Source organism: Magnolia sinica, chromosome 15, assembly GCF_029962835.1.
Source record: "Magnolia sinica isolate HGM2019 chromosome 15, MsV1, whole genome shotgun sequence".
In the NCBI taxonomy this organism is placed as follows: Eukaryota; Viridiplantae; Streptophyta; class Magnoliopsida; order Magnoliales; family Magnoliaceae; genus Magnolia; species Magnolia sinica.
In genome coordinates, this window is record NC_080587.1 from 15,983,939 (window position 1) to 16,056,027 (window position 72,089).

General features: G+C 38.9%; 1 protein-coding gene across 2 annotated transcripts; it reads right to left on the reverse strand.

Annotated features, from left to right (window-relative positions):
* Positions 1-22,655: 22,655 nt before the first annotated feature.
* Positions 22,656-30,393, reverse strand: LOC131227311 (putative disease resistance protein RGA3). Of its 2 annotated transcripts, none has more exons than XM_058223083.1 (2): positions 26,952-30,393; positions 22,656-23,634 (listed from the first exon to the last, which is right to left on the reverse strand). In XM_058223083.1, the coding sequence occupies exon 1, from the start codon at positions 30,263-30,265 to the stop codon at positions 27,002-27,004; it is 3,264 nt and encodes a 1,087-aa protein (XP_058079066.1). In that variant the 5' UTR covers positions 30,266-30,393; the 3' UTR covers positions 22,656-23,634; positions 26,952-27,001. The 2 variants fall into 2 exon arrangements, with proteins under 2 accessions (XP_058079066.1, XP_058079065.1); XM_058223082.1 differs by having other exon boundaries at positions 22,656-23,629; positions 26,952-30,392.
* Between the last annotated feature and the right edge of the window lie 41,696 nt (positions 30,394-72,089).

Consider the following 72,089-nt stretch of genomic DNA (forward strand, 5'->3'; position numbering starts at 1 on the left):
TGTCAACTATACATATCACATTAACTCTTTTAACGCCACGATCACTTCTTAGCACCTTGATTATGAGACCTCTCAACTTGTGATTTGAATTCCTTGAAGATTGAAAAAGCTTCTGACTTTTGCTTCATGAAGTACATCCATATGATTCTTGTATAACCATCAATAAAGATGATAAAATACAAGCTTTCACTAAGTGATGGAGTTTACATTTTTCCATAAATATTAGTGTGGATCAACTCTAAGGGTGCCTCTGCTCTCCACGTGCTTCTTGAGAAAGGTGCACGATGATATTTTCTCAATGCACAACTTGAGAAAATATCATTTTTAATTTTAATAGATGGTAAACCATTATCAGATTTACCTAATTCATCAAGTTCAAGCCATGAAAGCTCAAATGCCCCAGTATTTTATGTTATATGAGCTTAATGCGGAAATCTCAAAGATGTTGTTGTGCATAGGACATAGAGATTTAGGGTTTAGATGGCTTACCTAACTAAGACGCCATAGACAAAGAAGCAGGATACCAGAAAAATAATACTGGGATCTTCCTCTCCTTCACATCCATTTGTAGAGCAGTAGATGGGATTTATCTTTCTACGATGGTGTAGGATCGGTGACCTAGCTACCTTATATAGATTATGTTGTAATCGGATGTCTTAAATCTGTAATTCCCATGCTGCTCGACCGGTTGAGGGGGCTGCTCGACCAGTCGAGGACAACTCGACTCGAAGTCCAGCGTGTTTTTTCTTTTAGGTGTCCGGGCCACTCGACCAGTCGAGGGTTAGGCTCGACCGGTCGAGGGTGCCCTTCGAAAAGTCGAGGACCTGGCTTGACTAGTCGAGGGTTATGCAGATAGTGCGCGGATTTTGTGCGGACTTCGTAAGTTGGAGGCGGTTCCAAAGAGGTGCATAAGGGGAGTTTCCTAAACTATAAATAGGGGTCCCTAAGGCTATTTTAGGGCATGCTAAGGCTTTCTAAATGGGTTCCAAGGGTTTCTAAAAGGGTTTTAGGGTTTCTAAAGGGTGTAGCAAGGGTGAGATTCGAGGTTGTTCGAATCGAGTAAGTCCTCTCTCTTTGTAATTTCTATATTCATAGTGGAATTCTGTCGCTTTGTGCCGTGGTTTTTTCCCAAAAGGGTTTTCCATGTTAAATATGTGTGTTCTCTTGTATTCGCTTGGTGCCATTGGATTGCTATCTTAGATCTAAATCTGTGTGATTCCGCAGCACAAATCCTCAATAAATTATGTGGGGAGGAGAGTTTGAAACCCATCACAACACTCTCCCACTGCTTTACACTATCTTATCCCAGTTAAACTCAAATAGCTATGCGTTTCAAGCTATAACACTCTAACCCCTTACGCATCCATACACGGATACTCTGCGTGAATCACACTGAAGTGGGGTCCACTGGTTTACCCGATCACACAGTCCAACTATCAAGACAATCTATACCGTTAATCAATAAGGCCCACCTTATAGAGTTCTTACATTTTATGCCAAAGCTAAGATACATCAAGTATCTTGACTTTCTGTGCACAATCGATCAAATATTGCAATTTAATAGGAAAATTTTGATTTTTCACCTTAGCGATCACTTATTTGTGCCATTCTTATCATAAATAATGCAAGAATCATTTTAGAAGGATATAGGGTGCCCATTTTGAACATGTTTAACACTTAACAAGTTTTGATCCAAGTTAGAAACAAATAAGACATCTTTTATATACTTGACCCATTTCTTGGTTTTAATAGCAATTGACCCCTTTCCATTGGCTTCTCCAATGGCATCATTTTCCATATGGACTTGAGATTTGACGGATGAGTTAATATTTGTGAATATCAGATCATCACCTATCATAAGATTGTTGCATCTACTGTCCAAATAGCACTTCTTCATTTTGAGTGAGTGAGTACTGACCTGCAAAAAAACATGTTTTCTTCAACTTTTTCTTTAGATAAGTTTGCAACATGCTAATTGTCTTTGAACCAACAATCCTTCTTCATGTGTTCAAACTTTTTACAGTTAAAACACTGAGGTTTGCCTCCATTCCAACTTTCACTTTCAATATGCCTAGAGTTTTTCAAAAAGTTGAAGGTAACATTTGAATTTTTATCTTTATTTCGATTTTGCCATTTCCCTTGCATCAGCTTTCTGCAGTTCTTATGGATTGCCTTAATTTTTTTCCAGGACCAGCTTGTGTCTTCTCAAAATTGTGAACTAATTGAAAATTTTATTTGAAATGCACTTTCAATTGATTGTTCTTCACACCTCAACGATCTTTCCTCGTGAGAATCTAAAGAGTTTATCAACTCAACCAAGGATAAGGTTGAAAGGTCCTTAGATTCTTCTATTGTAGTAGTGACAATATCATATTTTGTACGGAGGCTAATTAAAAGCATCTAAACCATATTTTCATTAAAAATAGAATCTCCATAGATTTGAATCTGATTTATCACTTCAATAAATCGATAAGGATAATCCTTCATCTTTTATGAGTCTTTTATTTTCAGATTTTCATACTCCCTCTGTACAATTTGTGACTTGATGACAATAACTTTAGACATACATTTGAACTCCTGTTGTAAAGTGTCTCAAGCTTGCTTTGTAGTTGAGATGAAATGATTCTAGAGAAGATAGAATCAGAGACACTTTACTGGATGAAGAAGAGAGCCTTCGCATCTTTCTTCTTATTCTACTTCAATTGTTCTTGTTGTGTGGCCAAGAGATGTGATATCGGTTCTAGTTGGACAACCATTTTCGACAACATATTAGCCCTTGAGATTGGAACAAAGTCTTCATTTTAATGCTCTAATGATCGAAAATTTCCCCCTCCAAAAATGGGAGGGATGAATTGTTGCACCATTTGTTGCCATTGATTCTACTTAGAAGTTTCTAACACTCAATCACTTGTCACTTGTCTCTGATACCACTTCGTAGGCTATTGTAGCCTTTTACTTAGAAATGAGAACTTTGAAGAGAATAGGAGAATCATTGCATTGCTTCATTATATTAGAAAATAAATTACGTACACATATTTATAGACTTTTAGGTACATTAAACAAATAAAAGCTACTTAATAGGTGCATCAAAAAACTAAGAAACATGCATATTTTCACAAATTTCTAAGCATGAATATATGTATGTTCAAAACCCTTAGCATTCTTCTCATGCATGTATTGGAACAAACACATGTATCTCATTAAGTGTGTGTGTGTGTGTGTGTGTGTGTGTGTGTGTGTGTGTGTGTGTGTGTGTGTGTGTGTGTGTGTGTGTGTGTGTATTGAAACACATACATGTATTTATTTGAAGTACATGTACATATATTGGAGCACAAACATGTATCTTACTACAAGTGTATTAATTCAACAGGATATGTATTAAGTGGGGCCTGGCCTCACCCAAGATGGTGCAGCCCTTACCATAGGGCCCACCTTGATGTATGTATTCTATATGTATGTTGTTCATCTGTTTGCCATATCATTTTAGGGCACGAGCCTAAAAATAACCATATCTAATTCTCAAGTGGACCATATTATGGGAAACAATGGTGAATATTGACTATTCATGGGTTATAAAAGTTTTCAATCAAGCTGATATTAATTATTATTATTATTTTTTTCCTTCATCTATATTTATATGAAATAGTGGTGATTGACCATTTATTGGCTATAAAATTTTTGAATCAGGCTTATATTCATTTTTTCCTTCATCTATATTTATATGACCTTATCACTAAGTTAGATGACAAATAAACATTAAGAAAACATAATGGTTGGCCTTATGAAGTTTTTAATGATAGAGCGTTCAATCACCACTATTTCTATTGGATGTTCACCTAGCGATTTGGATTTTCTTTATTTTTGAGTTCGTCTTGAAATGATCCGGCAAAAGGGATGAACTGTGTGGACATAGAAAAAATACATCAAGGTGGGGTCTATGGTAAGGGCCCACCATGTTGGGGTAAGGCCCGGCCGCGAAAGCCAATTGGGTATTGACTGAGTAAACTGTGTGGTCCACCATGAATGTGCATGTCTTATCCACACCATACATCTATTTCTACATATTATTTTAGGTAATGATTCCAAAATGGAATCATATTCAAAGCTCAAGTGGACCACACCACAAGAAAAGGTGGGTATAATGATGTCCACCCTTGAAACCTTCCTAGGGCTATAGTGATGTTTATTTGTTGTCGAATCTGTTCATAAGATCACACAGACATGGATGAAGGAAAAACACAAATATTATCTTGATTCAAAACTTGTATAGCTCTTAAAAAGTTTCACTTGTACTTATTCAATTCACACTTCACACTGCTTCATGTGGTGTGGTCCACTTGAGATTTGGATATGCTTCAAGTTTGGCCCATGCACTAAAATAAGCTGGTAAAGTGTATGGATGGTGTGGACGAAAGGCAAAAATCACGATGGTCCCCACAGAGTTTACCCGTTACGCTTACGCGGAGTCACGGACTAAGTTACTCGGTACACAATCTGCTTCTGGGCCACACCCAATCTGCTCTGGACAAAGGGGACAAAGGGACGCGAATTGTGTCCTACCCCACCTGTGGCCACGAATAGGCAGTTCTACGGGCAGGCCCACTTTGATGTATCTGTTTATCTGTGCTGTTCATCCCTTTTCTCCTATTATTTTAAGGAATGAGCACAAAAATAAGTGGATCCAACGCTCAAGTGGACCACACCACAAATGACTCTTGCATTTAATGCAACTGACATTTCATGCTTTATATATGCAATGCAACTCAAACTTATTATTTGGTGGGGTCCACTTAAACGTTAGATCTGCCTCATTTTTGTGCACATACCTTAAAATGATCTGGGATGAACTGCATGGATAAACAAATACATCACAGTGGGCCGCCCACAAAACTGCCCATTCAGGGCTAGAGATGGGCGGGGTAGGACGCAATCTGCCTCCTCAGCAAAGGAAGCAAATTGCGTAGTGTGACTTACATGGTGCGTTGATGTAACCAACTTCTATAGGCTACACCATGACGTATTTGTTATATCCCCACCGTCTATATATTTTTAGAGATGATTTTAGGAAAAATGAGGCAAATCCAAAGTTTAATTGGAGCACACCACAAAGAGAAAAAGGAAAAAAATGATTCCCACAGTTGAAACCTTGTTAGGGCCCACCATGATGTTTATTAGCTATCCAACTTGGTCATAAGGTCACATAGACTTGGATGAAGGGAGCGGATGTCCCACCCCTGGTCAGACCTTTAAGCGTCCAACCATATCTATGTGGGCCCATCATAATGTATCTATTTATCCCTACGTCCAACCCTTTTCTAAGATTTTTTTTAGCACCCCACATACCCTCCTCCCACTCATGCCATGGTGGAAATTCTGGGAGTCTATCCACACCATAGTAGGATTTCTAAGATCATACTAGGGTATGTGTCCTAAAATGAGTAAGATCCAATGCTTTAGTGGACCACACCAAATACTCAGTTTGGTTGCATTAAATGCAAGAGTAATATCTGATGTGGTCCACTATAGCGCTGGATCTGCCTATTTTTTGCCCTTACCCTAACATAGTTTGAAAAAAAGCATGAATAGCCAGTGATGCAGTACGATGAGATCCCACACAATATTGTCTGCTTCCCCGTACGAAGGGGAAAAACCAAATATAATATTTATCCAAGACTTCCGTGCGCTAGGAAGCTTTCAATGGTAAACGTTCAATCCCCTGCATATTAAGGTGCGGTCCACTTAAGCTATAGATCTATATTAAAATGATTTCTTTGAACGGATAGATAGCATAGATACAACACATGTCAGGGCGGGGCAGTGGATAAAGGGTATGGATATAACACATGTCATGGTTGGGCCCACGTAACTTGGTGACGTCAACCTAAGGAGATTGGGTCGTGAGGCTGTGGAATCATTTTTTTTTGAAAGGTGATAACGTACGCACTCTTGCGTCACCACACGCACTCATGTGTTCTTAAACCCATGACCTCACGGTGTAAACACACGGACGATTTACTGCTAAAGCCTTTTGCACGAAGTTTCTACTCAAGGATGTTGGGTGGGCCCACTTAGATATTTGTGATTGAGAGCTCATTTCAGGACAAGCGACAAAAAATGAGGTGAATCCAGGTGGGTTGAAACCTTCCTGGGCTCCACCTTTATGTTTATATGCCATTCAAACCGTTTATAAGGTGTTTACCACACATTTCCTGAAAAGAAAATATTATGGTCACGAGAGTGTTTCAACAATTCACACTGAATCTCCGCTGTTTCCTCTCGTGTGACTCACTTAAGTTTTGGATACATATAAGTTTTGGTATCAAGTACTAAAAGGATCTCTACAAGCGGATGAACGGGGTGGATTTCTCGCAAACATGGAGGTGGGCCCCTCCGAACATCCTTGCTGCGAAAGGCTTTTGCAGGGAATCCGCGTCCGAAACACGGTGCCAATAAAAAATCTTTTTAACGCCTTTTCAGATGTCGATTCTTTCACATGATATTACCGATGTAACACCCATTCCGAACGAGGCCTCGGGACTTCCAATGAGCCAATACCTTTATTAATTTGGATTACTTAAATTAATCCCATTTTTCCAAGGTACCTAATTAATTTAAATACGTTGTATTTGGATCCCTTTCATCAGATTTTGCTATGGCTGTCACACAAGCGGGAATAGTTGTGAGGCGGGCGTGCCCTCTCAAGGGGAGCGGATGGGATACTGAACGTTTCAGTGAAATGACGGGGCAGAATGGCATCGGTGGTTACCAATCGGCTGTTTCCTTTCAATAAATGCTCAGTGGAGATCCGTTAGCGGATGATTTTCCGTTTAGGCCGTGAACGTACTCAGGTACGCACGGATGGACGTGCATATCCGGCGAAAGACTTTTGAAGGCGGGCCCATTGTGATGTTTGTGAGAAATCCTACCCATCTATCCGTTTTTTGAGTTCAATTCAGGACATAAAGCCAAAAATGAACCATTTCCATATCTCAAGTGGGCCAAAAACGTGATAATTGAACGTCCACAGTTGAAATATGCGTGGGCCACAGAAGTTTTGAGTCATGCTAATATTTGTGATTTCAGTTCATCCCAGTAGGGATGAACTTATTAACAGTATGGATGGCTTGTAAACATCACTGTCGAACCCAGGTAAATTTTAATGGTAGGAATTTCCCTAACCACATTATCCTTTAGTACGGCCCACTTGAGCTTTGGATACGGTTCATTTTTGGCTTCATGTCCTAAAATGAACTAAAAAAATGGATGGAAGAGGAGGATTTCTTACAAACATCACAGTGGGCCTCACCTTGTTCCCAGTGCAGGAAGAAATCCGCCTAAAAAAAAAATAAAAAAAATAAAAAAAAATCGTACGTGGACTTTACCGGCAGGTGGCCAAGGGAAGCTGATTGCGTATGAGTAAACTCCGTGGGGTCCACTGTGATTTATGTATTTTATCCGGTCCGTCCACCCATTTTATAAGATAATTTTAGAGCCTTAGCTCGGAGCCTAAGCATATAAAAGGCTAAAATCGACCACTCCAAAGGAAACAGTGTGAATTGAATTCATACCATTGAAAAATTCTTGGTGGCCACAGAAGTTTTGGATCAAGATTATACACACACACACACACACACTTTCATCCATGTTTTTTGATCCTTTGACTAGTTTGGATGAAAAATAAACATCACTGTGGGGCCTGGAAAGGTTTCAATGATGGAAATCATTATTTCCACTGTTTCCTGTGGTATGGTCCACTTGAGATTTTTATAAGATTCAATTTTGGGTTCAACGCCTAAAATTAGATGGAAAAACAGATGGAAGGTGCGGATAAATCACATAAATTCACAGTGGCCCAATTGAATTTTCTCAGTATAACAATCTGATATTGGGGTCGAGTGGGTGCACGGCGGAAACAGAGCAAGATCCGTTAACGGATCTAACGGAGTAGCATTTATAACAAGGGAATATACCATTAGTATCTAACCAATGTCGTTTTGCCACATCACTTCAGTAGCCAAAAGGCTACTGAAGTGTTCAGTATCCAATCCGCTCCCATATTTACGGGGTTGGAATTTAATTAATAGATCAACTTTAATATCTCTAATTAGTTTACTATGTAATGTTTGGCATAATGGTTGTAATACACCCGTTGAAATATTTACTTTGCCCAGAAATGATGAAATTTCAAGTATCGACAGACCACAAGCACAAGATCACATTCAATTGACTAACCAACAATTTTTAACTGTTAATTTACATAGACAATGTTTAGACACCGCAGCATCGCTAGCCAAACCGCGGTGTTCCCCACCTTTATGTATCATGCCCTCCATCCCTATTACCAGATAGTGTGACCCTAAAAAGTAGTTATTAACTATTTTGGGCTCATGCCCTAGATGATTCGGAGAAACGGATAGAGGGCATAAATATAGTATACATGCATCAAGGTAAGCCCCACAACAAGGGCCGCCTCTTGAAGTCTGGATCCTCAACTTGCCACAAATAGAGATTCCCTATTTGTTGTAATGTGATTGGGCCACATCATCACAAACTTGCAGCAATGTTGGCAACGTCAGTGGTGACATGGAGCAATCATAATGCAGGAAAATATGACATCTCTATTTGGGGCAAGCAAAGGATCCAGATTCTCATGAGTGAGGCTAGAGCCATACTTAATATACTCTCCGGATAGTCGTTGATGCTTGCATGATAGTGGATTGTCATTGGAAGGGGCGCGAGGGAGCTAGTTCACTATCCCGATGAATAGTGTCTGCAAGAGACGGAGGAGTGTTGGTTCACTACCTCAACGGATGGTCAATGTAAGAGGCAGGGGGACATAAAGAAAGGGTGGGGTGGAACGACTGAGAGGCATGATGGCGGTGGTGCACGATGGGGAGGTCGTTTCTCTGTCGCAGCGATGCGGCGGGCAGGAGCTGGTGTCTGGCACGGGTTGGGGTGTGCGATAACAAAGACGGATGTGTTTATCAGACGATTAACAAGGATTGTGGCTATTGGTGGTGGGTAATTAGATGGCAATGGCGGATGGGTTCAACCATGGATGTGGTGGGTTGGATGCAGTTGATCTATTTAACATTGGTTGAATGCCCAAGAGCGGATTAGGTGAGACCCTGGCCTCAACCAAGACGGCGTGGCCCTTATTGTGGGGCTCATATGTATGTATCCATTTATTCGTATCATTTTAGGGCAATATTCCAAAAATAAAGTATACAAATAGTGGTGATTGACCATTAATGAGCCACAAAAGTTTTAAATCAAGTTGATATTTGTTTTTTTTACCCTCATCCAGGCTTATATGACCTTATCAATAGATTGGATGGTAAATAAACACTTTAGAAATATTAAGGTGCGCCATAAAGAGTTTTTAATGTAGGACAGTCAATCACCATTGTTTCTTATGATAGGGTTCACTTGATGATTGGATCTGCTTCATTTTTAGGATAATGCCCTAAAATGAACTGGAAAAATGGATGGGCAGCCTGGATACATAATACATACATCAAGGTGTGCCCCATGGTAAGGGCCGCACCATCCTGAGTGAGGTTGGGGTCTCACTTAATCCACTCTCCTTTTAAAGAAGGCTAATAGAGGATAGGCATTAACAAAACTAAAATTTAAAGATGTGTCTAATCCTCATGTAAGAGGGAAAATGTAGATCTAAATAATGTATCTCAACCCTTTAAACAATGAGAGAAGGAAGGGCAAGAACCAACATGTTGTTAAACGAGAATTTACGGAATTAATAGGACCAAATGGTGCATTGGAGATGGGAATCGAGAATTCTAGACCCGAAATTCATACGTTGTAGAGAAACCATTTTTGTAGACCGAATGTTGCAGCCTTTTGTGCCCTACACCTTTAGGGAAGCATCGGGATTGGATGAAAATGCTTCAACATGTGTAGGCTTGGGGACGCAGTCCTGCTTATATAGTTTAGAGGGTTGATGAGTTTGAAACCCATCAAAACTCCTTTCCCTTTAGCTCCACACGAATTTGACAATCCCAATCCAACTAGAACACTCTATGTGTGACATAGTTGTAGAACACCACCCCTTACACGATTTTAGATGAATCACAACTTTGTGGGGTCCATTGGTATGCCTAATCACATTATCTAATCCTTAGAGAGATCCAGATTGTTGATCAATAAGACTCACCTTATAGAAATTTTACATTCTCCCACTTAGGCTACATTGATCAATATCAATGTTTAATTTCAAAAATATTTTAAAAACATGCTTAATTTTGAAGAAAGTATCTAAATGGTTAACTAATGTAATTGTTGGATAATATGAGCAACACTTCTACAATCTAGTCCATCAAAACTATTAGTATCAGATCGCGATAGTCTTCACAATATTTAATTTAGGCGAAGTGAGACTAAGCATGATTACAAATACCACCAATCTTACTGACATATATTAGAACAAGGAAGTGTGATATGAGGATTATACACATAATGTGATCATATGTGTCTATCCTTAAGAGGTTCATGAGTTTTTAAATGTCTTCAATGAAACAAGACTGCTTACTTAAAAATAAATTATGCATATATAAAGAGAAATAGAAAATTAACTTTATATTAGAATCATTTAAAGTTTATAAATGAGATCTTTTCTATGGATATGAAAATAAAACATGCTAAACTCCCACTAACTGAATACATCATTGGGATCAATGACTCACATGGATGTTACATGGGTCTGAAATGGAGTGATAGGGAGATATTTAGTGAGTAGATCCGCAATCATCTTGCTTAGTGTTAATGAAGTCCACAGAAACTAAACGATTCTGGACTCTTCCCTTCACAACAAGATACTAGATATCGATATGCTTTAACCTTGATGAATGATTGTTGTTGCTAGAGAAGAAAACAGCAACTGAGTTATCACAAAAGATTTCTCAACGGTTTCGAGATATGCTCCAATACTCGTAAACCTGATAAGAAATGCTATAAACATAGTGTTTGATTCAATGCTTTATGACAAGTAATGAACTCAACTTCCATGGTGGATGAGGCTGTCATCGACTGTTTCACGCTTTTCCAAGAAAGTCCACCATCCATCATGAAGATGTAGCCTGAGGTGGACTTTGTATTAATGCAACCAGCATAATCTGTGTCTGAATATCCATCCAACTCTAAATTATCATACCTTTTGTACGTGAGTATGAAGTCCTTTGTCCTTTGCAAGTAGCGCAACACATTTTATAGCTATCTAATACTGCATTCCTAGATTAGAGAGATACCTACCCAACATTCCAATTGCAAATGAAATATCAGTTGCATGCATACTTAAGCATACATGATGCTCCCTACTACTGACATGTACAGAAAATCCTTCATTCAATTATTTTCCAAATCATTCTTATGACACTTAAATTGACTGAATTTATCACCATTTATAATGGGTGATTGTCTAAGAGTACAGTTTTGTATGCTATACCTTTTAAGTACCCTATTAATATAGGCCCTCTGTAACAGGCTACGCAGTCCGTGTGATTTTTCATTACATATCTCAATGTCGATGACATAAGAGGCGTCACCAAGATCCTTCATCTCAAACATTTGAGATAGGAATTTCTTGATATCGCTTATCATCCTAATGTCACTGCTAGCTAACAAAATGTCATCAACATACAAAACCAAAATGACGAACTTGCTCTTATTGATTTTGATGTAGACACACTCATCTGTGGTGCTTTCTACACTACTATATGAAGAAATTACTTCATGAAACTTCATATACCATTATTGTGATGCCTATTTTAACTCATAGATGGATTTCTTAAGTTTACAAACCATATGTTTTGAGTCATCTGCTACAAAACCTTCAGGTTGCAGCATATATAGATACTCATTTAGATCTCCATTGAGAAACGTAGTCTTTACATCCATATGATGTAGCTCCAAATCCATATGAGTCATATCTTTTTTATATACTAGTGAGAAAGTCTCCTTAAATCAATGTCTTCATGTTGGTTAAAAGCCCTTGGCAACTAGTATGACTTTATATCTTTCAACATTATCCTCGTAGTCCCATTTGGTTTTAACCAATTAACTTTATTCCTTGGGGTAACTCAACAAGATCCCAAACCTTATTATCTTTCACGGATTTCAACTCATCCTTTAGGGCATCAATTCGTCGAGAGGAGTTAGCACTTTGTTTGGCATGTGTGAAGGATTCAAGATCTTTTTCTGCCCCTATGTTAAACTCGTGCTCATGTAGGTATACGATGTAATCGTAGGCCTTCTCAATCTTTTGGATCTTCTTAATGGCTCACCTTTTTGAGTATGACTTTGATTTCCTTCCTTGATGGGTTGTATAGGAGCTTCATCATGACGATCTGCAATGATTACAAGCTCAACTGCAGGATTTGACCCCAGGTGACCCAAAGTGGTCGCAACCCACTCTTCCTCAAATATAAAATTCTTACTGTTCGTGCTCCCATTACAGTATTCTCGATGAATCTGGCATTTCCAGTCTCAATAATCTTGATGGAGCGCAAATGACACTAGAATCGATAACTTTTTGATCTTTTCGGGTACCCTATAAAGAAATAACTTATGGTTCTAGGATCAAGCTTCCTTTCATGCGGGTTATAAGCTTTGACCTCAATAAAATATCCCCAAATGTGTAGATATCAGAGACTTGATTTTCTCTCATTGTACAACTCAAAAATGGTTTACTTACAGCCTTATTGGAGACTATGTTAAGGATATGGACTACTGTTTTGACCACATCATCCAACAGAGATTTTGACAATATCAAATTGCTTATCATACTATGCATCATATTCATAAGGGTGCGATTGCACCTTTCAACCACACCATTTTACTTTGGAATCCCAAGCATGGTGTACCGAGCGACAATACCACAATCTTATAGGTATCTAGTAAAGGGTCTTGGATTGTGACTTGATTCGTCATATCCGCCATAGTATTCACCACCATGATTAGACCTAACAGCTTTAATCTTCCTATCGAGTTAATTTTCAACATCGGCTTTATAGATTGTAAAAATATATAAGGCATATGATTTTTCATTTATAAGATAAAAGTATCTAAAACAAATAGTCATATATAAAAGTGATAAAATATTTGTGCCAACTCCAAGATGTTGTAGAGAATGACCCACAAATGTCCATATGTATCACCTTTAAGAGTATTAGACTCCTTATTGCACATTTTTTCTAGTTTTAGTTTGCTTGCCTTTAATGCAATCAACACATATTTTATAATCGGAGAAGTCTAGATAATGAAGAATCTATTCCCACACTAGCGTATCCAATCTCTCACGAGAGATATGATCTAATTGCTTGTGTCACAATATGGATGAATTTTTATAGTATAGTCTTTGCCTAGATCCTACTTTATTTCCATACTGGAAATTTATATCATAGATGTGTGAGGTGTTCACAACCCTAAGTGTAAGGTGCTGATGTAGTAATAACTCGTGAGAACAAGGTCGAATCCACAGGGACTAAACTTGTACGTATTATAAAAAGAACTAGAACTAGAACTAGAAGTTCTAAATCTTAATTCTGGAATAAAAGAGAGTAATTGTGAATAATGTTTAAACTATCCATTAAAGGTGGGAACTAGGGTGTCAATGATCCACTTACAGCTATGTAACACCTAGACCAACTAGAACAGTGTCCTGAGGCATCCACATAAGATTTGCCACAGGACTGCTCGATTAAACTACTTGTGTGAGGGGTACCACCAACAAATTAACTCAGGTTATCCCATTAAGGCGGTCAAGTCTGGTTATGTTCGGACCAAGTGCAGGCCGTTAAGCTAGATATCTTGATTGTACTTGGCAACAGCCTGCGCGGGCAGTGCAATGGCCAAGAAAGGTTAGAAAAATCTAAAAATTGGGGAGACCGTGGACCGCACTGGGCATGTAGTGCGTCACGGACCACGGATTTAGAAGACGCCTAGAAATTAAATATCTGTGCCGTCTAAATAGCACTTGCCAAGCGCAACTCACCCCAGCCTTTACTCAAAGACTAGAATTTTAAATCACTGGCCCTTCAAATGAAACTGAGATATTAGGCAGTGCAGTCGTCGGATCTTTTCTAAATTTATGCTGAAGGCCAAAAACATTTCCCTACGCCCGTCCACAAAACCTGAACCCCGATCGTGGAATGGTGACCGTTGATCACAAATCGGCCCTTTACGGTAAAACACCACGTCTGTTTGCCTCCAAATTTTGCACAGCCCTTCATCGAGCCATGGGGCACTTACCTTATCAATTTCATGGCTAGGAGGGCATCAGGGCAGCCCCAACAATCATAAATGGACCTTACAGGGCCATTTAAAGATCAGACCCGTACGATAAAACTCCCCGTCCGTTTGGCTTCAAATTTTGCATGGCCTTCATCAGGACATGGGGCACCTTCACTTCAAATTTGGTGGCTAAGGGGGTGACAGGGCAGCCCCAGCAGCCAAAGAGTAGTCCCATGGGGCCATTAAAGGGAAATTATTAGAACTTAAGGCCATCTGGCCCAAATCTAGGGAATAAAATCCTCAAGCTCCCTCTCTCACCCACTCTCACACCAAATTCCAGCAATAAAAGAGAGAGAAGAGAGAGAAGGGAGAAAGAAGAAAGGAAGAGAGAGAAGGAGAGTGTTGTAGGAGGTGGGGCCCAAGGAAACTTGGAACCTTAGAGAATCTCTTTCCTTTTCCCCATATCCATGACTACAAGAAACTTCCAATCGATTAGGGAGGTAACCACTCATCTTCTCTAAGAATCCTTTATGTTATGGGGAATCCTTTGTGTTGAGCTAGACTTTGTATGTAATCCTAACATGCAAATGCATTTGACTTAGGTACTCGGCAAATCGACCCGCGAGTTCGGCACCCTAGGTCGTTTCCTCAAGCTCTCAACGATCCATAGGTGTGGACTATTATTCTTAGGTGGCCAAGTATAAATTTTAGGATAAATTTAATGGTTATGAATGTTAAGGTGATGTGCTTGAGTAATCTAGAGAAAACCTAGCTAATAACCTACATGATAGGTCCACCCAACTTATATGAAATGATTAATTGTTGTTTGTTTGATCTTCAACATATTTGGGCATGAAATTGGTGTTGCGTGTTCATCTCATATTTGGTTCTTACATGAATTTTCATATAGCATGTATGATTGCATTGTTTCTTATTGAATTTTTGTACTATGAGTGATATGTTATTCTTAATCTCTTCGTTAACTCGACACCACACACACATACGTTTAATTCATGCTATTAAGAGTAGTTGCATTTATATTAACAATCTAAATTTTCATGCTCGATGTATTGTATGTATGATTTCACTTGTATTAGAAGATGAACCCTTAATTGTTGAAATGTTATTGAATGCAATCCATTCTTTGGGTTGGTCAGGGAACTGAGATTGGTGAAGGTGGTCCCTTTGGTAGGACCATCCTGTGACTAAGCTGACGGATTTGGGCGGATGCGAATGGGCGATAGTAGTTGGATTACGTGGGTTGCTTGCACCCGATGTTATCCGTTACGTACTCGCCTGAACTTGGATGGTATAGTCCACTTACTAACCAACCATGTTTGTTAACCATGCCTATTCACGCCTGTATGGAACTTGGAATACTCCTCACTCACTGAAGCCCACTGATAACTGTTAGAAACCGATCTACTGTCTCGTGGTCTGGGCATGGTGGAATGGGACACTATGACTAGTTGTTGCCCTACGCTGGGGTGACGAGCCTCCTCGTAGTGACCGCGAGCGATCTCGCTTCCCAGCACTCCCCATGTGCTTGAAATCGGGGATGGGGAACCCGATGGGATCAAGGATCGTGGGGTCTGGGCCTCGCACATTGAGGGGCCCTGACCTTGCAAATGGTTGAGGACATTGATACTGTAGGGTGTACCGGTTTTTTCAATCTACTGGATGAACGGAATTAATTAAAGACTCAGCTAACACGATCATGATCGCATCGCATTATTAGGTTGGCGACTCGGCAGTTGAGGTCGCAATGAGGGAGCGTTGGTCATGCGCGATCGTTAGGCGAAGTCGCTCAAGGGAGTGTTATTGCAAGGTCATGCATCATGCCATAATTCATGACTATGCATCAACAAGATTAATTAGGGATTTGTGAATATATGTTTTTCATTAAATTCATCATAGAATTGACACTTGATGTAACTTAAGGGTAATAGCACCCACTTAGTTGATTACTCACTCTCACTTTAGGACGGTATTTTAAAACACCAACCAGACTCTTCATTAGATGTAGGTGACGCTGAGCTCGATGAGCCGAGCGATGCAAGCCTAGACGAGGAGGACGAGCTATCCTACTTCCAGCTGATAGGCGGGTCGTCGTAGTTTGAGCAGACTGATTATGGATTGCTGAGTAGTGGACTCAGCCTACAATTCTTTTGGACATATCATTTTTTGTATTTTGCCAGGCGATGCCTTGTACGGCCCGTTGATATTTTTTGCAGACCTGTATACATTAGTCGCTTTCATTTCAGTAGAGCAGTTGTGATTGTGGTTTATGTTCTGGTCAATTCCATACTGCTTATTAAATTGAATTATATGCAAACATTAAAATTTAGTTAAAAGTGATACCTAGGAACTTGGGAGTCGAGTGTATACACAACCCCCAAATTTTAGGGCGTTACAAGCTATTAAGATGCTATCTTACTTAATTCATGGAACATAATTGGAATTGGAGTCATATCCTATCCAATTGGAAGATAAAGAAATTTAAATCAAATTTGAACGTTTCATTGACCTAATTCTCAATGGAGGAGAATTGTGAAGATTGGAAGGGATTCCATCGCCCTACCATGCCCAGGAGACGATGGTGAACAATAAACTTTATGTACTAATCTCACAATCTCAAAACAGGAAAAGAAGATATATAAAGCTATCACAACATCTATGGTAATTTGAGTCACAATAAATCATAGAAAACTGAAAATATTCCTTTAATATCAAACTAGAAATCAATGAGGTTCAATAAGAACAAGAATCAAAGCAAGATAATCATCCAAATACGCTACAAGATTCACCTCTTAGCTCTAGCTAAGAGGTTTAGCCAACCATAGACATAAATGAAATCAAATCTCTTAAACAAAGCATGAATAATAAACTAGGGAAGAAAAAAACTCTTTAGCGGCTGCTCCACCCTCGTGTATTCTCCTTGAGATCTTTCCAAACCCTATAAGATACTTTGCAGCATCCTAAGGTGTCCTATTCATAGTTGTGGAATTCCAACTTTCGCACTGAGTTGGATGAATCTAGAAATCACCTCAAATTTATGCACTCTACGCAGTTTCTCAGAATATACTCAGAGTTTAAACAGCCTTAAATTTACACACTCTACACATTTTTTCAAAATAGACTCGGAGGTTTAGAATATGCTTTTTTAGGACAATTTTAGGAATATGTTTGTTTTAAGGACAATTTCAGGATTCCTTTTATTCACTTCAAATCTTTAATTCTCTTCATTCCTCACTTGATTTTCTTGGATCTTTGGCATGTGAATTCTTCATTAATAACTTTTAAATCTCTAAATCTTCATTTAATAATTTTTTGAGCATAAATCTTCCTTTTGGCATCAATTTCACCTTAAGCTCTCGAAATCACCTCGCACATGAAAACATGCATAAGTAAATCGATTAAGCACTATCATGTTTATAAAACCAAGCAATAAATATGGAGAAATGTGCAATATTTCACACTTAACATGAGGCATTCAAGTTTAGTTGGTATATGTTATTTACTATAGAGCTAGTGCCGATAATAATTAAATCAAAGTAAATACTCAACTTTTTATTATCAAATTTAAACGAATAACCTAATTTATCTAAATGAGAAATAAAATTTAAATTACACTAAGCACACAAAATGTATCTACTAGATCCAATAAATGACCAGACTTTAACCTAAGTCTACAGACTCCAACTGCCTTAATGTCTACTTTAACGTCATTACTTGCATACATTGAGCGTTCTACATCAATTGGTGGCCTGCTCTATAGCAAGTCCAGCACAGAAGTATAGATGTGAATAATTGTTTCAGAATCTATCTACCAAGAATCTACTAATACATCAATTAGATTAAATTTAAAACAGATCATGATAAAATTATTACCCTTTCCGTACGAGCCACTATTTGTATTTTATACAGTCTTTCTTCTGATGATCCGACTTCTTGCGGAAGAAACAATTATTATTTTTAGTCCGCTTACGACTCGACCCATTTCCTGGTTTATAGCCAGCCGGAGGAACCTGGAGGACTTAAGAATCCCTTAAAAGAATCATGTTTTCTTTTTTTCCTTCACATTATGTCTACATCCATGTCTTGATGTTACAAGATTAACATTTTGTGTCTTGCCTTGTGCTTTGAGCCTTTTCTCCTCTTAGACGCACTAAGAGACCAGTTCATCCAACGTCCATTTATCATTTAGTGTATTATAGTTCACTAGGAACGTACTTTATTGAGAAGGTAAGTTATTCATGACCAAGTGGACCAATTGGTCATCCCTAATTTACAGGCCCAAAGAGCGGATCTTAGATACCACTTCAATCTACTATACATTATATTCATGAATGTTTCCTTTTCCATCATAGGACGAGCTACTTAATTTGCTCAGTAAGAAACTCACTTCAATCTTATCCGATTTATTGAATTGGTTTCCCATTTCGGTAAAAAAAAAAAACTTTAGCCTTATCCATATTAGGCATGGCACCCCCATTGTCTCAGAAATTGAGTGATTCATAATTTTGAGACACATACTATTAGATCTCGGCCATGTCTCGTAACGATTAACCTCCAATTCAATAACATTTTCAGATGGTTTTAGAGCTTCTAATTTTTCCAAAGCAAGGTCTAGCTATAAGCACTCAAAGACTATCTCTATAAACCCTTTACGTTGAACATAATTGGACCCAGTCAAGTCAAGAACATGATGCATTTGAGTTGGAATTGTAACTGGTTACAGAAATATATACTCACATTAGCACATTTATTTACTTTGAAATGTTCATGAACAAAACTAAATATCATGCATAATTTATTATAAATTCAATTGATTGGGGCTTTCGATTGAACTACCTAGGATGATGATGGGCCAAACTAATCAATCCTAGGGAGAATTAGTCACATCATCATCACTACTCATGTGGGAGGTAATCATGACATGTAAGTGATTCTCCTTAACATGAAGCTAAGCGATGCCAGTTATATAAATCTGATGCACTCAACACTTGAGGGTGAGATGAGTCTATCAGGCTTACATTACCAGCACCGTTTACTCCACACCGTCCATATCCTTGCTAAATGACGAACGTCCGTGTTTTCGTCATCCTCTGCATCAGACAACGCAACTACATGTAATCCTTCAACCGAATCCCAATATCACAAGTTTGGACCCATAAAATTTTCACAAATTGAGGTCACTATGATCGCTAACACAACTGAATCTAATCTCATGAATATGGTCTTGAGATTGCATTTATAATCTTGCCATCAACGGATTATCTATAAATTAGTCTGATTTGGCTAAGTAAGCAGTTGGCATTAACTTTTGAAGGATGAGAAATCCATAAGGTGAAATAGACAGTTAGGCTCCACTGTCCCTTTCCAATGGTTCCTTAAAAACCCAAAACTGAGCAGAATCGACACTTTCAAGCATATGATCTGGGCATTAACAGTGATCACCGTAAGATGGCCACAACGCTCATAGGATGAATGGTCCAGACGGAATGGATGCTCCAATCATTCTCTAAGGTCCAAATTTTATATTTAAGTTTATATGTCGATGAATATAGATTCATGACCGTCCATCTCGTGAACTATCAATATGACATGCCCACAAAAGGGATAAATCAGATCTCAATATAATGCACATGAAACAAACTTGAAGAAGAAGAATGCCACGTCTTAACTAGAAATGGGCAAGGCCCATTAGCTAGGCCCATGATGTCCCCTAACATATGTAGGCCCAAACACAACCAGGGGCCCACTACAATCAAAACAAGCGTACTGAGTAAACTATATGGGGCCCATCATTATTTATTTATTTTATCCATTCCGTCCATCAATTTTAACAGATAATTTTAGGGCATTAGCCCAAAAATTAAGAATATCTATAGCTCAAGTGGAACACACCACATGAAACACTGTGAATTGAACCTACACCATTGAAAATTTCTTGGAGGCCACAAAAGTTTTGGATCAAGTTGATATTTGTGTTTTCTCTTCATCCATGTCTTTGTGATCTTATGAATAGGTTCGATGATAAATAAACATCACTGTAGGCCCTAGGAAGGTTTCAATAGTGGAAATCATTAATCGTTATTCCCATTGCTTCCTATGGTATGGTCCACCTGAGCTTTGGATATGCTTCAATTTTGGGATCAACCCCTAAAAGTAGCAGGAAAAATGAATGGACGGTGTGGATAACTTAGTACGCAATCCTATTTTTTATCTCTCCTCGTGGATTCAAGGTATCTTTGTGAGGAGTCCAAAAAAGTTTTTTAGATTCAGAACAATTATCCCTCCAAGGAAGACGATGCTCGACCTCTACACGTTCTCCCCTACGTCAAAGACCCAACCTTGATTATATAGTTTAGAGAGTTAAGGAGTTTGAAACTTATCAAAACTCCTCTCCCTCATGCTCCACACGAATTTGACAATCCCAATCCAACTAGAACATTATACCTGTAACATAGTTATAGCGCACCGCCCCTTATACAATTTCAGATGAATCACAATTTTATGGGGTCCACTGGTATGCTTGATCACATTGTACAACCCTTAGGGAGATCCAGACTGTTGATCAATAAGGCCCACCTTATAAAATTCTTACACATGCAACTTGTTTAACATATTGCTAAAAGTATACATTATTTAAAGACGAGAAATGCTCACAATTGTATGTCCCACTAGTTGGTGTCTACCGTGGTGTTTGTATGACATCTCACCTGTCCAGCAAAGTCATCTAAGTTACCCCAAAAATCAGGTTGAACCTACCATCAAAATTAGATGCTCCACGTGAATGTGGAGCTCTTTGGGTGGTTGTTCATGGTTTTCTATGATGTGCCCCAATTTATAGATTTATAAAGCATACCACTGGGAGGGGCTATACGCGTTTGGATGGAAAGGACAAAAATGCCATTGTTGGGTTGAAGAGCTAGATTCCCATTTCCTTCTGAATGCCATCTCCAACTAACTTCTCTGGCAAAAATGTTCAAAAGATACAAGTTGCTCAGAGTCATAAATGAACCTAGACTGTGTCCAGTAAGGCAATGAATGCACCTAATCCAACACCAATGAAAAAGCATCATATGCGGCATGTACAGGTGTGAGACCCAAAATGAAAAATAAAGATTTCCTCCATAACACAATGATTGTCCTTTTTATTATAGGTCTCATGTGCACATGGGGCTTTTTCATTAGTCCTGGACTGGGTGCATCCAATGCCCAGTTGTACGCAATCCACATCCATGTATATATTATTGATTCTCATCCTCTAAATTTGGTTCACTTGGGATAGTTTTCAATGTGCAAGATACATCTTCCTCATCAAACATAACTCAGACTAATCTAGGCCAATCATCGAAATTATTTATACAGAATTTGTGGTCCTCATAGAGGTCCACAACAATAGATTTGAATGCCATGACTAATTACTTTACCAAACAAGAAAGGGTCACAAATTAATTTGGTAATGCATTGTAAAAACTAATTACATGAATGTGCAACTATCATCAATGATCAGTAAAAATATCACTCGGGATAGTTGTCACAAGGGCCCATGAAAAGGCTCTCATTTGTCCCGATAAGCCCATCCATAGAACTCTCTTTTTTTCTCTGGAAGAGAAAATAAAAGCGTGAAAAGAGAGTAGGAGTAGGTGGGAGAGGGAGAGTTGGAGAAGGTGAGAGAGGAGAGGCGCATTCCCAATGACTTAGGAGAACCAACTGACCCAACCCAACCCAACCCAACTTTAACTAAGTCCATTACATTACATGGATCCAACCTGAACCCAACTACATCCAAGTTCTAACTAGAACTGATTTTTAACTGGGTCCAAAATGTATGAGTAAAAACCGACCCAATTGCTTAATGGGTCCAAAAGATGGGACCCCAACCCATTATAATTGGATCAGGTCCATCTGCTACACGCCGGTCTAGGTACTCAATGAGAGCCCTACTGTAGAACACAATGCCATCCCGTGGGACCTCCACTAGGGTTTGCCTCCATTGGCTAACAACTAAATCTACTGAAAAACAAAATCCACGATATATCATTATAGCATTAGGGGGAAAAAAAGTACAGCCAAAATAATAACAAGCTCTTGTAAATGCACTCTACCTTCAAACTCTTTAACCCTCACTTCATGGGTTTGCATGCCTAATCACATGCAGCAAATGGTTACCGAAATGCTATGTTTTGATGAAAATAAAATCAAATTACAATAGGGTCCAGCTCCATGGCTCAGTGGTAGACAGACTCTGTTTCAACAGTGAGATCATGAGATTGAGTGCCCATGAGATGCGGGTGTGCGTGTGAGTGTATGTGGTGTAGGTGTGTGTGTAAAAAATAAAATAAAAATAAAAAATAAAATTGCCAAAACAAGTTCCATAAAGTGGAAGAGATACCAAATTGCAAAGCTATTAGGTACTCATGAATAAATAATCAAGCCCTAAATTTCAATTATGTCATTTTCAAATGATATTGGTGTAACAACAAATTCATCATTTCTTCTCTATTGAACTAATTATCAGAATATGATCCAGTAGTGTCTCCATACACAACCTCACTGCCTAAGCACATGTATCAGCTATAAATATCATATCAACTCTTTTCATTCCGAACCAACAGCAACTGACATCTTTGACTTCCCAGACTTGTTCACTGAAAAGGAACCCAACGAAAGAAAACAAGCAACAGATGTAATTTAGCCAAAAATCAAAGAACAGGTCCAACTCATTCACTGAGAACTATTATCAAATGTTAAGCTGTCAATAACAGTGGCCCACATAATGACTAGGACGACACATTGTCCGAGTCTAGGCCATTTATCATTGGCCGAAGTCCAGGCTCACATGCCAAGTTTAGGGGCCTAGGCCTTGGCCCTATAAGGCCGGGCTTCCACTGTCCAGTCTGGGCTGGGCTGGACAGCCCATTGCCAACCCTAATTGTGAGGAACGTTTATGACCCTGTAATTCTTCTCAGATAACTGCAAGATATAAATAAATCAATCATTTCAAATATCATATAAAGGAAATTACCTTACGCAAAAAAAAAAGAAAAAGAAAAAAAAAAGAAAAGCACAAAGACTGCTGAGGTGCCACGATTTGTCATCCTCGATGTATCGACGGTTCTGCTAATGAGCTGCACGTCTTCCCACAACTCATTGCAACATAGGATTTTGCAAACCACATGAAACAACTAGTCCGTTCATCTAGAATAAGTTCTTCAGTAAAATGTAATTACAATTAATGGTTGAGATCAATAATTATGCAATAAGGTGATGTCCCTCGCAACCGATGGAAGTGGCAAACAACCCCACTTCTTCGATAAGCCGTAGCAGCTGCTGATACGAAGCATGTGAATGTTCACATGTATTATTATCCCTACACTTTATAGAACAACAAAGGTTAAAAAAGGTTATATGGAAGATGAGCTTTGCAAAGCCCAGACATGTTTAGATATATATATATATATATATATATATATATATATATATATATATATATATATATATATATGTATGTATGTATGTGTGTGTGTGTGTGTGTGTGTGTGTGTGTGTGGGAAATGGTTCTATGCGGTCGAGCTCGTGGGAACTTCCCATGAGGTCGAGCTGTGTGGGCCCCACTGTGATGTGTGTCGAATATCAACACCATGCATTTGATGGGTCCCCTTTAAATTATGGGATATCCCAAAAATCAGCCATATACAGAACTCAGGTGGGCCATATCATCTAAAATCATATGAAGATATACCTAAAACCTATAAAAGCACTTGGTGGGGCCCACCTGAAATTTGGATGCGTCTGAAACTTGGTCTGACCCCTCATCCAAGTGGGACACACATAATTGATGAGCTGGATTTGTGAACCACATCTCACAAAAAATGATTATGAATGTTTTAATGGGAGGGTAACCCCTCTCAACTTTTGTATATGGTGTGGCCCACACAAGTCATGGATTGACTTGATTTTTAAGACCAATGCCCACCATGGAATGGTGCATCTGAATGATGGGGTAGATGTTAGACACGCATCACGGTCACACAGCTCGACCTCATGGGAAGTTGCCATGAGGTCGAGCGCATAGAATCATTTCCCTATATATATGAAAAACATGTTCAAGATCGGACCAACCAGATTGATGGATTAGATCTCGCACATTTGTGCCTTGCTAGCACTTGTGGTGTGTACGTGAGCTTTATTGCACATGTGTGTGTGATTAGCAAAGCCCATGAGAGATTATCAATTCATGAGCTTTGCATTCAGTGCATCTGAGATAAACGGCATTTGACTCTACGCATGTGTTAGAAATAATCATAAAGAAGAGAACATATTCATGTTAAAAGCAGGGGAATTGATGCATTCATAACATGTGGATTCGAAAGCATTGTAAGGAGCTTAATTACTCGAAACGTGACACATTCCTGCGGTTTGAAATATGAGGTCCACGAAAAGCAAGGTCCCTCAAAGAAAATCATTGGAAGTACACTGATTATGTATTCACTCACAAATGAATAATCCATGGGACCAACCAATCTAACAATGAAAAGCAATAGCAGAATGGCAATCGATATGTGTCTACACCATAGTTCTAAAACTAGCTGAGTCAACTTGAAATTCAGATGAGTCAACTTGACCGCGATTTAGTAGGAAAAAGCAAGAAAAATATAAATAAATTCTATAAAATTCGTAATTTGATTGATGAATGAAATAAACAAGTTCGCAATCCTTTAAATAGGGATACTAAGCCATGGGAGAAGTTTCGGAATCACTTCTGTCGTCGACCGTGCCTTTTTTAATCCAATCTTGGCCATGAAACTGTCCACGACCAGCTCTACATCAGATTCGAACCCCTCAACCCCCACTATTGGTGGGCGACGCTTTCAACGAGTCCTCCATTTGTGTTGAAGTGCTTTTTTTAGAAGTTCTAGATTTTTATTAAATACATATTTTAAATACTACGCCAAATATTTTCCAATAAATAAAATATTTTAAATACTATGCCAAACATTTTCCAATGAATAAAATATTTTTAATACTATGCCAAATATTTTCCAATTAATTTTATTTATTATTAAATAGTCAGGTCGAGTCATATAAAGAGTCAGTTGGATCTTCCAATCAACACAACCCAGCTGGATATCAAGTTGAGTTGAGTCTACACAATCCCACCTGCCCGCACAAAGTCCACTGACCCACAACCACAGAAGAGAGAGAGAGAGAGAGAGAGAGAGAGAGAGAGAGAGAGAGTTCCTCTTCTCCTTTAAATATTAAGTTAAAAAAGCAAATATCCCAAAAAGTACCCTCACTAACTTACAATCTGACATGCTAAAGTGTATCTAATAAACTACGGGGTGTTTGATTTTTCTATTACATGTGAATAGGTTATCATTACTTACATTTTGTAATTGCAGCAGCAATATCAAAGTTGACGTTGACAGGGAGTTTGTTTGGGTGAAAACTGTCACTAGAACCGAGGCAGAAAATGGATTGTGAACAAAAACTGTGATGCTCACTATTATATATGTGTATAATCCATGCTGTTCATTCATTTTACCTCCTCATATTAGGGCATAAGCCCAAAATTGAGGCAGATCTACGCCACAGGAAACAAAGGGATGTGAACGCCTACCATTGGAAACTTCTTGGGGGCCATAGAAGTTTTGGATCAAACTGATATCTGTGGATCCCCTTTATCCATGTCTGTGCAAGATCTAATCCATCAATCAGGTTGGTCCGATCCTGTAAATGTTTCACCTAGTCTTGGGTTTTAGACATTCTAGATTTTTATTAAATAAATATTTCAAATAATATGCCAAATGTTTTCCAATGAATAAAATATTTTAAATACTACACCAAATATTGTCCAATTAATTTTATTTATTATTAAATAATAAGGTCGAGTTATATAAAGAATCAGTTGGGTCTTCTAGTTGACAAAACCCAGCTGGATATCAAGTCGAGTTGTCTACACAATCCCACCTGCTGGTCACCTACACAAACAGACCCACCAAACATTCCAACTGGACCACACCTCAGGAAGCAGTGGTCATAAAGCCGTTGACCGTTGAAAGTTGTATCCTCCCTAGGGCCCACGGTGATGTCTATTTGTCATCCAACCTGTTCATAAGGTCACATGGTCATGGATAAAGGGCCACCAAAAATATCAGCTTGATCCAAAACTTCTGGGGCCCCTAGAAGTTAAGTGTAGGCATTCAATTCTCACTGTTCCCTGATCTGCCTCCCACAAATTTAAAGCTTTTTTCCTTGGGTTATGTGACCAAAAGTTTTGAAAGACAGTAGCCGTCAACATCACCTTGGAAGGCAAGCCATAATTACACTTGAAAATAATTATTACCTATTTACTCTTATTTTTTCTTAATTACAAATGAAATGAGAAAATCAAACAGCCCCTTCAGATCATCCAATCAGTGTGATTTTCAGGCTATGTTCAATGCACATCAGAGACACAGTTCCAATGTTTGGAATGGCATGCATCAAAGAAATTTGACACATATGCATGCAACAGTACTCACATCCTTTGTTGGAGTTCATTAGGAATATGTACCTCAACTGTCGATCCATCACAACTGAGCATAACTAATACATTAGAGAGATTCATATGCATGCCAACAGCGAATTCATCCGAATTAAAAAGGCTAAAAATTGCAAATAATATTTTAAGTTGAGATATTGAGTTGTACCTCATATGAAATAAGCCTCCACTTCTCGGAAAACGCCAAAAACATGTTCTTCAACTTGGAGAAATCCATAGCCCATCAATTTCTATGTACGGGATGTGTTCTATCTTCGTCCAATCTTCACCTGCCTCCCTCTGGCACCGTTCCTTCAGTAAGGGACAGTCGAGAACATGAAAATTTTGAAGCGCCATCGGCAGACCCTCCTCTGGCAAAGACTGGAGTTGTGTACAATGCCAAATTTCGAATTTTTGGAGAGAAACAAGGTTTTGCAGCTTCTTGGGCAGGGTCTTGAGATTATCAAGCTGATTGAAATGAATAGATTTAAGTGTGGCTGGCAGCCCTTCATTTGGCAAGCTTGTGAGTTGGGGACAATGAGAAATTACCAAACTTTCGAGAGAAGTGAGGCCTTTCAAATCGGCCTCTTGGAGTGTCATGAGCTCATGGAAATTGGCAATGTACAACTTCTTGAGAGTAATTAGGGACTGTAATAACCCACTGGGCAAGGACTTTAGATTTTGAAACCCGGAAATACTCAAGGAAGAAAGAGAGGTAAGGAACGACAATTCCCTAAATATTGCTTCATCACATCCATTCAATTCCAAACTAGAAAGAGAAGGGAGCCTGGGAAGAGCAGTTAATCCCTCACAATTTGAAATTGACAAATTTCTTAGGGTAGGAGGGAGATAAGGGAATGCTTTCAACTTGGGGCAATCTATAACGTCAAGTTCTTGGAGGCAAGGGAAGTCACGTTCCTCCACGCCGGTCCACTCATCCAAATTAGGCATGTCCATAAGCTCTAGTGTTTCTAGTGAAGGAAACATGCTCACATTGCCAGCACCACAAAACTCCACACCCACCTTTTTAACCGCATGCATTCCACGTATGTACAGATCCTTAAGAACAACTAGCTGCCCAAGAGGAGGGAGGCATTCACACTTTGTAGAATTGAAGATGTTAATTGTTTGGAGTTTGGAAAATGAAGGATTCCCCACCCAACTCGGAAATTTAGTCCCCTCATACTGAAATATGCTAAGCATTTTGAGGTTGATGTGCGGTTGGAGGCCTTCTAGTACCTCCTCGGCTTGCACGTCATCAACAAGGTAGTCCAGACTCCATTGCAACTCCAACTCATGAAGGTGTTGCTTACTCTTCAAATCAGCCTCCTTGGCGGTGCTTGCATTCTCGAGTTTTGAAATACAAATGGAACCTCTAAGATTCATCATGTTCTTTAACTCTCGTATCCCACTTCCACTCTCCTTGCCCACAACAAATAAGGACAGTGTTCGAAGATCGGCTAGTTTCCCAATTCCCGGTGGCATGGATACCAATCGAGGGCTAGAGTTCATCATTCTTGTATGCATACCAAGATGGCGTAGCTTCATGAGTTTCACAATGCCTTTGGGTAACTCATAGAGCTCAGAGCAGTTCATGAGTTCCAAGGTCTGTAAATTGTAAAGGTGGCCAATTGATTCAGGCAACCTTTTGAAACGACCCCGAGAGAGATTGAGGTAGCGCAGATGTTTCAAACTACCAATAGAATTGGGCAACTCCACAATGTTACTGTTGCTCAAATCTAACACCCGCAGGCATCTTAACTTCGTGAACATATCGCGAGGGATTGTGACTTGCAAGTTAATAGTGTGAGGGAGATATCCCCCCACAACAAGAAACAATAATGTGCGCAGGCCTTTAGATTTATAAAAAGCATCAAAGTTAAATGGCTTGTTAACATCACAAAGCAATGACGAATGGCGGGCCCTTTCAGAGATATTAAACGGTCCCTGATCCTCCATTCTAAAACACTCGTCACCCGAAATAGACTGTGCTAGATCATGAATGAGGTCGTGCATCTTGTATACGGACTGGTCTTCCCAATTGTTATGAGAGTACTGAAAGAAGGACCTTGACAACAAATCATCGAAATACCAACCGCCTATATCTTCCATTTGTTTCCTCCCTTGAGTCAGAAGGAATCCTTCTGCCATCCATAACTGTACCAGTTTATCCTTTCCGAAGTCATAATCTTTTGGAAAAATAGAGCAATATGCAAAGCATGGTTTCAGATAGGCAGGGAGATGATGATAGCTAAGACTTAGAGCTGGCAAGATGTCGTTACTGTACGCGGGTAAATCCCATATTTCGCTATTCAACACAATATTCCACTCATTTTCATCGACTTTGCAACGCAAGAGACCTGCGAGTGTCTTCACTGCCAAAGGCAAACCTCTGCACTTTTTCACTATTTCCTTACCAATTGCTTCCAGATTTTCAGGCACATCCAAACTCCCCTCTGCAAGCACACATTGCCTAAACAACAACCAACAATCATCATCAGACAAAGTGTCCAAATGGTAAGAAGGGACGGTGCCCATGATTGATGAGACTCTCTCGCTTCGAGTAGTTACGATGATTTTACTTCCCCAGGCCCCAGCACGAAAAGGGGCCCGTAGCATGTCCCAATCAGCACTGCTCTCGCTCCACACATCGTCTAACACCAGTAAGAATCTTCTCCCATACAAAATCTTCTCAAGAGAGCGCTGTAGTGGATCGAGCTCTGTGGCCTCTGGACTCTTCTCAGCAGCTGATTCTACAATCGCCCTTGTCACCCTCCTCACATCAAAATCCTCCGACACGCAGACCCACATCCTCAGCTCGAAATGCTCCTTCACCCTCTCATCATTGTACAACAGCCTCACAAGGCTGGTTTTCCCAATACCCGCCATACCTACAATACAAACAACAGAAATACCATCCCTGCCGCTACATTCATCGAACACCAACAAATCAAACATCTTCTGCCTATCGTCTTCTCTACCAAAAACATCTGCCCCATTCATCAAAGAGCTAGTAGTCCGCTGCCCATCTCGAATCCTGACAAACCCATCTCCATCCCCTGCTCTCAACCTAAAAACATCACAATCTCTAGAAATCTCATCTAATCTCTCCCTAATCTCCATTATCCTATACCCCATCTTATATCGGAAAACAACATCCGTGGAGGAAAAACAGGACAGGAATTTGCAAACCTGGGTATCTCCGTCGGGATTGGATCGTTTGGCTTTGAATATGAACTCGTCGAGGAGGTCTTCAGCATCATACGCTATGTCTTTGAGCTTTGTCAGCCAAATCCTCACAGCTTCTTCTTTGGTCTGCCTCTCTTCTGCATCTTTCAATACTGCTTGAATGCTGGAGAGCGTGGTCGAGAGCTTTATCAGCTCTTTCTCAACGCTCTTCATTAATCCAACGGATTGTGAGATGGAGGAAGAGACCCTTTCAAAGATCAGCTGAACAAGAACGGAGGCAACTGCATCCGCCATTGATTCTCTCTCCCCTCTCTTCTCTCTCCCTCCGGATGGGTGAGAAATCGCCGCGAATTTGGTGGTGACCCTGCACCAAATGGCTCAGTGCTGCTATACGTGTCCGAAGCAAATCATCGGATTGCGTACTGAGTTAGCCACCTTGAATTCACGTGGTTTATCCACTCCGTCCCATAGTGATGTTTATTTTCCATCCAACCTATTTATAAGATTGCAAATATATGGATGAAAGGAAATAAAAAAATATCAGATCTAAAACTTCCGTGGCCCCAATAAATTTTCAACTGTAAACGTTCAATTCATACTGTTTCCTGTCACATGGTCCACCTGAGATTTCCATTCACTTCATTTTTTCATCTCAAAACCTAGAATAATCTATTAAAATGAATGGTCGGAGTGGATCAAATACAAGAATGACAGTGGGCCCCACAGAATTTAGTCCGTACGCATTCAACTTTTCATTCAAACCAATGCCAGCAGAAAACATCTGGAGCTGCGTGGGAAAGCGGGTAGTACCAGCTCAAAACCCTAGTTGTAGTGAGTAAACTCGGTGGGACCTACTGTGATGTATGTGTATTATCCATTCTGTTCATTCGTTTTACCTGTTTATTTTTGTTCTTTAGCCCAAAATTGAAACATATTCAAAGTTTAGGTGGACCACACCACAGAAAACAGTGGGATAATGGCATCCACGGTTGAAATCTTCCTAAGGCCCACAGTGATATTTATTTGTCATCAACCTATTTATACTGTCACTCATTCATAGACGAAGGGAAAACGCAAATATCAGCCTGATCCAAAACTTCTATGGGTCGTAGGAAGTTTTCAACTCTAAGGATAGGTAGCGTGGATAACGTATATACACCACGGTGTGGGTAGCACAGTTCAATACGCTACTCTGTGCGCAATCCGCGTGTATCTGGCGGAAACGGATTGGCTACTCCCCCTGACACTAGCCCCGGAGCTGGTGGTCGGTGCTCTGTGGGCCCCACCATGATGCATGTGTTTCATCCATTCCTTTCATCCATTTTTAAATAACATTTTATGTCTCTATCCCAAAAATGGAAGGGATATAAATCTCAAGTGGATTACACCACAGAAAAACAATAGTGATTGGATATCCATCATTTAAATCCTCCTAAGGCTCGGTGTACTGTTTATTTGACATCCAATCCGTTGATTAGGTCATAAAGACCCAGATGAAGGGATAAAAAAAATATCAACTTGATCCAATACTTTGATGGCCCCCAAAAATTTTTTAATAGTCGAAGTTCATTTAACACTGTTTCGTGTAATGTGGTCCACTTGAGACTGGGATATAGCTCATTTTTTTCATATTACCATAAATTGATCTAGGAAAATAGATGAACGGAATGGATGAAACATATACATCATGATGGGCCGACAGAGCACCGACCACCAGCTCCGGGGCTGGTGTCAGGGGGAGTAGCCAATCCGTTTCCGTATCTGGCTAACTTTCAGCTCACAAAATGGGACGCGGATTTCCTGCGAAAGGCTTTCGCAGGAAGTTCCTGCGTTGTAGACACAGGTAGCGCCCACCGTGATGTTTATGAGAAATCCATCCCGTCCATCCGTTTTTTGACCTCATTTTAGGACTTGATTCCAAAATTTACCAGCATCCAAGACTCAAGTGTGCCGCACTAAAGGAAAAGGTGGGTATGTAAATTCATACCGTTGAAACCTTATTGGGGTTGACAGTGATGTTTACATGGCATCCATACTGTTCATAATGCTAGTTACTATTGGGATGAACTAAAAACACAAATATTATCTTGATTCAAAACTTCTCTGGCGCCACGAGTATTTTAACTGAGGACGTTCAATCCTTACATTTTCGGCTCACTTGAACATTGGATGCGGATCATTTTTGTCTAAAAGTCTAAAATGAGCTCCCAAAACGGATAGGCAGTGTGGATTTCTCACACACATCATGTTAGCCCCACCTAAGTTCCTGGCACAGGAACTTCCTGCGGAAGCCTTTCGCAGGAAATCGGTGTCCCACAAAATGCTACGTATCGCCGCGTGTCTTAGGTAAGGAAGGGCGCGGATTTTCAGCCAAAGACTTTTCCCAGAAGTTTCTGGGCTGAAAACCTAGGTGGAACCCACCGTAATCATTTTGAGAAATCTACCCCTCCTATTGGTTTATTAAACTCAGACTTGATACCAAAATTAAGAAAGATCCAGGAGTCAAATCTGGATTCGGAACCCCCCTGGATTGCCAACCCCCTGGATTCGGCACCTTAGATTTGGAACCTCTTGGATTGTAAAATTTGTGTTTGGGAGTGTGGATTTGAAACCCCCTCAAATTTTGTGATATATTTGCATGAATATTTAAGTAGATCAAATAAATTATTTAAAATACTCAAATTAATTAAAATATACTACAACATAAATAATAGTTATAACAAGCCCATCAAAATATACACATTGGAAAAAAAAAAAGATGTAATTCCGAACTTCAGGTGGGCCAGAAAAGTGGGCCTACTAAATTTCACCATTGTCATGTTAAGATAAATATAAAATCACAATAACTAACAAGTGGTCACAATCCTAACCATTCAATTAATGGTGCTATGAAATGAATGGTTAAAGCAAACTAGCAAGTGGTCATATCTATGAAATAACATGGACCAACTAATCCTAACATCAATTAATGGCTACATTGAGTGGTCCAAATTCATAGGAAAAAAAATGTCATCTCAACAGATCCAATGTTTATTTGTCATCCAACCTGTTATTAGAGATCACACTGACATGTATGAAGTGAAAACATAATTATTAACTTGATTTAAAACTTCTGTGGCCCCTGTAACTTTTCAACAGTAGATGTTCAATTAATATTTTTTTCAATAGTGTGGTCCACTTAGTATTTTTATATGCTTTATTTTTAGGCTAACCTAATAAAAATATCTAATAAAACAGATGAACGGAGGGAATAATATGGATGGTGGCCCTGAAGTGTATTTTAAAGAATACACGGAGCATTAATAAAGTACATTATTAAAATGTGGTGGCTTCACAGCATGCACGTTGCCAACTTGATTTTTATTGCAAAAATCAAAGTTCTTTAGGTTCGTTAATGAAAGTTGAAAATCCATTCCGTCTATAATATGAGTTATCTTATTTTAGGCGTAGAACATAAATTTTAGAGCTATTGGTAGTTCCAGTTGATCACACAGTTAAAAATAGTGTATAAAAGTAATTATAATGGTTGAATTTGTTTTCATTCATATGGCCCACTTGAATGATATTTACTCCTAAATTTTTTTTCTCAAATATTAAATTTTAATGGGCTATTTAATGGCTAGATTACACCATCCATATAACCATCACGGTGGGACATACGAATAAAGTGTTCTTATCCCTCCATTCACTATCTCATTTGGTGTGGCCCATTTTAAGCCTAAAAAATTACAATATTTTGGCCATACGGATAAATTTTGACAAGTCATCACATAATCGGAACAGATTTTGCATAACTATTTTAATGGGCCATGCAACTAATAAATTGTAATTCATTAAAAGAAATCGCCGTAAACCAACCTTTTTCCTGTACGTCACTTTCAAATAAAACGGTCCGTCTCCTTCTACGACTCCGTAACAGCGATCCGCGGCAACCTTGCGATGGACTCTAGCGGCGGCGTATGCAGCAACCTTCGCCGGTACCGGACAGGTAATGGTCACAGCGTTTTTTAAGAGGATGAATGAACTTTTTTGAAGAAGATCGAGAGTTGTGGTAAATGGGTGGGTAAATGGGTGCGTGTGAATCGGTGTCCCACAAAATGCTACGTATCGCCGCGTGTCTTAGGTAAGGAAGGGCGCGGATTTTCAGCCAAAGACTTTTCCCAGAAGTTTCTGGGCTGAAAACCTAGGTGGAACCCACCGTAATCATTTTGAGAAATCTACCCCTCCTATTGGTTTATTAAACTCAGACTTGATACCAAAATTAAGAAAGATCCAGGAGTCAAATGCCGGTAAGACACCCAGATCCATAGCTAATTGACAGACTGAGTGGAGATACCTCGTTTCAAGGTCATGGTATCTATCCCTAGTGGGGGGTGGGAGTGCGTGTACTGACATGGGCGTGTACTAGCATGCGAACCCAAAAAAAAAAGAAAAGAAAAGAAAAAAAGAATAAACTGTAAACAGTAATTATTACGATTTCACCTGTCTGAAAAAATATGGGGATTTGTGCTTTGAAACTGGTTTAAAAGAGATAATTTTGATTTTTGAACTGCATGATAATGCATATGATATATCTATTCTGTCCATCTATTTTACTACAATATTTTGAAGCATGAGACAAAAAATGAAGCAGATCCAACACTCAAGTGGCCCACGCCAAAAGAAACAGTGGCCCCACAAAGTTTTTAACGATAAGTATTCGATTCCATTTTTTGTATGACGTGGTCCACTTGAGTATTGGATATACCTCATTTTTTTACTCATACTGTAAATTCAACTGCAATAATGGATGAACGGTGTGGATAAGCGAAATTCATCACAGTGGGACCCACCGATATTTTGTAATATTCTTGTTTCCGTGTTAAAAAGTAAGCAGTCCGTAAATGTATGGGAAAAGAATTATTACCTTTTTACCCGGTATTTGCCAGCTTACCGGAAAATCAAACAAGCCCGAAGGAAAAGTTCCCTGGGAATTCCATCCATACTTCGTAACGTCATTCCTAGTGAGATAAAACTGAAAACAAAAATATTATCCTTATTCAAAACTTCCGTGACCCCATGAATATTTCAACCGTAGATGTTCAATCCTTACGTTTTCAGCCTACTGTAGTCTTGGATCTGGGTAATTTTTGGCTACATGTCCTAAAATAATCTCACAAAAATGGACAGACGGGATAAATTTCTCACAAACATCACGGTATGCCTCAACTAGGTTTCCAGGGCAGGAAAATAGTGGTGATTGAACGCTACACTGATTAAAAACTTCCTTAACCCACCGTACTTTTTTTGTAACATTGATTTGCCATCCAACATGTTGACAATGTTATACAAACCAAAATGAAGAAAAAATAAATAAATAATAAATATCAACTTAATACAAAACTTTTAAAACCTATAAAAAGTTTTTAACGATTAATCACCACTATTTCCTATTACATGGTTGACATGAAATTTAGATGTATTTCATTTTTGGGTGCATTGCTATAATTATATTTGAAAAATAGATGAATAATGTGGATATAAATTGCATACATCAAGGTGGGCATATGGTAAGGGCCAGGTTGTCTTCGATGAGACTGGGCCACAACTATTTTTTATAGAGGGGAATTGAAAAGGTTTTATCCAAGTGATTTATTCATTTTTACATATCATTTTAGGACAAATCGGGCTTTGAGGAGCCTAATTAGATGGGTTTTATCCATACAATCTTACTATTTTTAGAGATCATTTCAGAACATAAACCAGAAAATGAAGCAAATCTAAAGCTTGAGTGGACCAATTAGAGGAGAGTTAATGCCCACCATTAAAGACTTCTTGGGAGATGCAAAAGTTTAGATCAAGTTGATGTTGCTATTTTTTCCCTCCGTTCATATCCACACATCGTTGTGACCGGGTTCAATGGCAAATAAACATCACATTGGCCCAGGGAAGTTTCAATTGTGAATGTTATTATCACTATTGCTTACTATAATGTGGTCCACTTCAAATTTTGATCTACCTTAATTTTTGGATCATAACATCAAATAATCTTAAAAAGTAGATGGACAGCATGAATAAAACCCATACATCACGTTGGCCTCAATAGGGCCTTGCATGGCCGGAATTTGGTCCAACAGGGAAGGATGCAATCTGCTTTTCATTATGAAATGCTTAAATTCTTGAGTATTATAAAAGTTTTTAATCAAGTAGATATTTGTATTTTCAATTTATCCATATTCCTGTGACTTTATCAACGGGTTGGATGACAATTAAATATTATGGTGGGCCTTAGAAAGTTTTTAATGGTGTGCAGTCAATCACAATGTTTCTTATAGTGTGGTTTACTTGACATTTGAATCTCTTCAATTTGGGATCGTGCCCTAAAATGAGTTGGCAAAAGGGATGAACTGCATTAATATAAAGCACATACATCACAGTAAGCCTTGCCCCATGGTCACAAATCCATTGAGAATATGAATTTCCAATCTACCACAAGTTGGTGGCAGACGCACTAGGGAAACTAGTGACCCTTCCAGTACCGAGTGGAGTTGGGCATGGGACGACTTGACTCGTCTGACTCGACCTGAAGTGAAAGGGTGAGTTGATATGAACCGAGTAGGATTCGCCCAATCCGAATTCAAAAAGAGTCGAGTTTGAATTACCCAATTACTCAACCCGAAACTCGATCCAATCATACTCGACTCGATCTGAAACCGACTTGACTCATATTTGGGTATATATATATAATAAAAACCCTAAGTTTTAAATATATCTAACCATATACGTCACACCCGACCCGATCACAAACTCTCTCTCTCCCTCCATCGTCCTCCTCCTCTTCCAAGCCCGGCAACCACCCACCACCATCACCACCCCTCTCTCTCTCTCTCTCTCTCTCTCTCTCTCTCCTCTCCACTCCCTCCCTCCCTCCTCTTCCAAGCCCGACAGCCACCCACCACCCTCTCTCTCTCTCTCTCTCTCTCTCTCTCTCTCTCTCTCTCTCTCTCTCGATACAAATCGGTGCCAACTTGAACCGACTCAGTACTTTTAATCGGGTCGAACTCAGTTTGAATTAGTCCACGTCAGACCCAAATTCGGATCGGTTCAGGCATGTTGGACTTAGTACCAAGTTGAGTCAGGCTTATTTCATAACCGAATTGGGTCGGGTCAGCCCTAACTCGGTCCAACTCGACTCAATGCCCAACTCTAGTACTGGGCACGGCTTCCGTGGATACTTGGATCCACCTTGTGGGTGGGATCCTTAACGGTGGTGCCCACTATGATGTATATGACTTATATCCACGCCTTTCATCTGTTTTGAAAACTTATTTTAAGGCATGATTTCAAAAATGAATCAGATCCAAATATCAGGTGGACCCTAATATAGGAAACAATGGTAATAGAAGGTTTGATGGCAAATAAACATTCCGGTGGCCTTGTGAAAATTTTAATGATGGGAAATCAATCATTACCTGTATGGTCTACCTAAGATTTGATTCTGCTTTATTTTTTTAGATCATACCCTAAAATGAGCTTTCAAAATAAATGGACTGTGTGGATGTAAGGAACATACATCACAATGGGCCCCCACAGTTAGGGATCCACCAACCTCGATGGATCAAACCGCACCCAATTTGTGCAGGCGTAAGTGACAATCTACGTCTAGTCGATCATGAAACCATGGCGAATACAAAACCCAAATGTTATTAGATACAGGTGGATATGGACGGGTGTCGTCTAAGGTGTCTGTAGAATGTGTCCATCTAATCTTTTATCAGCTTGCGTTTTTTTACGTGTCATGCATACGTTGTTGGGAGACGAATCACCTCAACATGATAGAACGGATGACAAATTTCTACAAAAGTTCTGCGATGGTCTATCTTAATATTTATATAATATCCAAACTATTTATAATGTCATTAATTTTCATTGGAATGAAGTGAAAAAAAATAAAAAACTGACTGTGATACCGAACTTTTGTATTCATAGAAATAGTTCAATGGTGGTCATTGAATCTCTATTGTTTCCTTTTGTGTGGTCCACTTGAGTTTTGGTTCCACCTTATTTTTTGTCACAAGTTTTAAAATAAGTTAAAAAACGAATGAACATGGTCGATTTCTCACAAGAATCACAATAGGCTCCACCTAACATATCGGGGGAGTTCTAAAATGAGCTCGAAAATAAATGAACAAGGTGAATTTCTAGCAAACATCACGGTGGGCCCCACCTAGAGTTGTACACGAGTCGAACCGAATTGAGCTTGGCGCAGCTCGGCTCGGCTCGACCAATGGCTAACCCTAGCTCGAACTCAACTCGGCTCGGTCCGCGAGCTTGATTGGCCGGCTTGGCTCGGTTCAGTCAGCAACTCGGCCGAGTTCGAGCTTAGTTTGATCCTATGTGGCATTTTCTCAAACGCATACAATACATCTTCAAATTTTCACAGAATGCAAAACAGTACTAGCAGCATACATGTATTTCATCAAACACTGAGCGGGCAACATCAAAATCATGATTCGAGGGCAATTTTATAATGTGAAGTTTTTTTTTTTTTTTTTTCTGTAATGATTTGTTTCATATCCATTTCTTCCTCGTCACTAGCCGATCCCACAGAGAATGTATGCACACAAAACATCACTTCATTGAGTCATTTCATCAAACACTTGGCGAGCAACATCAATATCAAAATAATTAAGTCACTAAGTCGATTCAATCTGAGTCGAGTTGAGCTTAGGTAAGCTCGAACTCGGCTCGAAATTTTTTCGTGCTTAAAAAATCAGCTTGACTCAGCTCGAACTCAGTTTCGAATCGAGTCGAGTTGAGCTTTTTCAAGTCAAGTCAAGTCAAGTGAGCTAACTGAGCTAAATCAGTTCGTGTACAACTCTAGCCCCACCTAGCATCCCGAAAACTTATTGTGAAAGGCTTTAGCAGAAAATGGCATGGAGTGCATCCAACATTTGGTAGAACATTGAGTGCATCCAATATTTGGTACACGTGGTGAGTTATTAATCAACACTGTCCATACACCCAAATCCATAGCTCAAGTGGTAGGCCGGTTGAAAGATACATTGTTTCAACATTGAGGTCTTGGTATCGATTTCTTAGAGGAGGTGGCTAATAGTGAAGTGTGAACTAACAGTCGGTGTACTAACAAGCTAACAAAAAAAAATAAAAAATCAACTGTCCATCAACTTTTCTCTATTGTAGCTAGATGAACTTTCGTGTGGTCCAGCTTGCCACAAGCGTGGGGCATCATGCTTGGTTTATTAACGATTTGCAAGCCTTTCCATAGCTGAAGTTATTAGTTAAAGGTTTGGTTGCTTTTATGCAGAGTGCATGTGGACAGCCAAGTCTTTTACCTAAATGGGCGGATGTGCTGACAACCTTATCAGAAGTAGAAATTGTCCTGTTGGCATTCTAAAAATAACTAGAATCGTGTAAATGCTTTTAAAAGTGGAGCTTGTCAGGCAATGGAGACCTCTGCTCTATGGTGGGGAATTACATCTCCTAGTGACGGATGATTTCTCTCTCCCATGTGCGTGTACCTGTGTATGACAAATATGAATTCTAATTTTAGTAGGAATTAATTTAACATCTAATTTTGAGAATCTCTAGGTGAGAGATTTTCTCGCATCCCATAAGAGTTGCTGGAGGTAAGCCATGTATTTATTTATTTTTTGTTGAAGAAAGTTATGTATTGCTGGCCCAAGATTATGTATATAGTTGAACCTCATAGATCTCTCTCTGTCTCTTATTTTTATTTCTTTCGGTAGCCATAGGTTGTGAGTGCAAGGGTATTTTCTTTTGCAAATAGTGTCTCCGCGTAGAATGGTTTATTTTGAGAAAGTAAAGTTTGGAAGCGCTTTGAAAAGACACTGGGTACAAGGTGGCACCTACAGTGGTGAATTTCTCATTGAAAAGGTTCAATGATAACTACAAAAGAAAAGATTGATAAATTAGTTGGCTATATCGTTGCTTTAGAAGTAAGGCAAGAGGGGCCGTGCACGCAATCTAAATTTATGTAGCTTTACAGTGCCGTGCACGCAATCTATTTATGCAGCATTACGCAACAATTTCTGTCCGGTCGAATTATGAAAAATCTATTTTATTTTGTTAGCTCATTTTAATATATAAGGACAAAAAATGAGGAAAACATGAAAAACTTATCTTAATACATAACTTTTGCAGCCTTATAAATACTTCAACGGTGCTTATTTAATCCTACTGTTTCCTCTCGTGTGGCCCACTCGAATTTTAAATAAATTTTATTTTTTAACTAATAGTCTAAAATGAGCTCGAAAATGGATGGACGGGATAGATTTCTCAAAACATAACTGTAGGTCACAGCTAGCATGCCAAGCGCCCCATTTACTATCAAAGGCTTTTGCAAGGGAAATTTAGGACTGTGGACCCCACCTTTTATCCAGCTGTTTTTATGAAAGAAGACAAACTTTGTTTTGCAACTTAGACTACCCCTCCTTCTCATTGTCGTGGCTTTTCCTCTCACTTTCCATTGTTTGCTTTTCATCTCCCTTTCCACTGCTGCTTTCATTGCTGTTACTTTCACCCCCTTTCCTTACTCCATTTCCATGAGAAAGACCGGCAAAACTCATTTTGTGAGCCCCCCTTGTCAGCATTTTATCTTCTTCTAAAAATGGTCGGTCCAATGAAGAAATCACGCACCACAGGTATATTTCAAACTCAGTTGAGCCCACATTGAATGTATGTGGTATAGGAAACGGATTGGCTACTCCCCCTGACACCAGCCCCATAGCTGGTGGTCGGTGCTCTGTGAGCCCCACCATGATGTATGTGTTTCATCCTTTCCGTTCATCCATTTTTATAGATCATTTTAGGGCTTTATCCTAAAAATAAGATGGATATAAATCTCAGATGTACCACACTACAGGAAAACAATAGTGATTGGATATCCATTATTTAAATCCTCCTGAGGCCCACTGTACTGTTTATCTGAAATCTAATCTGTTTATTAGGTCATAAAGACCCAGATGAAGGCTAAAAACAAAGATCATCTTGATCCAATACTTTTATGGCCTCATTAAACACCGTTTCCTGTAATGTGGTCCAATTGAGATCAGGATATACCTCATTTTTTATATAATATCATAAAATGATCTATAAAAATAGATGGACAACATGGATGAAACACATACATCATGATGGGGCCCACAGAGCACTGAACACCAGCCATTGGCTGGTGGCAGGGGGAGTAGCCAATCCGTTTCCTGTAGTATATCTATGTTGTCCATCGGTTTTTCCATCTAATTTAAGAGGTTGAGCCCCTAAATTGAAGCATATTAAAATATCAAGTGGATCATACCACTGGAAACAGTGAGCATAATGATTTTCTAGTTTGCCTCGCTGATTTTCGAGTTTGCCCCGTTGATTTTTTGTTTCCTCCGCTCAATTTCATGTTTGCCTCGCTGATTTGCTAGTTTGCCCACTCAATTTCATGTTTGCCCCACTGATTTTCTAGGTTGCCCTGCTGATTTTTTAGTTTGCCCTGCTGAATTCATAGTTTCTCCAGCTGAATTTTCTGTTTCCCCCACTGAATTTCAGGTTTGCCCCGTTCAATTTCATGTTTGCCCCGTTCAATGTCTAGGTTCCCTCCCTCAATGTCTAGGTTCCCTCCCACATATGGGGTTTTGGTGTATACATAATCCAATGAACATGATGTATTACAAATAAAACATCATTGTGGGGCGTAGCAAGCGTAATCAGATTGAATACTGAGTTAGTCAGTACGCTCCCATTGTACTAAGTAAACTCAGATGGGCCCACATTGAATGTATGTAGTATATCCACGGCGTCCATCCGTTCTTCCATCTAATTTTAGCGGTTTAACCCTAAACTGAAGCATATCAAAAGATCAAGTGGATCATACCACGGGAAACAGTGGGCATAATGATTTCCACCGTTGAAACCATAGTGGGCCCAACAGTGATGTTTGTTTGTTATCAAACCTATTCATAAGATCATATAGACATGGATTAATAGAAAACACAATTATAAGCTTGATCCAAAACTTCTGTGGCCCCTAAGAAATGATCAACATGAGAAGTTCAATTCAAAATTTTCATGTGGTGTGGTCCATTTGAACATTGGATACGTTTAGATTTTTAGGCTCAATCCATGAAATTATCTGTTAAGTTTGCACCGTTGATTTTCTAGTTTGCCCTGCTGAATTTCATGTTTCCCCTGCTCAATTTCATGTTTGCCTCGCTGATTTTGTAGTTTGCCCCGCTGAATTTCATGTTTCCCCCACTCAATTTCATGTTTGCCTTGCTGATTTCCTAGTTTGTCCTGCTGATTTTGTAGTTTGCTCCACTCAAATTCAAGTTTCCCCCGCTGAATTTCTTGTTTGCCCTACTGAATTCTAGTTTGCCCCGCTCAAATTCAAGTTTTCCCCGCTGAATTTCTAGTTTGCCCCGCTCAAATTCAAGTTTCCCTCGCTGAAATTTAAGTTTGCCCTACTGAATTTCTAGTTTGCCCCGCTGAATTTCTAGTTTACCCCGCTCAATTTCATGTTTCCCCCGTTAATTTTCTAAGTTGTCCCGCTGATTTTTTAGTTTGCCCTGCTGAATTCATAGTTTGCCCCACTGAATTTTATGTTTCTCCCGCTGAATTTCATGTTTGTCTCGCTCATTTTTTAATTTTTCCCGCTGAATTTCTGTTTCTCCCGTTGAATTTTGCCCCGTTCAATATTTAGGTTCCCTCCCTCAATGTCTAGGTTCCCTCCCACATATGAGGTTTTGGTGTATGCATAATCCGATGAACATGATGTATTACAAATAAAACATCATTGTGGGGCGTAGCAAGCGTAATCGGATTACATACTGAGTTAGTCAGTACGCTCCCATTGTACTAAGTAAACTCAGATGTATTACAAATAAAACATCATGTATGTAGTACATCCACATTGTCCATCCGTTCTTCCATTTACTTTTAGCGGTTTAGCCCCAAATTGAAGCATATCAAAAGATCAAGTGGATCATACCACGGGAAACAGTGGGCATAATGATTTCCACCGTTGAAACCATAGTGGGCCCAACAGTGATGTTTATTTGTTATCACATCTATATAAATTGGCCAACCTAATCACTATTTGTGAACAAAAAAAGAGTTTATATTCTTTAGCACACATTAAAATATCATGATCAAGTATACCTTTCAAATGATGCAAAATCTTTTTCCCTACTTGTAGATGAATCTAACTTAGAAATTTCTTGTGCTAGTTAAGTAATCCACAATATACAAGATGTTTGGGCTAGTATGAGTTAAGTATTTAAACTTCTAATTGACAACTTGAAGCCTTTTAGGATTTATTAGATTGTTTTTCTTGTCCTTGCTCAATTCCAACTTAATTTCCATGAGTATGCACACTAATTTAGAAATTTTCATTTCAAAGATTTTTAGAGTTTCATGAATATACGTGTTCTCAAATGTAAAAATTACATTATCTATTTAATTTATCCTGAATCAAGATAATATCCCATAAGACCTCATCAATCATAACACTATTATTGTCTGTGAAGATTAGATCACCAATGTATAAGGATGCCAATAATACATCACCATGGTCATTGTGTTAACATGGATAACATGCTCATTGGGATAACTTGTTTGTTTGTTATCAAACCTATTCATAAGATCATACAGACATGGATTAATAGAAAACACAATTGTAAGCTTGATCCAAAACTTCTGTGGCCCCTAAGAAATGATGAACATGAGAAGTTCAATTCAAAATTTTCATGTGTTGTTATATACATTTCATGTTATATACATTGTATTATACGGAGTTGAATATACACCAACTAATACTCATATTATTAACATAATCTGGATGCATGTAAGTTTTTAAGTTGCAACTCGCACGTGATTTTCAATTGTAAGTCACTTACAGGGAAGTGAGTAGTGACTTCTCAGCTCTTTTTTTTTTTTGATAGGTGTGTGCTTAACAAAACTCTATATTATATGATGCATTCTGATATCTTGAACTTTGGATGATATTTCTAATCTTGTATGTGCATGGGTGGATGTGCGTCCGGTGAATGATGTTGAATCTACTTCGTCCTCTACAGTGGGGCCTAGTGTATCAATAATCTTGATTGCTAGAAATGGGCCCACTATATCAATAGTCTTTGTAAGCACTAGCATCGCAATCTTAGTGTGACTCAACTTGTTGTAGGAGTTGTTCGTCGATATAGCTTTAGAGGTTGATGTTCGAGCTAGGGGTAAGGAGCCAATGCATTATCTGCTTTTCTTTGGACTTAAAAGGTTCTCAATTTCATGTTCGCCCCGCTCAATTTTCAGTTTGCCCCACTGAATTCCTAGTTTGCCCCGCTCAAATTCCAGTTTGCCCTGCTCAATTTCTAGGTTGCCCGGCTCAATTTCATGTTTGTCCCGCTCAATTTCCAGTTTGCCCCGCTCAATTTCATGCTTGCCCCGCTCAATTTCATGTTTGCCCCACTTAATTTCCAGTTTGCCCCACTCAATTTCATGTTTGCCCCGCTCCTTTATGTTAGCCGAGATCTTGTCTTAATTCTTGTGAAAATCCTTCCAAAGAAAAAAGATTCCTAAATAATACACTTGAGAAAAGAACAATTGAGCATTTTTTAGCTAAGACATACGAGGAAACTTAATATTTTACTAATATAGTGAGGAACTCATGTACTTGTTAATGAAATAACATGTTCATGCCCACTAATTAATTGACATGAAAAAATCAAGTGCCAAAATGAATGATATTGAGAAAGACTTGTGCTAACATATGTTACTTAATAAACTAATGGGGAATGGGTACGAACCTCTGGAATTCTTGACACCCAGTACATGTCCCCATCAAAATCACTATTCACCATCTCATCTGCCAATGATCGCGGCCATTTGATTGGAAAGAAAATAGTATATTTAGAATTTTCAACAACATTTATCAAATCCTCGATGTAAGTTGCAGTGACAGGAAAATCTCCAAAGTGTAGTCCAAGAGCCTTGTATACTAATATATTTCTCGAGATTTGCCCATTCTCTCGGTATTTTAGTGAGAAATAAAGCATGAAAATGTTAACTAGATAACAAATGCAAACATATCACATTAGTCTAAAACAATCAGAGGAATCACATAAACAGAGTAATATAGCAACAAAATTACAAACAGATTAATACAAACTTCAATAACTTTTAGCATTCTAGTCGGATCTGCAGTTCCCATAAAATAGTAACACTCACTGGCATGAAGCCTTCCTCCCTTGAGACTTTTCAACTCATTAGCACTGACAAGTGAGCTTTCAAATATGGTTTATCAAGAGGAATTCCACAGAGAGTCATTCTCAATGCAAGAAAATCATCCATGTCTCCATGATTCAATGCAGCTACAATTCTAAGGACTAGTAATTAGTGGAATTTATCATAGAGGGTGTCAAAAATATTTTCTTAAAGAACAAATTGCCCAAAGAACACTTTTTACTTTTTAGGTAATTCAACTGGAACAAGTGGATGACAACATGTTCAATTTCCTGTTTGTCCCGCTCAAACAAGTGGATGACAACATGTCGAAGCAATATGGAAAAAGTACAATGATTAGTAAATCAGTTGTTTTTGTCATTCCTTTGAATTTCAGATGTTCCAATTGTGCAACTATACAGTTCCTTGTTTGATATTTATTTGTTAACACATCAATGAACAATATCTTTAATAGGATGTATCAGCGATATAAGTAGGCATTAATTTTGAGTGGGGAGGTGGACCCAAATTTACAAATGTCATGTGAGACTCAACCATGGATAGGTTTTCAACTAGCATCAAGTTCAGCTTTGGTGTTGTAGAAAGTCACATGATCCACTACTTCCCACCTCTTATGATGAGTGCAATTATACAATTGATGAACTAATCTTCTATTGAGATGTGTACTTCGTAGGTTCTGCAAATGTTTAATGTGGTTAACTGCTCAATGTGTGTTTAATGTGGTTAACTGCTCAATCTGTGCAACTTTCTTCAATTTTATTTTCTGGTTGCTGGTCTCTCTTGCAGGAATACTTGGTTCCTCAAGAATACGTACAGACAATTAGACAGTCCATGCTAAATTGATGCCTGGTTTCTTCTTACAAACATGAGAAGTTCAATTCAAGAATTTTGGGCTCAAGTTATGAAATTATCTGTAAAGTTTGCCCCGCTGAATTTCTAGTTTGCCTCGCTGAATTTCATGTTTCCCCCGCTCAATTTCATGTTTGCCTCACTGATTTCCTAGTTTGCCTCGCTGATTTTCTAGTTTGCCCCACTCAATTTCATGTTTGCCCCGGTCAATTTCATGTTTGCCCCGCTGATTTTCTTTTTTGCCTCGCTGGTTTTCTAGTTTCCCCCGCTCAATTTCATGTTCGCCCCGGTCAATTTCTAGTTTGCCCCGCTAATTTTCTAGTTTGCCTCTCTGATTTTATAGTTTGCCCCATTGAATTCCTAGTTTACCCCGCTGAATTTTCAGTTTCCCCCGCTGAATTTCATGTTTGCCCCACTCAATTTGCAGTTTTTTCATGTTTGCCTTGCTGATTTTCTAGTTTGCCTTGCTGAATTTCATGTTTCAGTAATTCTACAAAGTTGACTCAGGGTGCCCTGTGGTTAGTCAAAGGGTACCACGCAACACCAAATAAAGTAGGTTTACAATCTTTCAAGATTTATCTATTGGTCCAATGGCTTCTATGTTAACATTTGTTCATTCATTTGGCTCATCTTGAGGTCACCATTCACTTCCGATTTCTACAAATTCTCATAAATATTGAGGCCCCTCTCAGGTACTACTAGAAGAATCTAACTAACCTTCTTATGCAAACTGCAATTGATTTTCTGTTTGTTAATTTTAAACTGGAAAGAAAAATTATGAACAAAGGTCCTTTTCTTCTAGTAGTTCTGTAGGATATTTATTCTTGACTTTGTTAAATCTCTGTTCTAGTTTTTCTGATTTGCATTGATTTTGATGCACTCTTTAAGTAACACTTGGTGATGTGGTCGAACTGCACAAGGGTATTGTTCACTTGCTCAGTTGTATTTCTATTCAGAATTCCTATTATGTTTAATGTCTTCAATGTCTGTTGCTTGGCGTTTTCCTGGTTCTCAGAATATAATTAATGCTTGTTTCATTTCTAGGATGTTTTTTCTTTCTTGCTTTCCTTCAACTTAGTTTCACAGTCACGAGTATCTGACCATGTCAAACCTCTGCATGTTTCTCCCTGCTTATGATGGACGTACTTCAGAGAAGATTCGAGTTTTGAATCTTGTAATGGTTTCTCAATTTGCAGAGCCAACATGATGAGCTGGAGGCAAATTTTTTTGAGGAGAGAGCGGCACTTGAAGCTAAGTACCAAAAGATGTATGATCCATTGTATGCAAAGGTATCATTTTTATTTGTTTATTGAAAAGACACTTTCTAAACATGGTTCATTGTTTTGCCATATCAAGTTAATTGTTTTACTTGATACAGTAGCATGTGGGTGATTAACAAGCCCATCACAAAAATTGAACAATGTGATAGTTTCTTCAACTTCTTCAATCCACCACAAGTCCCGGATGATATTGATGAAGAGACAGTAAGTTTAATGTCACTGCACAGAAGAGCAATTTGACTACTATTCCTTAGTTGCTGATCATCTCCTGTGATTTCTTTTTAACAGGCTGAGCAGCTTCAGAATTAAATGGAGCAGGATTATGATGTTGGGTACATGTTCTTTCCCTTGCATTATTCATATGTTTTTTGCCTACTTCATTCATTGCAAAAGCCTCTTCCTTTCTAACTAATGATGGTGAATGCCTTTTAAATGATCAAAATGCACTTTTAGAGCCGCAGGCCTTTGATCATTTTGGAGGGTGCAGGGTCTTCTCATCATTTACTTGGCGGAAACAGATATCGATGGGTGTTTTTCCTTGTACAGGTCAACTATTAGGGATAAAACTGAGCCGCGGGCCTTTCTTTTTCTTTTTTTTTTTTGTTTTGTTTTGTTTTGCTTTATTTATTTATTTTTGCATCAAGTGTGAAGAAGAAAGTTGATAAAGTAATAGTACTTGTAGGGAATAGAGAGGAGAAAATGACCGTAGACCTATGGCTGCGGATTATAACTGTAGTCATAGATTGTTGATAATATCGACCATAGTTTGATAATATCGAAGATGAATGCCAAATTGTCGAGCAACAAAACTCGAAAAATGGATGAATTTTCAATATTATCGACATATGTTCGATAGTATCGAGCATAAGTCATCGATAATATCGAGATATGATCAATAGTATCGATAACTAATGTTGAGTAATGACCGTAGATCTATTGCTACGGATTATAACTGTAGCAATAGGTACCTAGTCGATCTGGCATCAACCGCAACAGGAAATTTTTTTTTTATAGACTTTTACGAACTACAGCTATGGCTATGGCTATAATCCGTAGCTATTGCTTTGATACATATCGAAAACACTGCGATATGTATCGAAAATTGCAGGATTTTTTAGGCAAAGTCGCTGGGCAGTTCTAGACTTTTTCGATAATATCGAAAGGCCTTCGATATATCGAAGCTACGGTTATAATTGATACCTATAGGGTCCCACTGACCCTAACTCACTAGCTTCTTCTTTTTTTTCGTTGTAATCCCCATGGCATTTCGTGGGTCCCATTATGAGGTATGTGCTATATACAAACCGTCCATCTATTTGATGAGCTCGTATTAAGGCTTGAGACGAAAAATAAGACAGATCTAGCTATCAAGTGGACCACACTGTAAAAGGCAGTGGAGGATTGAATGTCTACTATTGAAACCCTTTTAGGGGTCATATAAGTTTTGGATCATAATGAAATTTGTTTTTCCTTTTCATCCAGGTCTTTGTGACCTTATGAATAGATTAGATGGAAAATATATGTTATGGTAGGCCTACAAAATTTTTAACGGTGAAAATCAATTTTTCCGCTGCTCTTTGTGGTGTAGTCCAGTTGATCTTTGGATATAATTCTTTCTTTTTTTTTTATAATGCTCCCAAATGATCTCGAAATATGGATGAACGTTGTGGATATAATAAATACATAACTGTGGGGCTCATGTAACTTTGATCTCTTTTGAGCGGGGTGAACATGAAATTGAGCAGGGCAAACTAGAAATTTAGCGAGGCAAACATAAAATTAAGTGGGGCAAACTAGAAATTGAGCGGGGCAAACTGAAAATTGAGTAGGGCAAACATGAAATTGAGCGGGAAAAACAAGAAATTGAGCATGGCAAACATGAAATTGAGCGGGGCAAACTAGAAATTCAGCACCGTAAACTAGAAATTGAGCGGGGCAAACATGAAATTGAGCGGGGCAAACTAGAAATTGAGCGGGGCAAACATGAAATTGAGTAGGGCAAACTACAAATTGAGCGGGGCAAACTGAAAATTGAGTGGGGCAAACTAGAAATTGAGCGGGGCAAACATGAAATCGAGCGTGACAAACATGAAATTGAGCGGAGCCAACGAGAAATTGAGCGGGGCAAACATGAAATCGAGCATGACAAACATGAAATTGAGCGGGGCCAACGAGAAATTGAGCGGGGCAAACATGAAATTGAGCGGGGCAAACTAAAAATTAAGCGGGGCAAACCGAAAATTTAGCAGGGCAAACATGTACATTAAACAAATACATTTTTTCTCCTTTTTTTTTTGGTTTTTATGTTACTTAGAAGGTGTTTGATAAAACACCTGTAAGACCATTGTATTTGTTTGTAAAACAGTGGGTTTTTGAAGTTGCAGTTCAGGTATTTATAAAAATGCCTCATGGTAAGGGCTGTATCATTCTGGGTGAGGCTGGGGTGAACCTAATATACTCTTGAAAATTGGGTGGCTTTTCACTTATAGGACAAGACGTAGCAATTCATTTGCATTCTCTCTGGCTGTGCAATCGTTTGCATTTAACGGGACAAACTGCCATTATTATCAAGGAATGGATGTTTAATTGACCTATAAGTGAGGGAATAGAAACTTTATAGACATCATTTTCCGATAGTCAATGGAAGAACCAATTTTATGAACTAAACATCCCTCTTACGTTGAAAAGTTATCAGATGTGAGACAAATAAATTGTTTCCTTTTAGTGTTCAAATTGAAGGGAAAAAGTGAAATAGCATGGAGCTATAAGAAATCAAAGTAATAATAAAGAAACTTGAATTAACAAAGAGGAGAGGGAGACCCTCAGGGCCATCTGTAAGGTCTCGACCTCGACACAGGTTGTCATAGCCACTTATAGCTCCGTAACTTGGGCTTAGATCTACTTTATTTTTTAAAGCATGCCTTAAATGAGCCATCAAGTTCATTTTAGCAGGGCAAACATGAGCCATCAATTTGAAGCATGCCCCGCTCAATTTCATTTTTGCCTCGCTCAATTTCTAGTTTGCCCCGCTCAATTTCATGTTTGCCCTACTTAATTTCTAGTTTGCCCCGCTCAATTTCATGTTTGCCCTGCTTAATTTCTACTTTGCCCTGCTCAATTTTATATTTGCTCCGCTTAATTTTTAGTTTGCCCTGCTCAATTTTCAGTTTGCCCCGCTCAATTTCATGTTTGCCCCGCTCAATTTTCAGTTTGCCCTGCTCAATTTCATGTTTGCCTCGCTGAATTTGTCATTGGCCCCGTTCAATTTCATGTTTGCCCCGCTCAATTTCATGTTTGCCCTGCTGAAATTCATGTTTGCCCTGTTGAATTTCATGTTTGCCTCGCTCAATTTCTACTTTGACCCGCTCAATTTCTAGTTTAACCCGCTCAATTTCTAGTTTGCCTCGCTCAATTTCTGTTTGACCGTGAAATGAAGGGGATTGACTGTGAAATGCACGGAATTGACCGTGAAGTGAAGGGAATTGATCGTGAAATGCATGGAATTGACCGTGAAGTGAAGGGGAATTGCCGGTATTGATCGTGAAATGCATGGAATTGATCGCGAAGTAAATGAAATGAATGAAATTGATCGCGAAGTGAATGAAATAAATTTTCGACCATCAACCTGATGGAATCTTGAAAAATAACCAAGTTGGTTGGTTAAAGTAGCTTCTCCTACCCCAAAATCATATAGCGTACGTCAAGTTACTAATTTTTGTTTAGAAGATATTCTTGTTAAATGAATAAAGAAAGAAATGAAAAAAAAGAGAAATGTTTTTTATATGCTTATATATACATATTTATATAAATATGTATTAGAGAATATTGTAGGTGGAATAAAGTTCTCTATGTAAAAAAAAATAAATAAATAGATAAAAGATAAAAAAAAAAAAAAAAAAAATTTGTATAGACTGGAAAAGACTACAGTTATAGCTACGGTTATAATCCGTAGCTATAGGTAAAAATACCTTCCATACGTATCGAAAACGTCCAGAACTGTCCAGCGAACTAGTCTAAGAAATCCTGCAATTTTCAATACACTCTAGCTACGGATTATAATCGGATTATAATCGTAGTGAAAACCGTAGCAGACAGCCACGGGTGCCGCCCGCCGTCTGTGTTTTTTTTTTTTTTACTATATTGCTTTTGTGGGTCCCATCATGAGGTCTGTGTTATATCCAAACCGTCCATCTATTTTACGAGAGCATATTAAGTCTTGAAACGTAAAATAAGATAGATCTAACTATCAAGTGGACCACACTGTAAAAGGCAGTGGGGAATTGAACGTCTACCATTGAATCCCTTTTAGGGGTTGCAAAAGTTTTGAATCATTATGAAATTTGTTTTTCCTCTTCATCCAGGTCTTTTTGATCCTATGAATGAACTTAGACGGGGAGGATTTCTCACAAACATCACAATGGGCCCCGTAAAAGTTTTTAATGGTCGACGCTCATTCAACACTGTTTCCTGTAATGTGGTACATTTGAGATGTAGATATACCTCATTTTTGGTCTCATATCGTAAAATGATCTGGAAAAATATATGGACGGAATGGATGAAAATTATACATCATGGTGGAGCCCACATACCACCAACCATCCGCCATTGGCTGGTGGCAGCGGAGTACCCAATCCATTTCCGTGAAAGGAAGGGTATTTTCGTCCTCAAACTCGCTGTCCGTACGAGCAGGTCAAAGTTCCAAAGCAAAGTTTGCATTGTTTCATAAAAACAGCTGGATGAAAGGTGTGGTCCACGGTCCCAAATTTCTCCATTTGCAAAAAATCCGCGTCCGGTGGTCACGCAGCCCGAATGTATTAGACATCGCTGGATTGATCGTGTGCCGGCAAAAGGTGCTTGTGAGATGACGTTGCCGTCTAACCTTTTATCAGCTCACATACGTACGTGTAATGCGTAAGTTATTAGGAGACGAGTCGCCGGAGCATGATAGAACATGCAGTGCAATCCAGCATTTGGACACTTATTGATTTATTAATAATACCGTCCATCGACTTTTCTCCACCGTTGATGAGCTTTTTTCTAAATTCTAATTCATCTGGTCACATGCGATGCGAGGGGCATTCTGCTCCCTTCATGGCTGGTGGTCGGTGCTCTATGGGCCCCACCATGATGTATGTGTTTCATCCATTCTGTTCGTTCATTTTCACAAATAATTTTAGAGCTTGATTCCAAAAATAAGAGGAATTTAAATCTCAGGTGGACCACACTGTAGGAAAATAATAGTGACTGGATATCCACCATTAAAATACTCCTAAGGCCCCTGTACTGTTTATTTGGCATCTAATCTGTTGATTAGGTCATAAAGACCCAGATGAAGAGAAAAAACAAATATCAGCTTGATCCAAAACTTTTAGGGCCCGTTTGGCCGGTCGGATTGGAAGGGATTGGACGGTATTGGAAGGAATTGGAAGTCAAATCCCGGGATTGGCCTGGCGTGCCAAACAGAGTCGGTGATCTTATCCCAATCCCATGGATCATAAGACAATCCACTGACAACACCATCATTACCTTTAAATCCCATCCGATCCACCCTAATCCTTTCAAATTTGCCTTGGGATCGTGTTTGGTTCGAGGGATTAGTAAGGATGAGAAGGTTTAATCCCGGGATGGGCCGGGCGTGCCAAACAGACTGGATATAGCAATCCAGGGATATACCAATCCCATGGATCTCCAGACAATCCACAGACAACACCATCATTACCTAGAAATCCATGCCATCCACCCTGATACCATTCAATACCTTCCAATCCACCCGGCCAAACGGGCCCTTATACCCCAAAAGTTTTTACTGGCCGACATTCATTCAACACTGTTTCCCGTAATGTGGTCCACTTGAGATTGAGATATAACTCAGTTTTGGTCTCATACTATAAAATGATCTAGAAAAAATAGATGCACGGCATGGATGAAACACATACATCATGGTGGGGCCCACAGATCACCGACCACCCGCCGCCATTGGCTGGTGGCAGGGGAGTAGCCAATCCGTTTCCGTTCATTAACGGCTTGCATACATTTGAACCGGAAGCGGTTTGTGTGTGACACGGGGCTGTGTGGTGACCACAGATATGTCCGTGGTAAATACGCTCCGTCCATCTGTTTTTAAAGGCCACGATAAGATATGATAGGAAGATTCAAAACTCAAGTTGGCCGTACCAACGAAATATGTCCATATGCCATCCAAACCCTTCACATGGACCATTCGGATAAACTTCAGAAACAAATATCGTACTGATACAAGGACGCGGATTGCGTCCTACCCCCGCCCGGACAGTCATCCGTCCGGGCAGGGTTCTGTGGGGTCCACCGTAATGTAATTATTTTATCTACGCCGTTCATTACTTTTATCAGATCATTTTACGATGTAATTTTAAAAATGAGGCAGGTCCACGCTCAAATAGACCACACCAAAGGATGCTGCAGTGATAATGACACCCACCGTTGAAACCTTTTTAAGGGCCACCGTGATTTTTTTTCTATCATCCAACCTGTTCATAAGGTTATGTAGACGTTGATGAAGTGAAAATACAAATATCAGCTTCATCTGAAACTTCTCCAGCTCCCAAGAAGTTTTTAATGGTGGAAGTTCAATCCCCACTTTGTGGTCCACTTAAGTCTTGTACCTACCAAATTTTTTGGATAATATTTAAAATGATCTAAGAAAAATGATGAACGGCGTGGATAAAACACTTACTTCAGATGGGCCCAACAGAGCCCTGCCCGAACGGATTACCGTCCGGGCGGGGGTAGGACGCAATCCGCGTCCTTGCTTCTGTCACCCGGGCGTTCAATCCGGATTTCCTGCGAGAGCCTTTCGCAGTAAGTTCCTGCGCTCGAAACTTAGGTGGGGTCTACCGTGATGTTTGTGAGAAATCAACCCCGTCCATCCACTTTTTTTAGCTCATTTTAAGGCGTGGAGAGAAAAATGAATCGGATCTAAAGTCGAAAGTGCTGAAAACGTGAGGATTGAACGTCGACAGTTGAAATATATATGGGGCCTCAGAAGCGTTGAATCAGGATAATATTTGGGTTTTCAGTTCATCCCAGTAGGAATGACATTATGAACGGTATGGATGACATGTAAACATAACTGTGGACCCCAGGACAGTTTCAATGGTTGAAATTTCCCTACTTACCTTTTCCTTTAATGCGGTCCACTCGAGTCATGGATCCTGCCTACTTTTTTTTGTAAGCCTAAATTAATCTCAAAAAACGGATGAACGGAGTAGATTTCTCACAAACATCATGGTGGGGCCCACTTAGGTTTCCAGCGCAGGAAAAATCCGCGTCCGTTCCATCCTTGCCCTTCCCGCACTCGGTTTCAAGCTGCGGAATCTTTCCTTTTACGAGGAAAATTTTAAATAAGTATAAAGTTTATATTCCGATATCTGGGTATTTGCTTTTCCATTTCCCACAGCAAAGGTGAGAAATAAACAATTATAACAATTTATTATCGTGCTTGGTAGAGAGTGAAATAATGCTGCAATTGCGCCTGGAGAATCGTAAGAAACGAAGCCTTGCTATCAGGACGCGGATTAGCTAATGACGGGTTGAGATCATTTGTAGAGGTCGTTTTAGGACATAATCTAAAGAATGAAACAGACCCAAAGCCCTATTTGACCCTACCGCAAAAAATAGGAGAGAGAGTGACACCCAACATTCAAAACTTCTTATGGCTATAAGGGCCCGTTTGGCCAACTGCATTAGGTGGGATTAAGGTGGATAGAATTGTAAAAATAACAATAAATGCATGTGTAAAGTATTGTTCTTGGATTGGGTGTATCCTATATTTTTCAATACCATATTTGGAATGTATGTAATTAAAAGTAAATACAAGAATTTCCTTTCAAATTACACTTGAAAATTCATCATCATGAGATTTGGAAATCCCATCTCACACTTTCCAACACAAGGCTCATTTTAAAGCCTATAAAATTAATTTTATTCTTATCTCACACTCCTTCCAAACATGTCATTCTCAATCCTAAGGTGGGATTAGCAATGCAATCCCATTTAATACAACTTAATACCATTGGCCAAACAGGCCTAAAAAGTTTTCGATCAAGATGATATTCGTGTTTTTACTTTTATAATGTCTGTGTTAATTTATAAATAGGTTGGATCTCAAATAAACATTACGGTGGACCTTAAGAAGGTTTCAATGGTGGATGTCACTTTCTCCACCGTTTTCTGTGGTGGGGTTCCATCCAGCTTTCAATCTCATTCTTTGGTTCATGCCTTAAAATAATCTCCTCAAATGAATGGCAGTATACAGTGTGGATGCAACACATACATGTTTGACAGTGAGACCCAAAACTAGGTGACGCCACTTGAGTACCGAGTCTAGCTACCCGACCTGTCAGTAGCTAATCCGTGTCCGGTAGGTAGAATGTGAAATAATGCTGCAATTGCGGCTGGAAAATTGTGGCGCCCTCGTACCTATCGTACCTACTGTGACGCATGTGTCTGAGCTATGCTGCCTATTAGTTTTAACAACTCATTTTAACATGCGTAACGGTAGGTCCGACAGATTCTAGAATTAACTTTAGATAGGAAATAATGAAAGTTAAGATCTAAGATTAAGTGAAATAGATTCTAAGATTGAGAGTGGACACACAATAGGAAATAATGAAAGTTAAGTTCTTATTAGAGCTCACAAAGATGTATATCTATCATCTAACCTGTTTATAAGGTCATGAAGATATGGATTAAGGGAATACAAATATCAACTTTACCCAAAACTTCAAAACTTCTGCTGCCCATAAGAAATATTCAACGGTAGGCATTCAATTCCCTCTGTTTCTCACCGGGTGGTCCACTTGCACTTTGGATCTGCCTATTTTTGGGCTCATGCCCTAATATAAACAGGTAAAATGAGGGAACATCTTTGATCTTACATATACATAATGGTGGGCTCCAAAGTTTTTGTGTACAGTCTATTTTTTTTTTTTGGTCTAGATATAGGCCCCGTCCAACCTCCCCCCCCCCCCTCCCCCGCCCCCCCCCCCTGGATGTATCTAATTACCCACCCTGTCCATCAATTCTCTTTGATCATGTTAAGGTATGGGCAAAAAAATGAGGCACATACAGGGCTCTAGTGGACATGCTAGAGATTAGAGGTGGGCATCGAGCCGAGTCGAGTCGAGGTGGGCCAAGCTTGGCTTGGCTTGTTCATGATGTACTCAAGTTCGAGCTCGAGCTCAACATTGAAGCTTGGTTTGTTTGCCAAAGCTGTCGAGTCGAGTTCGAGTCGAGCTAGTGGTTCGAGTCGAGTCGAGTTTACCTCGAGTCGAGCTCGAGCTTGTTGGGTGAGAGAGTAATGGATTCTGTTCTTGATCCTCCTCCATTGATAAAAAATTCAAAAATCTTAAGAGAATCAAAGCAAAACCCGATGAAAAAACTAAACAAAGCTTCGAATTGGATGAGGAAACCTATAAGAACCGATCTGTTCTTGATCTTCTTCCACTAGCAAAAATCCAAGTACTAAAAAAGAAATAGAGCAGAACACATATCAGAAATCCAAGTAAAGAGCTCTAGCCAATCAAATCATTGGATTTCCTTGAAGCTCTATCAAATCTGAGAAGAACCCATCTTGAATTTCTTGGGTTTCTCGCCCAAGAAGCAGATATCAAGAGATTGAAATCATAATATTGTGGAGTTGAAATGAAAACTAGTGGTGGTGGTCGGGGCGGGGGTGTGGCTGGCAGTGTGCAGAGAAAGAGAAGAAAGGGGAAGGGAAGGGGGTGCGTGCGGTCTGGTAGAGACTCCAGGGTTTGTTTTTTATTTTTTTATTTTTAAGTTTAAACTTAAAACTTATATTAATATTATATATATATATATATATATATATAATATAATATTTAATATATTTATTAATTGAGCCAAGTCGAGTTCGAGTTTGAGCTTCGAGTTGAGTCAAGTTGAAATGACCCATGGTCGAACTTGGCTTGAACTCAACTCGAGCTTCAAATAATTAGCTTGGCTTGGCTCGAATCGGCCATTCAAGCCGAGTCAATCTGAGCTGACTCGAGCCAAATGAGGCACATACAGGGCTCTAGTGGACATGCTAGAGATTACCTTTGCAGTTAAAGCAACTTCATTTAATGCTTTTTACATTTAATGCAATCCAAGCATATTATTTGGTGTGGTCCATTAGACCTTTGGATCTGACTCATTTTTGGGCCTAAACATTAATATGATATGAGAAAAGAGACGAACGGCGTGGATAAATAAATATATCAAGGGAGCCCCCAAGCAGATCTGGTCAGACATCACTAGGTCCGGTTGGTAGTTGTACGCAAATCCCTCCCCTGTCTACATCCTACCAACAGATAGCTTTGAGAAGCAGATCTGGTCAGACATCAGTAGGTCCGGTTGGTAGTTTTACTTGTACGCAAATCCCTTCCCTGTCTACATCCTACCAACACATAGCTTAGAGTTGCTTATGGGAAATAGAACCAACACATAGCTTGGAGTTGCTTATGGGAAATAGAAAGGTAAATAACGATGGCTCATTCATGTGTATTTTGCGTGTATTTACAAAAGAAAATAAAAATCAAATATCCTTAACTAGCTTCCAGAAGCATCAACCAAATAGGTCAGTCGTTTGGGTGAGCTCCACCATAAAATTTATGTAAAATCAACTCCAACAACCAGGTGCGTCACTTTTTGTTAGGTCAGGGGTTTAAAAATCAGATCCCTCTGTAATTCAGTGGACCACATGATTAGATACAGAATACGTGGCAACATTTGCCCTCCAAACTGTTACCATTAGGGTGGCCCACGTGAATTAGGGATGGGTATGATTTTCGAGCCAGTCCTGAATTTTTATGTGAAATCTAATGGTTGAGTAGATTTCATGTAGCAATTATGATGGGCCCTGTAAAAATCAATGGTAGATGTCTCTATCAACTATTTTCTTTTATATGGCCCATAAGAATCACAAGACAATTTTTTATTTTTATTTATTTATTTATTTATTTTGTTGTCTCTAACCCTGGTACAAGACTCAATGTCTAACGGTCAGGTGGATCGTTAACATCACAGTGGTCTCCATCAAAATCAAGGGTGGCCTCCCATCTCTCTTTTTTTTTTTTTTTTAAAGGTACTCTTCCCATATCAAAAGAGAGGGACATGGGGACTAAAACAGGCTGAGTGGGTCATACCGAAGAAAAAAGTTGGGAGAGAGACTTGTACCCTTGATTTTTACAATGACCACTGTAATGAAATCTATACCAATAATTAGGCGACACAGAAATTTAATCATGGGGCTAAAAACTCAGGAACATTAGTGATTCAGGTGCCCAAGGGATAGTTTGAAGGGCAATCACTGTCCTTTACGTTGTTTCCAATCACGTGGTCCACCTGAATCACAAACCGGAGTAATTTTTTAGCCCTTAGCTTAATACGAAGTTATGCACCTGGTGATAAGGATGGATTTTACATAAACATCATGGTAAAAGCTCACCCCAAAAGCCGACCTTTGCAAAAATAACTGTGTCATGGCAACTGCATGGCACACTATGAAGATCATCTTACACAAAACCAAATCCCATCTGCTGGTCCAACCATATATGATTCTAACGGCATGGATCACCTAACAAGCGGACTAGCTAGCACGTATATTGTATGGAGTACCTTTTCGCAACCACCAACCGGGAGCAGATTAGGTGTGACCAGGCCTCACCCAAGATAGTGCGGCCAATGTATGTATTATCTATCTATGCTGTCAATCTGTTTTGCTAGATAATTTTAGGGCATGAGCCGAAAAATGAAACAGGCCTAACAGGTGAACCATAGCATAGGAAACAGTGGTGATTGGCTATTAAAATCTTCTTATGAGCTACAAAAGTTTTGGATTAAATTGATATTTGTTTTTTATACCTTTATCCAGCTTTGTGTAACTTTTTCCTGCCCGCCCATCGGATCGGACGGCCAGAGTTCATTCAACCAAAGGCATAGAATAAAGAGAATGGTGTGGAAAGATACTGCAAGCAAACGTTAACACATTTTGATAATTAATCTTCTTGCGAGTCGTTCAACACCTTTATAAAGGCCTCTTTGATAAAGAAAGGAAAAGAAAGGAAAAGAAAAATGAGCTACTTTTTTTATGTGGATAGGTTGTTTCATTATCTTTGATTACTAAGAAAATTAGTGAATCCACATAGTAATCGTTACACCTTTCTATAGTCAAATTTAGCACAAGATTCAAAGTAATTATAATCTTATAAAATATAAATTTCGACCTATCATTAGACAAAACTCCTAAATATGGGATCCACAATTCAATGGTTGGATGATCATTACTATTTTCTATTCTTTTCATTTCCCACTAATCAAATAAACTAAAGGAATGTGGATTGAGGGTCGAAGAACTCGCTGCTGGCATACTAAGTAAATTCTCTTAAGTCTACTGTAATGTGTTGTATCCGCACCATTTATCTATTTTAACATATCATTTAGGACATGAGCACAAAATTAAAGCATATCCAAAGCTCACATGGAACCCATCATAAAAAATAGTGGAAATAGTGACGTCCACCATTGAAATCTTCCTACGGCCCATATCGATGTTTATTTTTTGTGTGCATGGACTAGATACTGCCCCACCTATTGGAAGCTTGGGATAGGCAAAGGGTCCATGGCCATTGAGGGGTCACCGTGGTGTATGAATTTTATCTACACCGTCCATCTGTTTTTTCATATCATTTTAGATTTTTATCGAAAAAATAAATTATATCCAAAACTCAAATGAACCATATAGTGGACATTAAATTCCTACTGTCAAAAAATTCTTAGGAGCCACATAAGTTTTGGATCAAGAGCATGTTTGTTTTTGCACTTCATCCAGCTGTATATGACCATATCAACAGGTTGAATGGAAAATAAACAACAAGATGGACCCTAAGAAGGTTTCAATGGCGAACATCCTTAGCATCGCTGTTTCCTATGGTGTGGTACACTTGAGGATTGGATCTACCTTATTTTGTGTCCAATACTCTAAAATAATATTGAAAAAAGGATGGACAGTGTAGATAAAAGTCATACATCATGATGGTCCCTCAGTAGCCCTCGTAGCCTTTGCCTGTCCCGAACTACGAAGAGGCGGGAGGCGGGGGGTAGCACCTAATATGCGACTATCTTTTCTTTTTTTTTTTTTCTTTTTTTTTTTCAACTTTGTTAATAAAGTCATACAAACATAAATATAGGAAAAATATAAATATTAGCTTGATCCAAAACTTCTATTTGGGCCAAGAAGTTTTCAAATATATGTATGTAACGTCCTGGATTTTTACTGTTTTGGATTTCCAAAAATCCTTGATTTTTTTGTGTAATTAACTTATATTATCACTTACTGACCATTAACACTCAATGTTAATTTATACATGGGTGGAACCAGTAAAGAACCGCACAAGTTCGATAATCAATCTTTGGAAGCCAAAGAATCCGCCCGATAACTTGAACATCAAGTTTAGCCCCATATTTGCTCACATAGGGCCCAAATCTAATCGGCCCATCGCTAACTAATCAAGATAATCATATCTAAATTAAATATCTAACCGAAACTGAGTTAGATAAGGCCCGAATCTTAACTAATAGACCAAATTAACCCCTTTACTCTTTTAGTCTAAAACCGACGGTTTAGGATAATCATGACCAAATCTCCACTTTCACTAGTTATAAATAGGCCACACTATGAACATAGTTAATACAAACCCTGATCATTGCCCACGAGAAATCTTAATACCTAATTTATTCCAAAAATGCCCCGATTTTTCGAATAAGCTATAGACCGCTCGTTGGTGGGCTACTAGTTCCAAAACTATATAATAATGTTCGTCTTACTGGGCTCGACGTCTATCGCGGGAGTCGGACCTGGGTACTGTTCAGAACCGCTCAACTTGAGCCAAAAGACGAGTACATGAGAAGTGCAAATACTCTAAAGGAAAAAGCTGAAACTTAAGTGAAATGGGTCGTCCACTCTTATACATAATTGAGGATTTCGGACCATCAGTTTATTACTAAACTTCACACGTGGAGTAAGGATATTTTCCTTCTCATATCCATATAGCCGTGGCCCTGATCGACCATCGGTGATCGTTGAACAAATTCTAATCATATCTGTCGATCGGAGCATCCAAATGGCGGGCCGATCATATCCATACGTAGATTATTGTTAGGGCTAACTATCCTACAGTGTATATGAATATGTACGCCCTATAGTGGGGGCTCTCGAGGTTAGAAAAACCCTCTCATAGGGCTAGTATTTTAAAAACCCAACCCTTGGGGCCATTTACACCAAATTTGACATTGTAAAAAGGTCTCATTTAGGCACCCCCTTCTCCCATACGAATTTCATGCCCTACCTTGGTGAAGGAGAAGAGAAAGAGAAAGAGAGAATGAGAGAAAGAAGAAGGGAGGGAAAGGTGGGCCCAAAGGAGGTAGAATCTTGTAACCCCTCTTCCCTCTTCCTCAAGAAATTCCCTATCCACAACTACAAACACGATCTTCAATCAATTGGGTAAGTAACCACTCTTTTCCTTTAGAAACCTATTGTGTTAAGCTAGGTCTTGAATGTATTCTAACATGCAAGTACATTTGACTCACGATCTCTACAAATCGACCCGCGAGTTCGGCGACCCTAAGTCGATTCTTCAAGCTCTCAACGATTCGTAGGTGCGGACTATTATTCTTATGTGGCCTAGCACCAATTTTAGTATATATCTAATGATTATGTTTGATTAGGTGATGTATTTAGATAATATAGAGAAAATTTAGGCAAGACCTTACATTTTAGATCCTCTCAATTAACATGGAATGATTATGGAATGTTTGTTGTTCCTCAATATGATTGGGTATGAATTTGATGATTGTTTGTTCATTCCTTACTTGATTTTTGTACAATGTTTCCTTATAACATGTATGATGCATTAACCCTTGTGTATTTTGTACTATGAGATACATGAAATTCTTGGCTTCCTTACTAACCTACATAACACACTTGCACATTTATTTTATAATAATGTTAGTAGTTGCATTTATAGAGAAACTTGAATTTATATGTTTAATGTATGATTACTTGACATCACTTTACTAGATGATAAACCCTAATTTGTTGAAGTGCTATTGAATATCATCAAATCCCTAGGTTGCTCAGGAAACAGAGGTGAGAGAAGGTGGTCCTGTTGGTAGGACTATCCTGAGGCTAGACCAACGGATTTGGGCGAATGCGAACATACAACAGTAGTTGGACTACATGGGTCGCTTGTACCTGATGTCGTCCGTCACGTATTTGCCTGAACTCGCATGGTCTAGTCCACTTACTGACCAACCATGTTTGTTAACCATGTCTGCTCATGCCTGTATGGAACTTGGAACACCCTTCAACCACTGAAGCCCATTGATAACTATCTGAAACTGATCCACTGACTCTAGAACCGGGCATGGTGGAATGAGACATTGTGACCGAGCTGTCGGCGTACGCTGGGGTGACGAGCCTCCCCGTGGTGACCGCGAGTGATCCCTCTTCTCAGCACTCCCCATGTGCTTGAATCGGGGATGGGGAACCCGATAGGATCAAGGATCGCGGGGTCCTGGCCTCGTACGTTGAGGGGTCTTGGCCTCGCAACCAGTTGATGGCAATGATAAGTGGGGTGTACCAGTTTTTCCAATCTACTGGATGAACGAAATTAACTAAATACTCGGTTAACATTATTCACGCATCGCATTAGGTAGAGTTTGATGACTCGGCAGTTGAGGTTGCAATGAGGGAGTGTTGCTCATGCGTGATCGTTAGACGAAGTCGCTCGAGGGAGTATTGTTGTGAGGTTATGCATCATATCATAATAAATGTACATGCATTAACAAGATTAATTTGGGATCTGTGAATGTATGCCTTCCATTAAATTTATCATATAATTGATGCTTGTTGTAACTTAAGGCTAATAGTAACCACTGAGTTAGCTACTCACTCCCACTATGGGACGGTGTTTTAAAACACCAACAAGACCCTTTATTAGATGCAGGTGAAGCGGAGCTCGACGAGCCGAGCAGTGTGAGCACGAATGAGGTAGAGGAGCTTCCTACTTTCAGCTTATGGGCGGATCACCGTAGACTATGCGAGTTGGTTATGAGTTGTTGAGTTGTGGATCTAGTACACCATCTCTTTTGGACATTTATTTTATAAATTCTTTGGGCGACGCCTTGTGTGACCCATTTGATGTTCCTGTAGACTTGTAATTCCTAGCCGCATTTCTTTCAGTATATTAGTTGTGGTTGTGGTTTATGTTCTAGCCGACTCCTATATTACTCATTTAAACTGATTTATTTGCAAATCATCATAATTAGGATACAAGCGACACCTGAGAATTTGGAGGCCGAGTGACTACACGGCCCCTGAAAACCCGGGGCGTTACCTATACACATTCAATTCCCATTATTTCCCATGGCATGGCCTGCGTGATCTTTAGATATAATTTTGGGACCATGCCCTAAAACAATCCAAAAATGGATGGACGAACGTGAATAAGATGCATACATGATCTTGGTGGGCCCATAGAGTGTACTTACTCAGCACGCAATCTCCCTCCTATGAACTTTTTCTTTAAACTGACGGAGAAATTTCTGACTATGACAAAACAGTCTCCCTTCTACGTAAGCATTCCATGAAGACTTCCTTTAAACCTGACAGAGAAATTCCTAAATATGACAAAAGCCGATATCTTACGTCAATCGTAACGAGTATGAAAGTCCTTTGTAGACACTTTCAACATAAATCCATCTCTCACGAGTTCAGAGATTAAATGGTTCACGATTATTTTCTTTGGTGTGACCCACCAGATGAAACATCACCCGTCCATATTCAAAGCATACCGCCATACTTGAATGTGTCAACGGTCCGCTGCCGGTATTAAATAAACACAAAAGCCAATAAAATAACAGACGGTTGAAGGATGCTGCCATCATTGAAAAGAAAATTAAAGAGTTTACATGCATCAAAGGTTAACGTATTCCAATTCGATTTGTTTCCTGTATAGCAGCCCCATTCACCATGAGAACGATCATATAGACGATTTAGATTGTTCAAAATACGACTTCGGATCTAAGGGCTACAGCCGTGATGTAAAACTAGCAGTACGCCGAGCACTGTAGAAAACTGCTTTGCATGGAAGAGGGGACTTACCGTACGTTTTACGGTAGAGCAGTGACATGTTACAACCATTTCTCTCCACTCTACACGTGTTTGGGTGGTTTATGAATCGGACCGTACATCTTAATTTCCAGCTACGTGAGGACTGGTCCATCAGAACCATCTCGTATATGATGACATTCAGGAGCCGTTTGGCTATAGTGATTTTGTGTGCGTTCGTGTGAAACTCATTAAGCCAGGTCATGTGGTTGGTATGAATTGGTGTCAAATACAGTTCGCACGAAACATGAAATACACTCTTTTGAAATCACTCAGTAAAGCTATGATTCCATTATCTTATTGTTGAAAAAGATGGTGGAACCAGCTACAAGCTATAGGCGCATCGGTGTGAGGCATGGCCCAAGTGGGTCCCACCTTGATATTTACGTGGAATCCTCCTCAACCACTAGGTTCGTTACCTCATGTTAGGCCCATGTTTCAAAAACAAGTCCATTACACGATTTAGGTGAGCCATATCAAAGAAAACAATTGGCAGAAATGTTTCACACTAAAGAGAAATAGTTGGGAGAGAGACATTCACCCTTGATTTCTTTCACCGCCTAACATGATGATTATATAAAATCTACTCTAACTATTGGATGTCATGCTAAAATTTAAACATCTGGACAAAAAATTAGGTCCATATATGGTTCAGGTAGGCCACACAAAGTGAAACAGTTTGGAGGGTGAGTGTTGCCCATTACTGTTTCCAATCATGTGGTCCACCTAAATCATGATGGGCTAAATTTTGAGCCTTGGGGCCATGCGCTGCACACTTGGTGGTTAGGTGTATTTCAAGTAAACAAGATGGCTTCACATGAATAAGATGGCGGGCCGTGTAAGAATTTTGAGTTTTTCATGTGGTTTGCTACTTTTGATGTGGTCTTTTGCATAGAAAATCAGGTTTAATAGGCCCATCGTAATTCAAGTGAGCCGAACTAAGGGAAACAGTTGGGAGAGGGATGCCCAACCTTTATTTTTTGCATGGCACCCTACTATCATTTATACGTTAAATCCACTTTGTCTATCATGTATGTCATGAAAAGATAAGTCCAGGGTCAAAAATTAAGTGACTTGTGATTTTGATGTGCCACACGTACACCAAAGGAAATAGTGGAGAGATAGATATCCACTCTAGATTTATTTTAGGCCCACTATGATGATTATATGAAACCACTCCAACAATTACAAGCCAAGTTAAAATTTATGCCCTAGAACAAAGATCACACTTAGCCATAATTTAGGTAGGCCACATGAAGGGAAATAGTTTTGAGGCTAACTGTTGCCCTCTACCTATAGTCCACTGGAATCATGGATGAGCCCTGGTCCTAACATGGGATAATGCACCTAGTGATGGCGGTGGATTTCACATACACATCATGGTGGGCCTATGTAAGAATTTGTAGAATCCCATCCATTAAAATCAATACCAATGTTTCACTCCATTTGCCAAAAATAAATTTTGGCTTCCAATGGATTCTATTTCACAGCTGAAATATCATGGTGGTTTGGATTCCAATTCATACAAATACAAGCCACCAAATAGCTCCATAAGGTGGCTCATTAGTTGGATGTGGGTCGAACCCATCCCATTGCTAAGCCTGTGTAAGAATTCATAGAATCCCAATAGTTGGAAGCAATGCCAAGTTCTATAATAACATTGTTTCACTCCATTTGCCAAACATAATTTTTGGCTTCCAATGGATTTTGTTTCTAGGATGCTAAATACAACTGAAAATTTCAATTCATAGAGATTCCATTATAATAGTGATTTGGATTCCAATTCATACAAATACAAACTACCAAATAGCTCCTTAAGGTGGCTTAGTTAGTTGGATGTGGGTTGAATCCATCCCAAGGATGGGAATTGGATCCAGTAAAATTTATGCGCATAGTAGTCGGTGATAAAGGAAGTTGTGCACTTGGTCCAGCACCACCCAAATTTTCTGATAGAGGAGCATGACTCTCTGTCTCTTCTTCTTCTTTAATATGTTCATCTTGTTCTCTATCCGCTGTTTCCAATTCTATTAGAACGTTCGGGTCGACTGTCAGTTCACGAGGAACATTAATGCTAGTTGATGGAACTATATCACAGTTACTATGCGTCTTCTCTAGGATCATCGCGTACTATAAAAGAGTTAAAGTTTTAGTATATGAATGATCTTTGCTATCCATCTTTGTCCAGCAGAGTGTCGCAGATGAAGAAAAAATTGGGTTTTATTTACCAAATCATACGCACATTTCAGAGTGTTGGAAGCACCTAACTCGATTTTCTAAGTTATTTATCAATCAACACAAATAAGGGTGAATTTTAAGTATAGAGTCTCTAATTTCAGGGATCTACCATTTATATAAGGGCGTATAGGAATATAACCTACAAATCACTCTAGTTTAATGAAAGCCTCGCTCTGATACCATTCAGTCACGTCCCACACTTCGGATACAAAGTGTACACCCTTAGACCCGAGTTATGGTCTGTGACCGTGACCTGTGCACCAAGTGCACATAAATCCACCCATCAAACAGTTCCTAAGAGGCACAATTTAATGTATTCTAGGTTTTCACTATATTAATATTTGTACATCCACACAATTACATGTCTTATGTTGATGCTCATTCCATTTCATCCATAGTCACAAAATAAAACTCCAAAAATTCTATATTCACCCATTTGGGACTTTATTTAACGAGAATATAATATCAAACACTATCTTTAATAAACTCTTAATTATGAATGATGAAAGGCAAAACTAACATTTGTCACAGGCAATAAATTTTTATCAATTAATTGCATGAACAATTATCCATATAATACGGCAAGTTCATCTTCTGCCAAATACAGCCATTAATTCTGAATCTCATCCGTTAACCCAATCTCATTCTCTGATACATGATTTGAGTTTCCTGCTTTGTTCGCTTCTATATGATTGTCATCCCACAACGTTAACTGTCCAGGCTAGTGAGTGAACCCAACATGGTTCATACGCAGTACAATATAAGATATCATAAACAAAATGAAAATGCATGTATGCAACATGAGTATGGATACTGAGATGTCATGAAATGCAAGTCAAGTGTGATAATTGTCTACTTACTTATGTTAGATATCCATCAACTTGAATTTGTATCCGTCAGACATCTACCATAGGTAGGCATGAGCAATCACACATCTACTCCGTGAGTAGGCATCCACTATCATGGGCATCTGACAACAAATATAACAGGCATAACTATCCAAAGAGATCCCCCAAGAACCCAGGTACGAGGTGTGCTTGAAATCATCTAGAGAGTGCCTCTAAGAATCAGTGCAGGGACGCTATGGATTCATGTTGTGCATACTCAACATCTATGATTTGTCATGTATGACTAACATATACATTTCACTAAGAGGAAATCACAATTCATGTTAACAATGTTTTGCATGTCCCAGAATCAATTCACAATAATAATTATTCAAAACGTAAATCATACAACATAAACATATTTAAATAACACCACAATCAATTTCATCAATCAAGGCCACCATACCAATCACAAAAGTGATAACATCCATATCATCTATCTTAACCATATAGGTATGAGACACATTGAGATTCACTCACCTATTCGTAGTAGAGTCAAATCCGCTGAATGGTTAGACGCTTTGGAATATAAATTTCGAATCCCTATTAAGATGATTTGACATATTATAATTCAATGGGTGTGTACTAACAAGCTAACCCAAAAAAAATAATTTATAATTCAATTAAATTATTTCATCAGTGGGGTCCACCTTTGATAAAACCAAAATGACTCATCATTATTGCTTTAAATTCATTTAAAAATCAACAGGGGACTATTGATCAACAAAGTCCATCGATCAACAATAGATCGATGAAAGCCGGGATTAAACATATCAAATCTCTAGACAAAATTGGTCACCTTCAATTGATCGAACCTGCCCATCAGTCAATCAAAATCAATTAGATTTAATATGATTTAGTTGCTAGACAATATTGGTCATTCTCGATTGGCACCCTCGATCGATCGAGATCGCTCGAGGAAACCCTCAATCAATCGAACCTGTACTCAATCAATCAAAACTCAACATGAGTTTTGAACTTTGATCTCTGGACAAAAAATAAACACGTTTGATTGATCGAACACTGACTTTAATCAACAAAGTTGAATATGTTCTATTACATGATTCAATTTTTCAAAAATCTTAAGGTTTTTTCTCTACTTCTTTAGCTTTAGCGAATCTCATTGATTCCTGGATTGGGTACAACCCATCCAATGGTTTTTCTCATCGTCAAATTTAAAATAACCAAATCATTGCTCAGATCTAAAATATTCAGAATCTATAACTTTTGGTTGAAAATTATTTTTCAACATAAACTATCCTTATCTATACTATTCGCAGATTGTCGTCGGAAATACCTTAGTCGAATAACTCTAGGGTTTAAGGTCCAAAAATGATTCGGCTTTAGGATCCTTGAATTCAAATATTCCTATACTAATACGACTTGATTTCTCAAAATTGATCTCTCATAATACCGATTCTCATACAAAAATCGATATCTTTCCTTTACAACTTCTCCATGGATCAAAACGATGGACGTAGGGTTAATCCTTCACATTCATTAGTCAAATCTAGGGTTTTTAGGTTTGGAAAATAAAAAATTTAATTAAAGAATGAAATTCATACTGGTGGAAACCTCCCTACCATAGACTCTCTCTCTCTCTCTCTCTCACACACACACACACACACACACATCTAACGACGCTTAAAGCTTTAGGGTTTTCTATAGAATTTCCCGTGGTTTCCCCTTTAAATAAAGAAAGAGTCCATGGATCTAAAAGATTTCACCAGGTTTTAATAAATTTCGGCAAAAAGAAAAATATTACAGTGTTAGGTCTCAATCCTCTAACCTATCCCATCATCGAGAGTACCATTACTAACTAGGCTGAGTGCTTGGTTTTGTTAATGGCTACAAAATAAACTATTAATTTGGTTAGTTTGGTTTTTTTATTGTTAAAAAATTAGACTCGCTTGATCGAATCCAAGGATTGACAACCATAATTTCAAGGCTGCAATGCAGTAATAACTCGGTGAGACTGAGGCTAAATCCTCTGAGAGTGGGGAATACAACCTAAAGCTAATCTAAATGTAATAGGTTTCTGGTTTTTAATCTAGTAAATAGGTTAAGAGTTTTAAAACAATTAAATAAAAGACTATGGATCCAAGAATCCACTTATAACAATCACAATATCTCATTCATTAATTCAACTTTTATAACTCAATTGAAATCGAAGTTCTAGCTTATTCAGTCAGAGAATAATTCTATTAAACTAATCATCAATACCAATAAAATATGAATTCAATTGATCAATTCTCTCATGAAGCATTTGGACATCAATTGTAAGGAATCAAAAGTGTCTAAAGCACTCTTAAGTAACAATAGATCAATCGATTATACATATTGATTCATTCTCTAATTTAAGTTAAGCAATTTCTCATTCAAAACATCCAATGTAATCGTAGTTCACAATAAAAAAAAATAATTTAAAACTTTCATAAAGTAAATTCAAATCATTTTCAATCTACTATAATCGTTCAAACCATTGCTATTGAATAAAATAAACTAAATATTATAATTAACTATAAGCTTCATCTCTTAGCCTTAGTTAAGAGATTAGACTAATATGGCTAACATCTTATAACAAAAATAAAAGAAAAAACTAAAAAAACAAACTAGAACCGAATGATTGAAGAAGAAGGATAACCTTGTGGAAGTTCCACCACCCTTAGGTCTCTTTCCTATCTAAGTCCTATTTCGTATCTAAAATAGCCTTAAACGTCTCTTTAAATAGAAAAAATCCGCACTGACTTTGGACTGACTTCAAATTTTTGCACTTTTTATTACGCTTTAGTTACACCGACAATAGCCTTTGGTCGCACCAAACATCACTTTGGTCACACAGATTGGGTCTCTCAGTTACAGCCGAATTTCTTTAATATTTATCTAAAGTCTCTGTTTTCCTCAGGTTGCACCGAACTCTTATTCGGTGTCACTGAACATGGCTTCGGTCCGACCTAAGTGTCGAGGCAAATTAACTCTGAAAATTAACTTTTTTCTCCTTTTGCTGAACTGTTTTGACCACTTTTGGTCGAACTGAACCAACCTTAGGTGGGACCGAACATTCTGTTATTTTTATCATTCAACCGTGTGATTTTTTAGTCTTTTCTCCATCCATGTAGGGCTGTACACGAGTCAAGCTAGCTTGAAAAGCTCGCTCGACTCGACTCGACTCGGCTCGAGTCAGCTCGGATTGACTCGGCTTGAAAGGCCGACTCGGGGCGAGTCAAGCTTGTTTTCTAAACCTCAAGTTGAGTTCAAGCCGAGTTTGATCATGGTGCATTTCAACTCGACTCAACTCGAACTCGACTCGACTCGACTCGAAGCTCGAGCTCGAGCTCAACTCGGCTCGAGTAATATATTTTAATAATATATATATGTAATTTTATATATATATATATATATATATATATAATATGTTTAACTTTTTTTTTTTTTTTAAAGTTAAAACTTAAAAGTTTTTACTAAAAAACCCTACCCAACCGTGCTAGATTGAGTCGGGTTGGGGTTTGGGTTGGGTTGGGTTGGGTTGGGTTGAGTTGGGCACCGGGTTGAGTTGGGTGTGAGTTTGGGTCGGGCTCGGCGCTAGGTTAGCATATGAACAAACTCGACTCGACTCGAACCACTAGCTCAACTCGAGATTAACTCGAAAGCTTTGACAAACAAGCCAAGCTTCAGTGTTGAGCTCGAGGGCGAGCTCAAGCTCGAGCTCGAACTCGAGTATAGCACGGACGAGTCAAGCCGAGCTTGGCTCAGCTCGACTCGACTCAGCTCAATGTACAACCCTAATCCTTTGTTTTTGATTTTTTTAGATTTTTGGCACTTGAATTTTTCAATATTATCTAGGGCTAGGATGGTAATCAACTTGAATTAATGTGCCAGTCATAGGTTTGATGGATATTTAAGTCCATATACGGCTAGCATTACCCAACTTAGGTAGGGCCCACTATGATGTTTGTGACAAATCCATTAAGAGCATTTATTTTACCACTTCATTTTAGGTCATGGGACCAAATATGAGTCCAATAAAAAGCTCAAGTGGGCCAAACAGACATGAAATAGTGGGGAATATGCTCTAACTGTTCGTGGGGCTAGATGTTTGTGACAATCTCGGCTAACCATCTATTTCATCGAATCATTTTATAGAGGAGGCCGATGCCAAACTCCAATGGGCGAAACCACTAGAAACGGTGGGAAATGAACCCCTACTGTACAAACTTTTTGGGGCTATTATGAGTCTACTCTGAGCTTTGGATCTATCTCATTTTGGGTCGTGTATCCTAGAATGAGTACGAAAAATGGATAGATGATGCGGGCTTCTCACAAACAACCAAAGATGACCCACGTACCATCAAAGGTTAGGTGGCAATGTATTTGAGAGACTGCCAAGCGCATTAAAGTGAGGGCATTTATTATTATTA

What these genes read in the sequence shown, in the direction of transcription:
- LOC131227311 (XM_058223083.1), bottom strand. Translation starts at nt 30,265, where the DNA reads ATGGCGGATGCAGTTGCCTCCGTTCTTGTTCAGCTGATCTTTGAAAGG.